The 71,248-nt window shown below is 43.0% G+C and overlaps 6 protein-coding genes across 6 annotated transcripts; 1 reads left to right on the top strand and 5 right to left on the bottom strand.

Annotated features, from left to right (window-relative positions):
* Positions 1-5,604: 5,604 nt before the first annotated feature.
* On the bottom strand, positions 5,605-7,537 carry LOC106096767 (uncharacterized). Its single transcript, XM_025905235.1, has 6 exons — positions 6,901-7,537; positions 6,691-6,808; positions 6,525-6,616; positions 6,307-6,421; positions 5,848-5,939; positions 5,605-5,646 (listed from the first exon to the last, which is right to left on the bottom strand). The coding sequence occupies exons 1-6, from the start codon at positions 7,165-7,167 to the stop codon at positions 5,605-5,607; spliced, it is 726 nt and encodes a 241-aa protein (XP_025761020.1). The 5' UTR covers positions 7,168-7,537.
* Positions 7,538-17,770: 10,233 nt separating this feature from the next.
* Positions 17,771-19,240, bottom strand: LOC109201442 (zinc finger protein 99-like; the record flags this gene model as incomplete). Its single annotated transcript, XM_019357099.1, has 1 exon — positions 17,771-19,240. A coding segment is annotated over one exon (1,470 nt), but the record flags the coding sequence as incomplete, so codon positions are not given.
* Positions 19,241-25,499: 6,259 nt separating this feature from the next.
* LOC112846122 (zinc finger BED domain-containing protein 1-like) lies at positions 25,500-26,867 on the top strand. The gene is made up of 2 exons (XM_025905382.1): positions 25,500-26,383; positions 26,565-26,867. The coding sequence occupies exons 1-2, from the start codon at positions 25,912-25,914 to the stop codon at positions 26,597-26,599; spliced, it is 507 nt and encodes a 168-aa protein (XP_025761167.1). The 5' UTR covers positions 25,500-25,911; the 3' UTR covers positions 26,600-26,867.
* A 16,737-nt stretch (positions 26,868-43,604) lies between these two features.
* Positions 43,605-46,084, bottom strand: LOC109201439 (uncharacterized). The gene is made up of 7 exons (XM_025905365.1): positions 45,797-46,084; positions 45,587-45,704; positions 45,421-45,512; positions 45,202-45,316; positions 44,375-44,542; positions 44,094-44,249; positions 43,605-43,861 (listed from the first exon to the last, which is right to left on the bottom strand). The coding sequence occupies exons 1-7, from the start codon at positions 46,061-46,063 to the stop codon at positions 43,800-43,802; spliced, it is 978 nt and encodes a 325-aa protein (XP_025761150.1). The 5' UTR covers positions 46,064-46,084; the 3' UTR covers positions 43,605-43,799.
* A 4,210-nt stretch (positions 46,085-50,294) lies between these two features.
* On the bottom strand, positions 50,295-59,488 carry LOC112846116 (syncytin-A). The gene is made up of 2 exons (XM_025905361.1): positions 59,376-59,488; positions 50,295-52,407 (listed from the first exon to the last, which is right to left on the bottom strand). Exon 2 carries the CDS (start codon positions 51,646-51,648, stop codon positions 50,380-50,382), a length of 1,269 nt encoding a protein of 422 aa, XP_025761146.1. The 5' UTR covers positions 51,649-52,407; positions 59,376-59,488; the 3' UTR covers positions 50,295-50,379.
* Positions 52,642-57,273, bottom strand: LOC112846021 (uncharacterized). Its single transcript, XM_025905236.1, has 4 exons — positions 56,029-57,273; positions 55,181-55,944; positions 53,782-54,618; positions 52,642-53,169 (listed from the first exon to the last, which is right to left on the bottom strand). Exons 1-4 carry the CDS (start codon positions 56,801-56,803, stop codon positions 52,642-52,644), a joined length of 2,904 nt encoding a protein of 967 aa, XP_025761021.1. The 5' UTR covers positions 56,804-57,273.
* Positions 59,489-71,248: the final 11,760 nt, after the last annotated feature.

The following is a 71,248-nucleotide window of genomic DNA, read 5'->3' on the forward strand; positions in this document are numbered from 1 at the left end:
TTGTCTGTGTGCTAATGAAGATGATGTTATTCTGCTCTGTGGAGGCTGTTCGAGGCAACAGGTAGGCCTACAGGACAAAGCAAAGGTTTATTCCAGTATTTACATAATCAAGAATTTCTATTTCTATTTCATGAATCTGGAAGATGTGCAAAAGTTGTGTGAGTGTGTCACAAATGGATTAACATAAGCTTTACTGTAGAATTGTTGTGGGGTAAATCTGCAGGAGGAGAAATGTGGATAAGTTCTAACAAATGAAACAGCTGGAGCATTGTGGCTCTCTGGAGGTCAAAGGTCAACACTGTGAGGTTGCCCTTCTAAAAGGAACAGCCATTTCTGCTCTTGTGATTAATAAGCCCAGAGAGCTTTGAGACAGATGTAAAGAGAAACTTAAAAACAGCATAAACTCACAATCACATTAACTCTAATACGTCTGTAATTGACTCATAGACAGTCCAGCCTTTGTAGTTTGGATGAGTCAGTTTCTCTGAAACACCTGATTATTTCTATATTTCATAAATGTATCCGTTTGAACTGATTAGCTTCTTGTTCAGTCCTGGATATATCTAAATCTGTCCTGTCTATGCACAGGAGGGAATACATCCATCCATTTTCTTTAAAAGCTATCGAGCTTGATAAATAATTGAGGATCCTCAGACCTTTGGCTCTGCATTGATATAAAGACACCATAAGAAGAGTGGAGATGAAGTATGGACAGAAAACCACCAGGTGAGAGACCAGTCTGATTACAAGGGGGAGGAGGAGGTAAGGGGGCAAAGGAGGGGTACATCCATCTGCAGAGATACTCTCCCAGTTCAGGTGAATATGTGGATGAAATAAGTTGTAAAATCTTCTTTAGGAAAAGCTTCTTTAAAAAAGGTTTGATAACTGTGATCATAATAAAAACCACAGATGTCATAACTTCACTTTAGTAGTTCAACATTTTAACACAGTTATCACAGCCCTTTGCAGTCTGAGTGCAGTTCTGGTAGCAGTAAAACAACACTGCCACCTTGAGATCAAACCAGAACATAAAATTATTCTAATCCAGCAAACTGTGATTTAAAAAAAAGAGGGGGGGGACACAAAAACACATTATTTTCTTTTTAAGATAGTTTGAGAAAGAAAGCTTGTGACTTCACACCTGAAAACTGTTAATAACAAACATTTAGAGGAACTCCAGGGAGCTGAGAGTCAGTGAACTGTAAAGTGCTGAAACATCATGAGGTCGGTATTTAAGATATAATGACTAAAAACACAGGGAAACAAGAACACCACCCCAGTCATCTCTGATAAGTATGAAATCGCATGTTCAGCAGGAACCTTAGAACATTTATTCCTTCATTATTTGATCATTTCTACCTCAGACACGCTCATCTCTGATCCAGTCCTTCAAATTTAAAAGATAAACTTGTTCAACTTTGGTCTCTATCCCTGTCTGATGACTGTGTCTGTGATTCAGGTTGTTTTCATTGATTCAGTAAAAGTAAATTAAAAAGGAGAAGAAGCAGACTGTCATCACCTTCAGAGCTGGAACACAGTTCAACACCGGGTTTCTCTTTTCAGACCATTCTCTGGTTGTGTGGGAAAATGCAACCAGATCAGAAACACAGATCTGAAAGCCGAGGACTGCAGACAAAGCTGAGAGTAACCACACAACAGACAGTTAAAATAGAGCCACAGTCAAAGTTTCAGCTACACAGAGAGGTGTTGCACAAGAATCTGCAGGCTGTGATGTAGACGAGTCTGTAGAAAAACATACATACGAGGAAGCAGACAGGAGCCTGTGTGGGTTTACTACCACAGTCTAAAGACACGAATGTCATGTTAACTGCTGACATGTACTTATACTGTTGTTGATCAAGCTTGCATATCTTCCCTCTCACTGACACTAACATAAAACTTAAAAACTACAAAAGTGTGAAAAAGCAACATCAGGATGTCAACAAGGAAAACCTTTATTCATAAAGTTCACATGAACAAAGCCAGGTGTTATTATATCACATATAATTCAGTCACAGTGACCTGATGAACACCATCTGATCGAGCATGAGCTTAGAACTGATGCTCAGTGGTCACCGACCCAATATCATCATAGTCCTCACACAGTCTCTGCTCAGCATTGGTTGCTGTTGCCATGGGGATAGTGGGGCCATTTTCTGTAACATGAGGTCATCAGAGAAATAATACAAAATCAATCATAAATGATAATGATAAATTATCGAGGAGACTCAGGGTGTTACCTTTGGCTCTGCCTCGATATAACGACACCACGATGAAAGTGGAGACGAAGTATGGACAGAACACCACCAGGTGACAGACTACTCTGATCACAAGATGGAGGGTGATAGAGTAAGGGGACAAAACAGAGGTAGGGGGCATATTTGTAGAAGTGGTGGGCGAGGTTGTGGTTGTAGGTCTCCCTGCAGAGAGTTCTGGTCAGTGAATATATGGACAAAAGAAGATGAAATTAGAGTGAAGCTCCTGACCTGTGACAGTGATCCAGCTGGATGGAGACTCTCCATGACCGCTGATGTCACACTTGTAGAGGCCTTCATCAGACCTGGAAACATGCTGGATGGTCATGTGACCTGCAGGCTGCTTCCTGATGAGGGAGCCATCTTTATAGAAAGCAGCTGGGAGGTTGGAGGGAGTGGTCTTTGTTTTACAGAGCAGAGTGACGTCATCTCCCTCCATCACAGGGAGGACAGGACTCTGCAGGATCACTGATCCACCTCAACACAGAGACAAACTACAGCATTTCATCCATTTACACACAGCTTCATCAACACTAACTCCACACACTCAGCTTACAACTTAACCATGTTACTGATGGGACCCTCTCTGGACTCACACCAGTAAACTCCACTGTCTGACGGGAAAAGTGTGATCTTACAGGAAGACCCAGCTGGTTTTCCAAATCCATCTGTTCCACACTGAGTCCTCTGTTGTTTGCTTGTGTTTCTCCTCAGAGTCCATCCAGCAGAGCTGTCGTCCTCCTCACAGCTCAGAGACACAAAGTCTCCTTTAAAGAACTGAGAGCTGCTGGGACTCACAGTCAGACGAGCTGTGAGGGTTAAAATGTAAAACTTGATACCAGGATGAAGAGAAAGTAGTTTTATATGTGAGATCCATTGTGAAACATGAACCCAATCAGGGTTCAACCAAAAGACATGCAGTTAAATAATGATTGTGTATTTCTCATAGAGATAGACAACCATTCTCATCTATGTTTTAGCCTTGTGACCTGCGTCTCACCCTATGGTAGCATGAATGCTTCGGTCCTGATGGGAAACATCACTGGTCGGAATCACGCGAGTACATACTTGCGTTCTCGGTGAGTACGTACTCGCCGAGAACGCACGGGAGTACGTACCCGCCGAGAACGCGAGCACGGACTCGCGATATGTACAGTTGGAACACCTGCGTACGTGATGATGTCACAGGTCCGGAGTCTTTACTGCCGTCCCCTCCTAATTTAACTGTGAGTAACGTTATGAAGCTTAACTTTAATCACAGCCAAACCGGTTTACTCAGGAACAAATAAAACACTGAAATAAACCAAACATTAACATTTAGAAGTGATCTACGTGACTTATATATCATTTTTAACCTCAGTAGTGAAACCTCTATTAATAAAAATAGTGTACATGTACATACGTGTACATACCTTAATAAAAACAAGCAGGTGAGATGTTAGAACGCTTTTATTTCTATTTTAGTGGACAATACTATAGACAGCTGCTGGGGTTTCTTTAACCTGAGTAGTGAGAAGTCCGCGAGCGGGGGGGGTTGAAAACGATGTGCCGGGAGTCCGCTGTTGAGTTTTTTTGGACGAAATGCATTCTGGGATATTTAGCTGTCCCAAGTCCACACCGATGCATGCTCAATAAAACGGGCGGAGCGAGAACACATCCAGGAGTTTTTCGCGTTCTCGGCTTGATGCGTACTTCGAATTGGAACAGTACTTGGTCTCCGACTGATGACGTATCACGAGTACACGAGAACGCAAGTACGCACAAGTACGCATATTGATAAACGCCCAACGTGTTCTCTGGCAAATGCCAAACATTCTGCATGGTGTTGGGCTGCAAGCATAACCCTCACCTGTGGACGTCGGGCCCTCATACCACCCTCATGGAGTCAGTTTCTGACCGTTTGAGCAGACGTGCACATTTGTGGCCTGCTGGAGGTCATTTTGCATGGCTGTGGCCTTTCTTTCCTACTGCACAGTACCTTCCCTTACCATTTGTTTCCTATTCTTTTACTTATTCTTTGATGACGGTTGTCTTTCTAGATATGCAATTTCATTTGCTCTGGGGCGAGTCACTGGCTCGGGTGCATTCTGGGACTGTCAGTTCACCAGTGTGCTGGCATGCTTCTTAACAACACACCACTACAGCAAACATCTCAACTGTACTTGTTGATTTCTTCGACAAAACACTGAACAAAAATTTCTTTGAGTGTGCTGCCTGGTGCTTTTAAATTCTGTGGTAATTTGAGCAGCACAGAAAGCATTCCATGAATTAAATTATGTTATTGTATCTGAACATGTACACTAGTCATTAAATTAGATGGGAAAGAATGATTCAGGGTAAACAACTGCACCAAGGGAATTACATTTTTCTTCTCAAAATGTAAAATGTCTGTTGATGATAAGCAATTTCTAAAACAGACATTGTAAAAATCACATTAAACAGAGATGTGATTAACTTTTTATTTTACCAAACATAACATCAATGATGACACAACCAGTCTTCATCAGAAGTGCTCAAATCACTCTCAGTGGCATCGTCTGGAATGTCTTCCTCCTCCTCCGAGTCCATTTCCAGGAGTGGTTGGTGGCTGAGGATTCTCTTGCACGTGTCCTTTACTTTGAGCATTTCAGCTTTCAGTTCACTTTGTAGCCTGGTTTTAAAAAAACAGAGTCCCTTCTGTGCATCCTCCGACATGCCAACAAGGGAGGCTGTAAAAAGAACAAAACAAATAAATATGAGTAAAGTAAAAAAAACAAACAAACAAACAAAAACCTCACCTCATAAACACAAGGAATTAGGATCCTGTAATTAAACTTTTTTTAAAGGGAGAAGGCAGTGTTAGCTAGCAATCTAGATATAGGTAAAAGATCCAGTAAGACTTTAGCATCTGCTCTCATTTTCAATCGATTCATCAAATAATTAATAAATAAAAGATGTGCTTACAGTCTGAGGAGATTGTCCCCAACACCACAGATCGCATTCGCAACACTGTCCAGTGATGCTGCATCTCCCTGCAAAGGATCATCTCCTCCTCTCTCAGGCGCCTCACAGCCATCACCTTCTCAAAGACCTTTCTCTTTGTCTGGAGGTCAGCAGCAGCTACAGTTTAACAACATCAGATGGGAAAACATAGTAGCATATTATGATTCAAGAACAAAACATTCAACTACTGCTCAGATACTGGGATTTTGTTTAAAAAGGATATTTATAAATCGAGAGCTTACGTTCACTTGTGCTCTGCCAGGGCCAAATGTCGGTCTGCATGAGGGCATCACTGGATACGATTTGCTTGTTGGTTCAGCAAGCTTGTTGTAGTCGTCAACAGCAGCCGCCTAGCGTTTCTTCTCATCTAAGATGACTTTGAGAATTCTGTGTCGCCTCTTGTTGCTATCTGTAAATAATCATAAAAAAGGCACACCTTCACATAATGTATATATTTACATTTTAATCTACACTCATCAATTTGTTTGCTAGAACACGCATCACATCCAGATTAAACAAACCTGGATCTGATTTTATTCTGTTTACAAAGTAGCTGTAAAAGTTGTACAAACTAAGCATCAAACGGTCCATTTCAAAGAAACCGTGACACCATTTTGTCTGTAAAGACTTTGTGTTCGCACTCTGATGATGACGACAAGCGTGCCTGCAACGCTCCAAGGCTGCCATCAGTTTGATCAGTTTCTAAGTGAGAGGAATATTAATCAGAATACAGGATGAGTAACAGTCACCAAACTACAGTGGACTCTGTAATCACTGACTTGATGATATTCATTATAAGACATCTGTAGCCTTCATGTGCTGCATTATCATGAGATAACAAGTATGTCGGTGTTCAGGTTTATAAAACCAACTAGTACGACATCACTTCAACCCAGGCCCAATCCAATTTGATCAAACGCAACAACTCTGCCATAAATTCTGCTTTTACAATGCTTATTTTTCATTATTTGTTGACACTGTCAGAAAGATATTAATTCTACCTTAACTTCTTTAATGAGGCCATGGTGGGTCCTATTGTTATACATGAGTGCGTTATATTGAGACTCACCTTCAGCCCATTTCTGCACATCGGCCACCCATTGCTGCAGTGTGTCGTCATCCACACCCAGCTCATTTTTGGTCGCATTCAGGCTCTCCACTTGTTCTCTAAGGATCCTTATGATCTAAGAATACATTAATAAATGTCATTCACATTGATGTTTTTAGAGTACTGGTGTTTTTCCCCCATTACCACACACATTAAAATGGTTTTTGAAAAAAAATCACCTTGAGATATCTCTGGCTCAAACTGCGGCCCAGTTGTTCCACTTTCCTTTTGTTCCACCCCAAAGCCAGGAGGGTCAGCATGTCTGTTCGCCCTGCATTTCAGTTAGTATACAAATAAGAATTAATGAGTAGGAGACTGAGTGGAATCTCACACACAGACACATACCTGCTTTAGACATGTACTTCGTTGTGATGGCCGCCCTAGACAGGAAACTGTTTACTTGTTCCACCTCTTTTCCAACTGTAGAACCGGCCCCATCCTGAAACGCACCTCCCCATTTGATCTATAGAAAGGTCACAATACATGATTGCTAATTTCATTCAACCTTATAACAAAATGTCTCAAACTAATCCAAAACTACAAGCTGCAGTATACCTCGCATTTCCAAATGTGAGCCTTTGCATGCATGACGGAGAGAAAAGGGCGCATTGACAAGAGGTTCCTCAGCTCAGGGCACTGCTGAGCCACCTTGGTTAAATAGGGGAAATATTTGCAGGCCACATCGGAGCAAAGGAACGTAATATGTCCTGGGACGCTAGCTGCCAACTTCCTCTGGAGAAAAAGAGGGTAAGCAAAGATCTCCCCTCGAAACATGTTCAATGCCGCTAACAGGACTCCGTGGCAACAAACAGCTATTTCCATGCCCTCTTCATCCAACTTCCCAGTGGACTTTTTGGACGACTCCTTTGCTGCTGTCCAAGATGAAGATCCGCACAACCCTTTCCCCGGGACCTATACACTCAAAGATTTTAACATAAAAGACATGACATGATTAAGCCCTATCAGGGACAGACTTTTTAAAACAAATGCATAACAATTAGCTGAATTAGCCTTAAGTCACACAAGACCTCATATCTCCCCAGGACAGCACTGATAACACAAAATAAAAATCATGGGGTTTTTTTTGTTTTGTTTTTTTAAATACACATGGTGACAAAATTAAGTATACATTAAGAAAAAGTAAATAGTATTATAACAACACCAAGAGAAAACAAATAAATATCCACCCATCCATATATGTATATATATACACACACACACACACACACACACACACTGAAGTGCAGGCAGGGCAGCTAAAGCATGGCTCCTTGCACATCCTGTCCACCTCAAACTTTACAGCACTCCACCCCACGAAGCTTTTACTGAAGGCATCAGCTGATATTCGTCCAGTCTTTTAAGTAGAGGACAAACAACAGAATATTCAAGGACAGTCATCATAAACATTGATTTGCACAATTTCCTTAAACTTGGCAAATTTAGAAACTCACCCTTCCAAAATGGGCTGTTCTTTCATCCAGCATTTTGACAAATGCCTTAAGTGACATCCCTGATCCAGCCTTCTTAATGTCATAGAAAGACATCCATTGAAAACAGGGTGCAGAAATTTAAGGTGCCAGGCCAATATCCACTACCCAGGATGTCCTTAACTGAGGGGGACCACATTAGGTCACAGCTGGTGCAGCTCACCACTGGCAGTGCAAGGTTATAACAGCCTTTAGGAAGGATAAGGATAAATTCAGTCATGGCTCAAAGCATTCATTTTTTTCATGTTGTGAAGATTTCATGTTGTTTTCAAAGCGGTCTGGTAAATCCAAATGACCTTTGACAGGTGCCCACATATACTGCGGGCCGAGGGTAATTCAAAACAAGATAGCAATTCTTATATATGTATCTATTATGTTTCTATTGTTCAGCACTTTAAAAACACACAAGGCTGACCAAAGTGCTATATAAATAAACGATCATGATGATGATAGCAATGTACAATTTGCACTAAAACCTGCAAACACATCTATTGTGTATGTACTATGTGACAAAAGGGCAACTTACCATTTATGGTTACAAGAGCCACAACTGCGCCGGGTGAAACCTCAAAGTTACCTGCTGGGCAGTCACACACATGGTCTGGCCTTTGCACAGGCAACAGCCGAACTAACATTAAAAACACACAATATACCGGTATATATATAAAAAGAATTGGAAATTGACTGATACACAATAAAAATACAATAACAGCACCCACTCATAGTACATAGCAAGAAATGCATAAGACTTAAAACCGTACCTATTGGCTTGTGAAACTGATGAAGGCTGCAAAAACCCTCCTGTTACTGCCTCTCTGTTGTGCAGGACAAAGCGTGTGTGAACTGCAATATCACAGTCAGCACAAAGGAATGGAAGAGGCAGGCAGTCCAGATACCTCACAGCTACTTGTTTGCCACACTGACACACACGGTGTGACAGTGGATCCAGAGTAGCTAACATATTGTCTATAAGACAAGGCCTGGTCTCTTTCCGCTTTTGCAAGGACACCATGTTTCTGATCGCCCAGTGAGTAGCAGCTGACTCAGACGCCGTCTCACAAGTCATGGCTGCGTCCTCTTCTCCATCCTCCAACAACTGAAGCAGCACCTGAGGAAGCACCTCAGTTCCATACACTAACAGAAAAAAAAATAAAGAAACTATGTTTCTTAGGACTGCACAAAAGCCCTGCATAACTCAACTATAACAAATATAAAAGTAAACTTTAAAAAAGGAATACCTTCTTTTATATATTGTGAAAGTGCCTTTTGTTGGGTTGACACTGGCAACATAACTCGGTTCTTCACGTGGACATTGATGCTGATCTGCGGAAAATGGGGGAAAAAAAGATTGAAGAATATTTACTTACTGAAAGATATATACACATATATAAAATTTATAAAAAAATATATCAAATAATATAACGTTTACTACTTACAATAAATTAGACAAGTGTGTTCCCTCTTTAACAATTGTTTCCACTACATCACATTTACAAAAAAAAGAAAAAAGAAGGTTACCTGCATGTCTTGAGGGAGTTTGTCAGCAGCTTGAAGCTTGGCGCTCCGGTTAACGTTAGCATCATAGGTTTGTAAAGAGCTAGCAGAACTATTAGCGCAAAAACTGCTTTACACACCATGTAAGGCTATTTTGCAACACACAAGTCCTTAAATGTTTATAACAGATTTAATGATCATCGTTGGATTAAATGGCTAATGCTGCACTAGCCACGTGTAGTCGTTACCGTACTGTACCTAGCAAGCATGCTGACGGTAGCTGTAGCCATTTTTAAATGCATTAAATCGTTTCCGAGATCAGTCACCTCTGTTTGTTTGAAGCTTTTATGAAAAAAACCCTTTGAAACACACATCAAGCTATTACTTTGTTACATACCTGCATTAGAATCAATCAACTCCGCCTCCTTTTCTTATTCTTATAAACGGGTCTCTCCGTTCTCCCATCATCCTTTGCTTACACCGGTTGCGTCTGATTGGTTGGAGCCGAGCGCATCCAAAACTAACAGGAATGGTGAATAAATCTATAAATGTGTTTTACGTGTGAAATAAAAATAATAAACCCAACAAAGGATTATGTACGTTAAATCTGCGCACTTTCAGATCGTGAATCACTTTAGAAAATGAAGCGATTTTATTGTTGAATTATCAGTGTGACTTTCATGTGCTTTTGTTGAGAAATATTAACGATGTCATTAAAAGAAAGCATTAAATTAGGGAGAAAAACCCGTTCCCGGAGAGGGTCCCCGGTTCTCCAGTTAGATTGTGCTTCAAGGCGTCACGTTTCGCCGTGACGGGGTTATTATTGGAGTAAATGGATGGCTGGAGCCTCTGCTCGAAGCGTCTCTGATCGCCGCAAGCGGGTTCATATTGGAATGAATTGACAACCCACAGCGTCGCATAAAAACGTGGAAGGGTACCTTTAGCGTCAGCATGAGAAGTTAAGGGACGTGACAAATCGTCAGTATTTTACGCGTCGGGAGTGAGAATGGGTTGAATATCCTGTCTCAGAGTGATGCTGAAAAACTCGTTCAGTTATTTATTAGTTGTAGTCGGGAATATTGTAATTCATTATTATCAGGATGTTCTTTTTTGCATTGGGACACAGGCAGGATGCGATAGCTGCTGTTTTATCTATGTGTGGATCCACATGCCTAGCTCCCAAATGGTACCCAAATACTCTAGGTCCCTCCATCCAACCACACACTTTCGGGACTGTGACCACCCACTGCACATGCTCCACCGAGGTATCACTATGAATGACAACATCATCCAGGTAGCAAACAGCATATGCAGTGTGAGGATGCAGCTATCACTACAGGAGGTGCTGAAAAATGAAAAATTCAAACATGCCTAACAGAAGTGTGACGAATGGTACGAACCATACAGAGTAGAGAAGGCTGTTTTGGTCTTTGGCCTCTGCAGACAAAGGAATCTGCCAGTAGGCGTTAGTTAAATCCTGCTTCATAAAAACAAGCAGTGCTTATTCAGTCAGGTCAACTGGAGGCATGGGATAAGCATCAAACCATGAGACCTTCACTTTGTGACAATCATCACAGAACCGTATAAAACCCTGCGCTCACTTCTTAATTACCTGGAAGCACCTTAAAGACAACCGGCGCCTCTCAACAGCTGGGACAAATCATCTGGCAAACAGATAAGCATAGGAGACCAAACACTGAGGAACAAATCCTCATTTCATCCTATGATAACAGCATTTTCACCATTTCAGCCAATTCCTTTTGCACAATTTGTCTCTTGTGCTCAGGCAACTTGTAGAGCCATGAACAGACTTTCACACTAGGCTGCGTTTCAAATTGGTGCTTGTAACAGCCACTATGGTGTGGTGTCCCTTTAAGACACCCAAGTCGAGGGTTGATGGTGTCATCAGTTTGTGCCACAGCTCTCTCTGTGATTGTGTAGACATGTGCTTGCATGTGGAGGGACGGATTTCATGTTTTATCTCTCCAGACACCTTTCTTTTGCAACGTATGGGTTGTACGAACACGGCGCGCTGTTTGTTAAGCTGCAGCCGTTCAGCCGGGCTTTTATATGGTTGTTGAAGATGGCGTATTAAAGAACCACCGTGGACTACCGATACCAGCGTGGGTGTGTGTTCTTCTGACTAGCCTGCTAGGTGTTTTGCCGCCTCCTCTCAACCGCAACACAACCCAACGTTACATGCTGCATGAGAGTCTTGCAGATGGTGGGGGAATGAACACATCTGCAAACTACTGTCGCAATGCAGGAACATCTGCTTATTGAAATGTGTGAGATGTTAATCACAAAGCATCTTAAACACACTGTCTGAAAACTTCATGCCCACATCTTGTTTTTAAGAAAAATCAAACATTTTTCCTTAAGTTCATTTAAGTTTTTAATGAGCTGCATGAACCGTGCCGAGAGCAGCCAAGTCTCCTCCTCTGATAAATCTCCACATGTACCACTAAAACATTTAAATTAGTTTGAATCGGAAATAATGGCTCAAACTACTTGCTGTGAGACCATTTGCTTATTTTTCACACCAAACCGTTTAATAAGATAAACTTTACACAGAGTTCATCAAATAATTCTCGCATGTTATCGCGATAACAGCGTATGTCCCCCCCTCAGCCAACGCGGATGCAGCCTGTGACTCTCTCCACTCTGTGGTCAGCAGACTGCAAACACAATCTCCGAGAGCCCTTCTCATAATATCAGGGGACTTCAATCATGCCTCACTGGACTCCACACTGCCCACCTTCACCCAGTATGTGACCTGCCCAACCAGAGACAATAAAACACTGGACTTACTGTATGCCAATGCAGAAGAGGCATACAGTTCATCACCTCTCCCTCCCCTGGGCAGATCTGATCACAACCTGGTGCACCTTGTCCCTGTGTATGAGCCCTTAGTGCGCAGGGAGCCATCAGCCACCCGCACAGTCCAGAGATGGTCAGAGGAGAGCGAGGAGGTTCTTAAGGATTGTTTTGAGTCCACTGTGTGGGAGGTGATCTGTGACGACCACGGAGAGGACATCGACAGCCTTACTACATGCATTACTGACTTTATTAATTTCTGTGTGGATAACACCGTACCTACCAGGACTGTACGGTGTTTCTCCAACAACAAACCCTGGATTACCCCAGAAATTAAAGCTGTCCTCAAGCAGAAGAGGAGGGCCTTCAAATCCAGAGACAAAGAGGAGTTGAAAAGGGTGCAGAGAGAGCTGAGGGGACTAATAAGGAATGGGAAGGACAGCTACAAGCAGAAGATGGAGAACCAGCTTCAGCAAAACAACGTTGGTGAAGTCTGGAGAGGCCTCAGAACCATCTCAGGCCACAAACATCAGAACTCTCTGCCTGGGAGGGATGTGAGGTGGGCAAATGAACTGAATCATTTCTTCAACAGATTTGATTCAGCCATGAGGCAGTCTCCAACATCGGTTGCAGACTCACCCACCCCCACTGCTGCTGTTCCACCTCTGACACTTCACACCTCCTCTATTCACCCTGCTCACTCCTCCCCACCCCCAACAACAGCATCCAATACACACTCAACACAAGGCCCCAGCCTGTCTCTCTCAACCACCCAGGTTCGGAGGGAACTGAGGAGGATTAATGGCAAGAAGGCAGCGGGCCCAGATGGCATCAGCTCGAGGGTCGTCAGGTTCTGCGCGGACCAACTGTGTGGGGTGATGGAGCACCTCTTCAACCTGAGCCTGAGGCTGGGGAGAGTCCCACAGCTCTGGAAAACCTCCTGTGTTGTACCAGTGCCAAAGACTTCACGCCCCAAGGACCTCAACAGTTACAGGCCGGTGGCTCTGACATCCCACCTGATGAAGACCCTGGAGCGGTTGGTCCTGGCTCAGCTTTGGCGCCTTGTGAGCTCATCACTGGACCCACTTCAGTTTGCCTACCAGCCTGGCATTGGAGCGGATGATGCCGTCATTCACCTCCTACATCGCTCCCTCGCTCACCTGGAGACCGCTGGGAGCACTGTGAGAATCATGTTCTTTGATTTCTCCAGTGCCTTCAACACTATTCTTCCCTCGGTTCTGAAGGACAAGCTGGAGAACTCAGGAGTGGACCATCACCTCACTACCTGGATTTTGGACTACCTCACCGACCGACCACAGTATGTGAGGACTCAGGGCTGTGTGTCGGACAGGGTCATAGAATAGAATAGAATAGAATAGAATGCCTTTATTGTCACTATACAGTTCTACAATGAGATACTGAGCATCTCCTACTCAGTGTAAACATGCTGGGGGGGGGTACAGTTCTGCAGCGCTATATACATATGGACAGTATTAACATATGGAAGAAGATGTGTATATATATATATAAAATGTACAATTTACAAGCCGTAAGTAATATGTAATAAATAGTGTTATGTATATACAGTTATTGCACATAGAATTGGTATTGCACAGTGGTGGTCCATAGAGGAAGTGGGAAGTGGGGGGCTGTGTTATCGGTGCATGTGTGAGTTCAGGGTGGTTATCGCTTTGGGGAAGAAACTGTTTTTGAGTCTGTGTGTTTTTGTGCTGATGCACCTGTAGCGCTTCCCTGAGGGAAGCAGGCTGAACATGTTGAAGCCAGGGTGGGAGCTGTCCTTGATAATGTTTGCTGCTCTGCTGAGGCAGCAGGAGGAATAAATGTCCATCAGGGAGGGGAGAGGGCAGCCGATGATCTTTTGTGCTGTCTTGACCGCACTCTGAAGCCTCACTCTATCTGCCTTGGTGCAGCTGCCGTACCATACCGTGATGCAGTAGGTTAGCAGGCTCTCAATGGACGAGCGATAGAAGGTCAGCAGCAGGTTGGAGTTCAGCTTGTACTTCCTGAGGACTCTCAGGATGACCTTGATGACCGCTGAGATGTTTTCCATCCAGGAGATGTCAGCAGAGATGAGGACACCAAGGAACCGGAAAGTGTGGACCCTCTCCACACACTCCCCGTTGATGTAGAGGGGGGCCAAGTCGGTGTTGTGTCTCCTGAAGTCAACAATGAGCTCTTTGGTTTTCTTGGTGTTCAGTGCCAGGTTGTTTTCTGAACACCATGCTGCCAACTTCAGGACTTCCTCTCTGTACTCTGCCTCGTCTCCCTTTGAGATGAGTCCGACTACCGTGGTGTCATCAGCAAACTTGATGATGAGAGTGTTGTTGTGGGTTGGACTGCAGTCGTGGGTGTAGAGAGAATACAGGAGGGGGCTCAGCACACAGCCCTGTGTCTGCAGTACGGGGGCCCCACAGGGAACGGTCCTGGCTCCGTTCCTCTTCACCATCTACACTGCAGACTTCTCCCACAACTCCACCCAGTGCTTCCTGCAGAAGTTCTCTGATGACTCTGCAATAGTCGGCCACATCACTGATGGGGACGACAAGGAGTACAGAGGACTGACCCCGGACTTTGTGGACTGGTGCCAGCTGAACTACCTCCAGATCAATGCCAGTAAAACCAAGGAGCTGGTGGTAGACTTCCGCAGGCACAAACATCCTCCACTGCAACCACTGAACATCCAAGGTATGGACATCGAGGCTGTGGACAGCTACAGGTACCTTGGTGTTCATTTGAACAACAAACTGGACTGGACTCATAACTCAGACGCCCTCTACAGGAAAGGGCAGAGCAGGCTGTACCTGCTGCGGAGACTCAGGTCGTTTGGAGTGGAGGGCCCACTCCTGAAGACCTTCTATGACTCTGTGGTGGCCTCAGCCATCTTTTATGGTGTGGTCTGCTGGGGAGGCAGCATCTCTGCTGGGGACAGGAAGAGACTGAACAGGCTGATCCGAAGGGCCAGCTCTGTTCTGGGAGGCCCTCTGGACCCAGTGGATGTGGTGAGTGACAGGAGAATGGCGGCTAAGCTGTCATCCCTGTTGGACAACATCTCCCACCCCATGCATGAGACTGGGACAGCACTGAGCAGCTCCTTCAGTGGGAGACTGCGGCACCCACGGTGTGGGATGGAGAGATTTCGCAGGTCTTTCCTCCCCACTGCTGTCAGACTCTACAATAAAGACTTTTGCAGCTGATCAAACACACAAACCCACACATGTGCAATAAGACTGCTATATGTGCAATTCTGCTGACGAAGTTGTGTTTTTGTATTTTCCTACTCAGTTGTATATAGTATTTGTATTTCTATTTTATTCTATTGTATATAGTATTTTATTTTATCTTATTGTATTTTATTGCATTCCAGTGTTTTCTAATTTCTGCTACATAACTTTGCACTTTTGCTGTAACAAAACAAATTTCCCACCTGTGGGACTAATAAAGGTCATCTTATCTTATCTTATCTTAAATATAACTAACGCTTTAAAATTATCCGGATTTCATAATACAAACTTCAGATCAACAGGAAAACAGCTGCAGAACATGTGGATCAAAATGAATTCATTAAAAAAACAACATGGACTTCAAGGATACAGTAAATACACTAAAGTGAAAGGAGGAGCCATAAATACATGATTAATAGGATTTGAATTAACTAAAATTAGTCACATGTGATCTTTAAAATGGTCCTGATGTGTGCTGCTGTTTTTAACTTTTATCATTTCTTTGCTGCCACTGTGAATAAGATTGTGGTCTTTGCCTAATTAAATTAAGGTTACACAGCCTCAATGCTCCATCTTCTGGTTAAAAAAAAAATGGTATCACATGGAAGTACAGCCCAAAACCAGTTTAGCTTGAGTTTCGTTTTTCTGGACATAAAGTCACAGCAGGTTTTGTTTCAAAGCTGGGGGACAGATTTAGTTCATTTTGGAAGTTTTAAGAGCAACTGCTGTGAAATTATTTGCAGTTTTGGGAGAAAAGGGTTCAAGAGAAGATTTTACCACAGAAAAATATTAAATATGAATGAAGAATTGAAATTTAACTGAGGTGAAACATGCAATGAATACATAAAAAATAAGTTCATTTTGGAAAAGCTAAAAAAGTTCAAGTAAAAGAAATGATTTACATATCCATATGTGATTTTTGATAGAATACCAGTTTGGTTAAACAAAGAGCTAAAACAAAGAACTTTAATAATACAGTAACAGGTACAACTACTAAACACTACTGTGTCCTAAAGGAACACAGATTAAAATGCAACAGGGATAACATTTTAGAGAATTAAAATCCCTCAAAGGAAAAAACATAAACTTGATATACATATCTATGCATGCAGCTTCCTAAATGTAACATTCAGGATTATTCACTGCAGCTCCAGAAATCAGAGCTACCTCATCAGATCCAAGTGTGACATCAGCTGACACTCTTTACAGGAGATTCCATCTGAACTCTGTGGAGCCTGATCTCAAGGTTTTTAAGTCTGACCCTGAAACCACAAGAGGATCTTTCTCTCTCTTCAGTTTCATTGTGATCCAGTGATTTCAGTCCTGCATGATCAGGCTGATGTTTGCACAGAGCAGATAATGAAGTGAATGTTTCTGCACATTGGTAACAGTGAAACAGTTTATTTACAGCGTGGGATCGTTTGTGTTCGGAGTATGAACTGAGATTCCTGAAGCTCTTGTCACACTGGGCACAGCTGTAGTTTCCTTCCATGTGTGTACGTTCATGTTTGTTATGATGACCTGATTGTGAGAAGCTTTTGTCACAGTGTCTGCACTTGTATGGTGTCTCTCCTGTGTGGATTCGCTTATGCTTTTTCATTGAGCTCATGTCTAGTGGTGAAGGATGACCCACACTGGTCACAGATGTGCTTTTTGACCCCACTGTGGAAGAGTTCATGTATTTTGAAAGGAACTTGGTGTGTGGAAGCCTCTCCCACACTCTTTGCAGTAGTTCATTTTGTCTCCAGTGTGTCTACGTTGATGTGGTTTTAGGTCCCGTTGATGATTGGAGGTTGTTTCACAAAGGTCAAAGAGAAACTCTTTCCCACCCCACAGTGACGACAGGGTTGAGAAATGGATCCATCTGCGTCGCTCTGCTTTTTTATTTTTATCCTGAATGTCGCCTGAAGTAAAGAGCATCTCTGCCAACATCCAATTACATTTTACTGTTTACATTATAACACTCAGCTTACTGGGCGAAAACGACTCTGTAAGGTCTCTCCTCAAAGACCTTACAAATGTAACTGTGCATCTGTTGTAAACAGTTTCCCACACTGATCACAGCAGTAACATCATTTCCAGTGTGAATCCGTAGGTAAATATTTCGGTACTGTTTTTCACTGAAACCTTTTTCCACAAAGGTTGCAGCTGTACGCCTTAAATCCAGAATGGGTAACTAGATGCTTCTGTAAGTTTCGAGTTTGAGCAAAAGCTTTACCACACAAGTCACAGTAGTGTGCTGTAACTACACATGGATGAGTTGGTGTTTTTTTAAGCTCTCACGATACGTAAAGACTTTCCACACAATTCACAGCTGTAAAGTTTGAATCCACTGTGGATGAGTTGGTGTCTTTTTAAGTCTCCAGCCCGGGTAAAAGACTTTCCACACAAGTCACAGCTGTACGATTTAATTCCACTGTGGATGAGTTGGTGTTTCTTTAAACGCCCAGACTCGGTAAAAGACTTTCCACACAAGTCACAGTTGTAAGGTTTAAGTCCACTGTGGATGAGTTGGTGTTTCTTTAAGCCTCCAGACTCGGTAAAAGACTTTCCACACAAGTCACAGTTGTAAGGTTTAAGTCCACTGTGGATGAGTTGGTGTTTCTTTAAGCCTCCAGACTCGGTAAAAGACTTTCCACACAAGTCACAGCTGTATGGTTTAAGTCCACTGTGGATGAGTTGGTGTTTCTTTAAGCCTCCAGACTCGGTAAAAGACTTTCCACACAATTCACAGCTGTAAGGTTTGAATCCACTGTGGATGAGTTGGTGTCTTTTTAAGTCTCCAGCCTGGGTAAAAGACTTTCCACACAAGTCACAGCTGTAAGGTTTGAATCCACTGTGGATGAGTTGGTGTCTTGTTAAGTCTCCAGCCCGGGTAAAAGACTTTCCACACAAGTCACAGCTGTAAGGTTTGAATCCACTGTGGATGACTTGGTGTTTCTTTAAGCCTCCAGCCTCGGTAAAAGACTTTCCACACAAGTCACAGCTGTACGATTTAATTCCACTGTGGATGAGTTGGTGTTTCTTTAAGCCTCCAGCCTCGGTAAAAGACTTTCCACACAAGTCACAGTTGTAAGGTTTAAGTCCACTGTGGATGAGCTGGTGTCTTTTTAAGTGTCCAGCCCGGGTAAAAGACTTTCCACACAAGTCACAGCTGTAAGACTTGAATCCACTGTGGATGAGTTGGTGTCTTTTTAAGTGTCCAGCCCAGGTAAAAGGCTTTCCACACAAGTCACAGTTGTAAGGTTTAAATCCACTGTGGATGAGTTGGTGTCTTTTTAAGAGCCCAGACTCGGTAAAAGACTTTCCACACAAGTCACAGCTGTAAGGTTTGAATCCACTGTGGATGAGTTGGTGTTTCTTTAAGCCTCCAGCCTCGGTAAAAGACTTTCCACACAAGTCACAGCTGTACGATTTAATCCCACTGTGGATGAGTTGGTGTTTCTTTAAGTGCCCAGACTCGGTAAAAGACTTTCCACACAAGTCACAGTTGTAAGGTTTAAGTCCATTGTGGATGAGTTGGTGTCTTTTTAAGTCTCCAGCCCGGGTAAAAGACTTTCCACACAAGTCACAGTTGTAAGGTTTAAATCCACTGTGGATGAGTTGGTGTCTTTTTAAGCCTCCAGCCTCGGTAAAAGACTTTCCACACAAGTCACAGCTGTAAGGTTTAAGTCCATTGTGGATGAGTTGGTGTCTTTTTAAGTGTCCAGCCCGGGTAAAAGACTTTCCACACAAGTCACAGTTGTAAGGTTTAAATCCACTGTGGATGAGTTGGTGTCTTTTTAAGCCTCCAGCCTCGGTAAAAGACTTTCCACACAAGTCACAGCTGTAAGGTTTAAGTTCACTGTGGATGAGTTGGTGTCTTTTTAAGCCTCCAGCCCGGGTAAAAGACTTTCCACACAAGTCACAGCTGTAAGGTTTAAATCCACTGTGGATGAGTGTGTGTTTCTTTAAGCCTCCAGCCTCGGTAAAAGACTTTCCACACAAGTCACAGCTGTAAGGTTTAAGTTCACTGTGGATGAGTTGGTGTCTTTTTAAGTGTCCAGTCCAGGTAAAATCCTTCTCACACTCATCACAGCTGTAGCTTTTCTCTCCCTTTCTTCTGTGAGGTTTGTCGGCCTCCTGAGAGCGCTGACTTTTCGCTCCATGTTGGTCCTGCAGTGACAGAGATACAAACAGATGCAGTGAGTGAAATGCAGTCGTGGAACAAACTGAAACTCCCTCCATCAGTGGAATCAAACATGTCAACAAAACATTGTTGGTGTGTTTCCACCACCTTCTGGTGATAGCATCACATTTCAATGATGTGCTACAATGACAGTCGTAATGAAAAATACATATTAAAGAAATATTGATATGTGGAGAAAATATTTTACTCATAAAAATTGTGAGTTCAATTTTTGATATTGTTGTTTCAATGTGTGCATCTTTTTGTAACATCTGAGTGTTTTTGTTTGTGAATGTAGATTCTGTGTATATGGAGGAGCCTGGGATGGAAAAGATAAAGCTGCTGTTAACATGTTTTTAAAAACCAACCAGCTGAGCACACAGTTTCAATAACAGGGATATTTTTCTCACCTTTTGTGTTGAAGTCATTTTTTCCTCTATAGTGGCTGAGCTGAGTCCAAATGAGTGAACTTGTTCCTCTGCTGCTCCAGCAGACTCTTCTCCTGTTGCTCAACCGGGACACAAAAAAGTATATGCATTTTATCCCTGATAACAAAAAAGCAGAGCAAATAAACATGACTAAACTCCTCAGTGACAACAATACCTATGAAACTTCAATGTGGAACCTGAGAAGCAGCTACAACAAGAAAGTCATCAGTTGCCACAAGAACCTGAAAGGAAAAAAGCGCACTGACCCCCTGCACATCACTGCCTTTACCCAGTGGATGCTACACCCTGTATATATGGACCTCTACAGATCCACAAGTCCGGCTCACACTCAATGGTAGCAGTATAAACTCTGCCACCTGAAGCACCTCGTTAGATTTCATCTACTCCACCCAGACAAGGTAAAGGGTGATTGTATGTAGGGATGGGTATCGTTTAGGTTTTATCCGATACCAGTACCAGTACGATGAGGCCTATCGCAATAGTTTAATTTTTATATCGAGAAAAAGTTATTTCGCAATACATATCGTTATCGTTCTATCGCCCAGCTCTATATGGACCTACTGCATACATATTATTAAAATTTGGGCTATAACGGTTGTATTAATATATGGAAACTTGAAATGCTCCCACAAATGGCACTACAGCATGTAAAAACAGAAAGTTAAGCTCTGGCGGACTTGGTTCTATGGTAGGTCTTAAAGGGTTAAATAGCCTGTGGCAAATATATTAGTGTTGTCTTCTCAATATACATGCTCTTAACTTTATGCAAGAGAAAATAAAGTATAACAAAAATCATATTTTTCGCAAAGAAACTCCATCTTGTGGTTTGCGAGCTGGTGCTGCTGTACATGCACCCGGATTTGCGACATACTTTACAGTAACTCAGAACAAAGACTGCACCCTCGGCACTTGCTGTTTATAGACTGCGTACTTCCTAGATGACCACAGGTCAGGTGGTATATCGTGATATATATGGTTATCGTGATATAAATAATTCATATCGTGATAAATATTTTTCCATATCGCCCAGCACTACAAGTTGTCATTCAAACAAAGGTAAGTCAGCTTGAGTACTGCGAGTGAAATGCGTTTGATTTTCCCCCGAACATTCAGATTAATGAATCATAAATTCATTCATGAGGGGGGAAATTACAGTGGGAACATGTGGAGGCTGTTACAGGGATAACATAGTGAGTTCAGTGCATTGATGTGACCTTGTCCTGAAGGATTTAGTTATTCTTTATGGTTAAAGAAATTGCAATAATTTCTTCATATTTATTATGAATAATTCTAATTACACATCACTTATCATATTAAGTGATTCATTATTGTCACTTCACTTAAAAGTGATTACATCCTTGCATTACATACTTTAGGTTCATTTTTTGCAGGCAGGTTTCTGGGAGAGAACAGGCAGATTTAGAATATAACATGCAGCGTTCTATAGATGGGTGCATAAAAAAATGAAAAATTACATGTATGTGCTACCTTTCTAAACACTTTGTTACATTTATGATAAATGTAACAAAGGTTTACACAAATGGGTCACTGTGAGCATCACAGGGAAGATTGAAGCCGCCCACTGCACCTGTGTGGCCGGAGTCGAGGAGACCTGCAGTCATGTCACTGCTCTTCTGTTTAATGTAGAAGCAACTGTGCGGATCTGTGGCACAAGGACTGTTACAGATGAACCTGCATACTGGGTTTTGCTGGGTAGTATGACCAAGATACAGCCAGAGGTTGGCCATAAGATAGACTTCTCTTCTTCAGCTGCCCAAAAAAAGGCTCTTGATCAAAACATAAACAGACCATCCGTATTGAAAGGTAAAAGTAGCCGTCTTCAAAAAAGAAAAATCCTACCTGCTACTGTGGAGGAGTTGTCACCGCCATAGGGCTTTGGAACGTAATGTCACGGGGGTGGGCGTGGAAAGGATTTTGGCCTGATGCGCCATTTTCCGGGTCCAAACAAAGCGCAAGCAAAAAAGAGTGAAGGCACACACAACAGCCATGGTTCATACTTGCTGTGTTGTCGGCTGTGGAATAAGCTTAAAAAGGGTTTGTCTTTTTATTCTTTCCCAACCTGGAAGCATCATGAGGGAGCTTATATGGTGGACCTTACAAAACGAAGGCGTCCAGCCTGGATAGCAGCCATGAGACGGCTTGATATCCAGTTCGCTTCCATCTCCAGATATCTGTTGGTGTGCTCCAGACATTTTCACTCCGGTAAGTTCTATATATGTTCATATCACTCTTTATAGCTTAATAATATTATTGTTGGGGCTCTTGGAGGTTATAGAAATTGCAAACAAACATAGAATTGAGTGACTGTGCAGACATACGTGCTATGTAACGATTTGCTAACTCTTTTGCACAACTGTAGGGAAGCCTGCCTATGAAATGAATCAAACAAATCCACACTGCTTAACAACGTTACACTCCGAAATCCGAACGTGAGGGTTAGGATTAACAAGATAGTGAAGATATCGGGCTAGAACAGTTGCGGTAAGTACTCTGGGTCTTTACTCCACTGCCGTATTTCATAGTCCACACACAAATCTTTTTTACACACATGTAACATAGTTAAATAGAGTCAAAGTTAAATCCCGCTAAATGGGACATTGGCGCCACCTACTGTTGTAAAAGTCACCCTGCAACATTCACAAAGGGCAAGGGATTCTGGGTAATCCTCAGAATGATGGAGGATTCCCGCGAGATCTTGTGCTGATTGCCCAAGACATTAAAAGAGAGCATTCTAACCATTGCCTTTTTGTTGTGAACGCAGACCAGAGATGACACTACACAGAGGTCACACACACACAAATTGTTTTTACACATACAAATCCTGATTTACAAGCACAAAACTGATTTACAAGAACAAAATATTTATGACCACATTTTGAGCCCATATTTGAGCTTTGCCCCGGAAAATGGCGCATCAGGCCAAAATCCTTTCCACGCCCACCCCTGTGACATCACGCTCCAAAGCCCTTTGGCCCCCTTCTCAGCAAACTTCCACTACTCTCACCCGGGGGTTGCGCTCCCCCAGGCTTGTACCTGTGGCTTCATGACCTGGGGGTGGGGGTTGGTTGTTCTCCTGCCCTGCACCCATCCTTTTGTTCATATTCCAAGACTATTTTTCTTTATGTATTCTTTCCCCCTAGCAACCGCCATATTATGATGTCGCGAGCAATCACAAACTCTACAGTCTGTCTAACTCCAGTGTATACCAAGCGATCTATTATTCTCACCAGAGATAAACTCAACATAAACTGAACCCACATTAAAGTTAGCTCGATGCTTACCTTTAGACGAGCCCACAAACCGAGAGAAACTCCGTGATGAAGCTGGAAGAAACAGATCAGGGAGCAGAGACCCACGTGGTTCACGCTGATCTCAGCTAGGATCCAAGAGACAAGGGTGTGCAGATCGATACAGATATCGATCCAAACGTTGGTAGTGGTATATGTTCCTGTAAGTTTACTACTTTAATCCCGTTTCATGAAAAAGCAGCTCTCTCTGTTCGACTCCTCTCCTGCAAACACACTTTGCTCCGCCCCTTTTACCCGGCTCCGCTGTGATTTGTTGCTATGCGGTCACGTGACTCAGCTGCACAACGTAACCCCGTGGAGTGTTATTTCAAAAGTAGCGCCAGTCTCCTTTTCCTAAACTCTTTTCCTTGGCCTCGATGAAAACGTCATCTTGGGGAGCTGCTAGATTTACTGAAGAGACTGCCCTAAAAGTCTCCAGTCAGTCCTCAAGCTGTGTTTTGAGGTGAGCCCCACTTATTTTTCCTCCAGAATACAGTTTATATGAAGCTGAAATGAATTACGCTTCTTATTATTTTAATATTGCACACAGAGATCACGGATTCAAGCGGCAGAAATGAGCTTCCTCCGAAGAGTGGCTGGCCTCTTTATTAGAGATAGGGTGAGAAGTTCGGCCATCCAGGAAGGGCTCAGAGTTGAGCCGCTGCTCCTCCACATCGAAAGGAGCCAGTTGAGGTTGTTCGGGCATCTGACAAGGATGCCTCCTGGGTGAGGTGTTCCGGGCATGTCCCAGCGGGAGGCATAGCTGGAGTGGCCATTGGGCATACCGCGCATTTGACCAGTGGGCCGATGGGGTTTTTTTCTTCGTTTTTTCCCGTAACGGTATAAACACTAAAAGGTGGTGGATTGGCCAGATGAAGGGAGATGTGTAAAAATAACTCAATTGTTTGGTGGTGGCTATTGCGGAGCTTCTACAGATTCAGTAACATTATCAAGTGGTGGAGGCCAGCAGATGCAACACGCTGGCAGGTCGATGAGGCAAAGGCAGGACGAGCAGAGACTCGAGGCGGTGAACTGAACTTTAGGTAAGAAGTTATGACCTACAGTCTATCTGGGTCAGATATAAACCAAGTTTAGGTGGAGTTTATTTTTGTTATGCTGACTTTTTACAGTCAGTTACAATAACTTGTTTCTATACTGCTGGGCGGGTGCTATGATATTATTGATGTTGAACTTGTTTTATCTTATTTATAAGGTTAGTTATTAGAGTTTCCAAACGTCCCGTAAAAAACGGAATTGTCTCGTATACAGAGAAAATATTGCGCGTTTGGTATTGAGGTGAAAAGGAACACAGTTTGTCCCGTATTTCAGCTACAATGAGAAAGACACAAAGCTGGAGTTATTCTGTGTCCTTGCTGCACAGCTGCCTCTTCTTCTCTCATTCTCTCCCCTCTCTCTCCTGTTTCTACTTCAATCATGAAACTGATCAGTGATCAGCTGATCGGCTTTTCTCTCTTGTTTGTTTATCGCTCTGAATCTTACAACAAACGTTTTCATCTGATGTAAATGTATAGAAATCCATTATTTTACATAGTATTTTTTAGGGTCCCATCATAATTTCTTCAGAATGGCTATATAACTTGCAAGACTTTATCAAAGGTGTGAGCAGATTCCTTTGTGTCAAAGTAGCTGAGGATAAAACACAGAAAAACATGAATGATTTTCCTGGCCTGGGATTTTCTAAAAATATTCTGCAGTACATCAAAAACGAAAGAAAACCATTAATCAATATATGAACATTAGCTGATGCTGCTGAAGTGAAGCAGAGCAAAGTTACAGAGCTTTTATTAGAGGCACAGCTAAGCGTTTTGAAATTTCGCATAATTTTAAAAAGTTTGAATTTGTTCAGTAGCCTATTGAACAGCAGAAATGAGACTTTCTTTTCAGAAGTAAGTAAAAGAAAAAAACAGTGGCTGACAGTGCTGTAAACAACAATAGACTTGTGCATAATAAACAAGCGAATAATGCAGAAAACAGATTTTTTTGACGGGAAACTGTTCTTGAAGTACACATAGAGAGAGAGAGGGAGAGAGAGTTGTGCATGAAGTGTGATTTTATTGTTGTGGAAGCAAAACAGCAAAAGTAAGAGGGAATTCATGACGATGTTTATGTGAAGGGTTGGATCTTCTTTTGCTGCTGGTTTAGTTAATATTGTTTGGAGAGAGATAAAACCTGCAGCTTCAGAATCTAGCGGGAAAAGGGCGTAAACTTGAAATAAATTGACAATAGTACCTCACTTATTTGAGAAATAGTACCTCACTTATTTGGAGGTACTTTGGATTTGATAAAGACGACGTTCTCCAAACACAGGTACTCTGCCGAACTTGCCGAACACTCGCGGCAACCACCAGAGGAAACACGACTAATCTCCACCATCATCTTCAATACAACCACAGAGAACTGTTTGAAGAGTTCCAGAAAGATAGGGCTAGCCAAACAAAGGTTATTAAAATTAAGACAAAGAGCACAGCAGTCCAACAGTCGTCTCTGTATCAGAGTTTTTCAAGTGGAACTCCTTATGAGAAAACGTCGAAGCGGTACAAAGAAATAACAGAGGCCATTATACATTTTTTGGCTAAAGACATGATGCCTATAAATACAGTTAGCAGAGAGGGCTTCACCAGTCTGATACATAAAGTGGACCAGAGACACCGCATCCCCTCACAAAACTATTTTTCCCATGTCGCCATTCCACAAATGGACAAAACATGCCGCAAGACCGTCATGTTTGAACTGAGCCAAGCTAAAAACTACGCAAGCACTACAGACCTATGGTCAAGTCGTACAACGGAACCATATATGAGCTTCACAGTGCACTTCCTCACTGAAGACTTTGAACTGAAAACACTGTGTCTAGAGACTGTGTATTTTCCAGACTCTCACACTAGTGAAAATATAGCCCATGTAGTACGAGACGTGTTAGCCAGCTGGGATCTTAGAGAAGACCGACAAGTGTGCATCACCACAGACAACGGTGCCAATGTTGTGAGAGCCACGGAGCTAAACAACTGGGTCAGACTTCAGTGTTTTGGACACAGGCTGCACCTTGCAATTGGTAAGTTTTATTCAAGGCAGATCTTTTTAGCAATGAAAATGTCCTATACATTATTATCAAATTGATATTGGTAAAGATAATGTAACCTTTTTTATACAACTTTAGTGATAAATTTCAATTAGTTTAAAAAAAAAAAGGTTTTAAACATGACAGTTTTTTTTGTTTCCTCTTCTTTCTCCAGAAAATTCTATCAAAGATGATGCACGCATTGCCTGAGCCATTGGACTTTGCAAAAAGTTAGTTGGACAATTTTGCCACAACTGGAAAGCAAAGATGGCTCTGAAAAAAGCACAGCAGAAGCTCAACCTCCCAGAGCACACACTCATCACAGAATGCCCAACCAGGTGGGGTTCCAGGCAGAAGATGATTGAGAGAGTCCTGGAGCAGCAGCGGTCCATTTCTGATGTCATCTCAGCAGACAAGAAATCAAGACACTTGATTCCTACTTGGCAGGATCTTGAGGTACTGGAGTCTGTCAACCAGGCATTACACCGCCTGCAAGACTTTACAGATGCCCTGTCTGGCAGTGTTGGTCAAGTTACTTGAAAAAAGTAATCAGTTACTAATTACTGATTACTTCCCCCCAAAAGTAATCCCGTTACTTTACTGATTACTTATTTTCAAAAGTAATTAATTACTTAGTTACTTAGTTACTTTTTAAAAACACGATTTACAACCTGAATAGGTGATAAAGCGATAGATCTTTCAGTCCAATTCTACTTTTTCTGCATAATTCATCATACAAAATGTAATCAAATGGAAAAGTCTCTTTTTAAAACTTGTTTTATTAGTTTTAATCTTTTAACTTTATGCATCAAGCAAAAATTAAATTATATGCAACATTCTCTGACTGGAAGAAATTTGTTTAACATTTAAACCTATTTTCTGCACATTCCAGCACATAAAATAAAATATTTTTTTGTGTTTACACTCACTCTTTCAAATAGATGCAAGTAAAACACAGCAGAAAATAAATAAAGTCAAAGACTAGCGGTCCTGTTGCTCTATTTTCACCTGTAAAGCAGGACTGGGGTAGGCGGAGGAGGTTTACCCTGGTGCAGGTGTGCTGCAGCGGTCAGTGGAAGAATCCGCGAGTTTCTCTGTGAATTTCACATTACGTCGTAGTACACTCGGTGCTTGCTTGGAAGTTTAGGGGTTTTTTCGCTATAAAAAGAAGTTTTCTTCCCACGCACAACGGACACTAATGTTTTTGTCACTTTTTATGGAATCAAACTCAAAATAAGGTCAGTACTTCCACGCTTTAAACGCTGCATGCTACACTCTGTCCCGCACTCGATATATTATGATCTGCACACAGCTGTTGTCACGAACGTCGCACTCGCTTACGTTACTGTCATGAGACGTTCTCGCAAAAAATCACGGTTTTAATAACGCAGTAACGCAGCGTTCCTACGTGAAAGTAACGGTAATCTAATTACCGTTTTTGCAATAGTAATCCCTTACATTACTCGATACTTGAAAAAAGTAATCAGATTACAGTAACGCTTTACAAGTAACGCGTTACTGCCCATCTCTGTACATCAGTAGATCTATAACATTACTTAATAGATTTAGCTGACTGAATCGTGTTAAAGAATCGTTTCATTGGAACTGAAAACAGATTTCTGAATATTTTGAACTAAGTGTGAAAGCTGTGGTTTAAGAATGAAAAGAAAGAAAGGTATCACAGTACTTTAGTGCTCACTATAAAGTACTTTATCTTATCACCTCTCAAAACTCACAAGCTCTTCCATTCATGTCTTTAATGTCAATGTGGATGCATTGTTATCACAGGAGAAACGTTTCACTGTGTTTAAACAGTGCAGTGGGGGAAAACCGATGCATAATTATAACATCCCTCCTGATGTCTGTGTAGGTTTGCTTTCCAGTTATCCACTTTATATCTTCTCTAACGTAAAGAAGTACAGTTGTTTTTTGTTGTTGTTGTTGTTTTTTACTTTTTCCAAGCTCTTGAAAATCTCTGAAAATCAGTTTCATCAAGCAGAAGGTATAAAAACGCTATCTTTAGCAGTTGAGGTGACGATGTTAAGGTTAGCTACCTAGAGATGAGATTTACTGTGTTCAGCTGAATAAAGTCATGTGAGAGCAAAACTAATTTTGTGATACACAAGTCTACACATGTTACATATGTTTTTATACTGTTCTCATAAACATTGTTAAAAAATAAAACCACCTTCTTCTTCTTGTGATTTTGTTATTGATGATTAAATAACTAAAGGAACACTTTTTAGGGCAGAAGAAAACGTTTTTGGCTGACTGTGATTCATGTAATGTGCTAATGTAATCTTTTCAAAATAAAGGTACACAGTACCACGCTGTCTGCCTGGTCTTTGCGTGCAACAGAAACGTGTTTTGATGAACTTATGTTAATTGAATGAAAAACTAAATTAATGAATTAAATAAAAATAATATAATGCAAGAGTTGGTGATGTGAGTTGATGAACCCTTTAAAGAGCAGATTTGCAAAGCGGTAAATGTGCAAACGCAATTTTACACACAACTACGGAAGCAGCATCACAACTCGGTTCAGTGAGCCGAGGCTGAAAGAAAATTGACAAAATCCTGAGGACTGAGATGCAGATGGAGCTGCATTATTACAAACTATTCCACCATATGAACCTGAGATCTTTGTGGAACAGCTGGCCAGTAAAAATGTAGAAAGTTATTATTCACCATCAGATCCTGAGTCGTCTGTGTGCTAATGAAGATTGTGTTATTGTGTTCTGTGGAGGCTGTTCGAGGCAACAGGTAGGCCTACAGGACAAAGCAAAGGTTTATTCCAGTATTTACATAATCAAGAATTTCTATTTCTATTTCATGAATCTGGAAGATGTGCAAAAGGTATGATATCTCTGTTGCTTTCTGTTCCTCCTCTCTTGCTTAGCAGAAGTGCTTTAAATTCCCATCTTCTCAGAGCTATTTGCAAAAAACTTCTCTGTTTGGTTCAGACTGCAGACAGTCTTCTCTCCAGAGATAAATGCTCTTAAAGTCACGTTTTTGGATGTGATTTTCCAATCTGCAGGTGAGTGAACAAGATTTTCAGCTCAGGCTACAAATCAGCAATCTGCTCTGTAAGTATTTAGGAAAAGATAACTGCAAAAAATTCATTGTGTGAATAAGAAGGGAAAATTAAATGCATTTGACTCTAAATCACACTTTAGGCCTGTCCCTGTAAGACAGCAGAGAAATACAGAGTCGCCATGATGGTTTTGTGGTTGGAAGCTGTGCAGCAGATTGCAGCACTTCCTGCACTCTGGATACAGAACAGAACCAGCTTCCTCAGTCATGTCTCTTCAGTGTTTCCCACAATCCTTTCTCAGAGATGTTTCAGAGTTGAGGCTAAATGACTCTGAAGTCTTCAAGACATCAACAAAATTCATCAGCTATATATTTTATAATCAGTCTCTTCTTTAAATGGCAAATGATAAATGGCCTGTATTTGTATAGCGCATTACTCAGTCCCTAAGGACCCCAAAGCGCTTTACACTACATTCAGTCATCCACCCATTCACGCACACATTCACACACTGGTGATGGGAAGCTACATTGTAGTCACAGCTGCCCTGGGGCGCACTGACAGAGGCGAGGCTGCCGGACACTGGTGCCACCGGGCCCTCTGACCACCACCAACTCAAAAACAGAGTTAAAGTAACAGAGTCTCCCTCTTTTGCTGTTATGTAATGCTAGTCTCAACCCATACTCTTTATAACACACGTCCACTTAGATTGATATCATACAACTGCAGTCAAAGCTTCTTCCTCTACTACAGCAGAATTCCTCCTCCTCCTTCCTCCACCCACAGACAAAGCTGTTGATGAAACCTCTGTTCAGTTCAGACTACAGTCATGCCACGAACTCTACATTTGTCATGGATGGATTCTCTTGAAGTCCCTCTTGTTTTGTTTGGGATTTGTGACGTTACATGTGAGTGAAACTGAGCATCTAATGTGTTTTATGTTTGTTTGTGTAAGTGCAGCTTGCTTCATCTTTGGTATTTCAATTTTGCATTGCTGAACTTTTAAAGTTTTAGTTGAATATCAGTGTATTTTGAATCAGTTCTTCCAGGGTTGAAAGGGCAGAAAACAGTGTAAAAAAATCAACAACTGTTTTGATTATCTGATACTTAAATGTTTAAGTTGGTCTAACTTGTGTTGAGGGATCAGTATGTTATTTGTTTCATTTTTATTCCACTGACTGTTTCTCCAGCATTGATATCTCTGTGTAAAATCTTTTATTTTATTGCTCTAATATTGTCTGAACAGACTGGTTGAACTGAACATGAGCAGGAGGAAGTTTCAGACTGATGAAATAAGACATTAAAATACCAAAGTGACAAAGCATTGAAAGCTGAACAGCCTGGATGTTGTTACTTACATGATAACATCAAAGGAACAACGGAAAATGTCTTTCACATTTCCTTTCATTGCACACACAATAAATGTGTTGCTACATACTGCTATTCATCCTTCTCAACCAAAATACCATAATTATTATCATAGTTATTGTGGTGTGGTGATCTCGTTTGACCTTTGACGTGCTTCAACACCAAACAGGCTGAAAACACTTTAAGGCTAGAAGCAGGTTACGAGGCTAACATCTGCATGCTTCATTTGTGTAGAGGATGTCTTTGTAAAAGACAGTGAGCAAGAAAATGAGGTACAAACTCAGGGATGAAATGTGAGATATGAAACTGTAAAAACCTTCCAGGCATCTTTGAAGGTCTGTGAAAATTAAGTGAATCCCATGATACATCTGTTTGTAGATCCAACTTTAGGAGCAGTGACTTGAATTCATTTCCTGAACTTTAATATTTAACATATTAAACAGAGACTGGGATCTTATTTGGCTGCCTCTCACCCTCTTACGGTGTGTTCACACTGAACGCGATAGACGCGAGCGAAAATCCCCCAAACGCCCCTAATTTGACGCGTGCACATTCGCACCTCAACACATGTCCAAGAAAAATCCACTGCGCCTCAAAATTGCATATTTTGATGCGTGTTTCACGAGTTTTGGCGTTTTCGCAACGCAAATCTGCTTCCAAATTTTCGCCGGACACGCAATCGCGTGTCATCGCGCTTTTCCATTGACTTTACATGTAAACCTGACGCTCTGGCCGCCTCTATCGCGTTCGGTGTGAACACACCGTTAGTGTCAGGGGCTGGGATCTGTGACCCAGCATTTTGAGTTATTTGTTGAAAAGATGTTAAGTTCTTGTATTGTTATCAGATTGCCTTGAGTTTTAAGTCTAGTTTATTCTTTTAATTCTTAGTTATGAGTTTGTTCCTGTTTACTATATTATATGGTCTATATTTGGATCCGTTCCTTAAACACACCGGCGCGCCCTGCAGTGACACTTAGTTTACTTTGGAAGCATTAAGGGTGGATTTAGTTTTTCACAGGACTCCAGCTGGTGTTTCTGTGCAGCGATTAGCATCGCACAGAAAAGAGGAACCCCAACACCAGGTTATACTGTAGAGTCTCCTCATAAGCCATTCTTGGTCTTATTTTTTGTGGTACTTAAATAGCAAAGCCCTCTTCCTTCCTGCTTTTGCTCTTCTGTTTAGGTGCAATTACACGTAGCTTTCATAGATATCTCTTTCCCCCTTTTTTTCTAAGCAGAATTTTCTTGAGTTACAAGACTCACTCTCACCCTACTTTCCTCCTCCCATATTCTCAGAGCTGTTCACTAAAACTCTGTTTCGTTCAGACTACAGACACTCTTTAGAGTGTGTGAGAGGAATTCTGTCGTGTTTTTGTTTATGATTTTGCATTGTAACACACTGCAGTCTGCAGGTGAGTGAACAAAGATTTATTTAAAAGTCTCTGTTTAACCAACAAAAACATCAGTATGACAAGTGGGTGATGTTTGGAACTGTGTCCATGTGTGTAAATGACATTTGGTTTGTAAATATTATTTCGTACAATTGATTTTTTTGTGTGTTGTTCAAATCACAAAAAAGAAAAGAAAAAAGAAAAGCTGAGTACACTTTCTACTATGTGATAGAGTCGACAGCCAAACACTCAAACCTTTAACCTGCTCTAACATGCATAGATGAGTCAGCATGTTGCTTGTGTTGTTTTTCCTCTTCAAATTCCTGCCAATGGCTGGATGGGTGATAACAAGCCTGGGAATGATTTTCTTTGCAGTTCAAAGTTTAAAGTGGTTAATGTCACTGAATTGCCTGAACGATTTGTGGTAAACAAGAAAACAAAGTCATTTTAAAAGAGAGATGAGCAGAGCACAGCTAACATGGTTCAGCAGCTGGACAGGCAGTGAGCCAGTGGCACATGTGACACTAAATCTATCAAATTTTAAAAAGGAAACTGACTCAGCTTCAGTTCAGAAACTGCCAGAGAAAGTGAAACAATAGCAAGTCCCTCTCCAATGATGTTACATAAGCTAATATAGTTATAACTGAAAATCATCCCGAGTAGTCTTTGAGTCGATGGCAGTTTCAAAGGAAAGTTTAGAAACATTAAAGTAGCATTAAGCATTACTATGTGAATTAACTGAGGTTAAGAAGGTATTTTGAGGTAGCTGGTATCAGGCTGATTAAATAGCCCTTTATCACAAATAAAACAATGATATTATTTCTTAACTTAAAAAAAAGAGAAAGATAAATACTTACTGATAGTTGCTATGGCAGGTTATCAGCAGGGTACAAGGATGATATCAGTCCTGTGTGCTACATTCTTGTAGAAAGTCTCTCTGTGTAGAAGATTGTAAAGAAGATCTAATACAGACTAAAGTCTTGGAGAAATGAGGGTTGAAATGTGCAGTTTCAAACTGTGCAGGTTTAAAAATGTGTAAAAATTGAGTTTTCACAGGCCTCTTTGCAGTCGTGTGAAAGCGTTTCAGTAGTTTGGCGAACTGCCTTTAGCTGCAATAAGTTAACTTATCCTTTTCTGTATGAAGTCATCAGTCACTCACATAATTGTGGACAAGGTTTATCACTCCTATTTGCATTGTCTGAACTTTGGGTGAATTTGCTGAGGAAGATTGTGACATTGTGTTAGCAGACACCCCCCAAAAACAGCAAACTGCCAAAGTCTATTGGTTAATGAAGTCCATTTAACTAACAGCACATGATTGGTGCTTACATGCATCCCCAGAATTACCATGAAGGCAGTAACTGTGTACTTAGTTTTTCACACCACAATACAATAATGTGGATTTTCCTCATGAGCTCATGTTTGGTCTGATTTGCTTTTGACTAGAAAAAAGTGTAAATCACAAATAACTTAACATAATCTGATCTTTTGTTTAGGTCTTGTGGAATTACAGGGATTATTTTATATAACCATCATCTTTATCATTGCATTAATTATCATTTCATCCAAGCATTTATTGAAGTTGCTGGCATTATGTTATAATTTGTATTACAGGGGTTATCATAATCAAATATTAACATGTTTATTGCAGGTGCAGTTAGAACCACTTAAATCGTTGAGTTAAATCTATAATTTTAAAAAAGCTTATATGCTGAGTATATTGCTACAGTAAAATAGTAGCTGAGCAAAGGCCTGAATGTATTCAGCAACATGCTGCACTAGAGTTTGCTTGCCAACAGGTGACAGAAGAAGTTGTCCAGTCCATGGGGACTGCAAAGGCCGAAGATCATCGCCTTATTTGGAAAAGGATGCCAGAAAGGGGAACTTCTGTGTCTGCAGTTATCTCTTAAAATTGATCAGTGTCTGTAGAAGAGGCAAATAATGTTCTTAAGATGCAAATTATGTGCTTGTAAATGCATGAGGGGGCGTCATAATACCCTGATGTCATAAAAGCAATCTGAAGTGTATTTTTGGGTGGAGATCCACGCCAATTGTGTGCAGTAATGGTCTCCCCGCACGTGTGTTCATTAAAATTAACCGTTTGACCAACTCGCTTACACTATGGTTGTTTTGTTCTCACCCTCAATATTCTGATCGCGCGACAGTCTACAAGAGATAGATGTGGAGCCTTACAGGAATGTTGAGCTGGAGTGTCAGGGTCCGGAAAATGGCAAACTCATCCTGCTGGCGTGGAAAAGACCTGATCTGCTATCAGATGGATACGTCTTCTTCTACCGAGATGATCTCCCACATAAAAACTTCCAGGATCCGATTTTTAAGGATCGAGTGAAGCTGAGAGATCCACAGATGAAAAATATGGATATGTCCATCATCCTGAGCAACACCACCATTAATGACACTGGAACCTACGAGTGTTGTATCGTCATGGAAGACACAGGAGACAGTAGGCAAGAAACCTCTGAGATCAAGCATGAAATCAGGCTGAAGGTTAGACTCCTAGGTGAGTAAGAACAGCTGTGATCAGAGTGCAGTAGATAATGTCTGACAGCAGTTTGAAGAGGAAATGGATTCTGTTCTGTTCTTCACTCATCACCTACCTGACAGCTGACACCTCACACCTGTTTCTCACCTGCAGGTCAGACAGAAAGATTCGGAGATGGAGGGAAGAAGGAAGAGGCTGGATTCAGTATCGGACAGAATGGACTGCTGATATCTCTGGGATTTTCTGCAGTTGGATTAATTGTTCTTGTTATTACTCTTCTGATGCCTAAAAAACAGGAACATCATCCCAGCTCATCCTAGTGAAGAAGATGACAACCAGTTTGGTCTAGTCAACATGTCTGCACCAATCACGTGAACCCCGCTCTAGATCCTGTTCTGTTCGGTACCACCTGTTTCTTATCTGCAGGTCAACCAGGAGCACTTAGAGATGATTCAAAGAAACAGGAAGAAGCTGGACTCAGTGTTTTATCTGTTGGTTTCCCAATTCTGTGGGATTTTCTGCTAGACTTGAACAGTGACATGACAAAGAAATGAATGTCCCTTCAACATTGACAAGAGGACAAGACAAAACCTGGTCAGGGAGGCTGTCAAGAGACCTATAGCAATACTGAAGCAGCTGTAGGAAGTACTAGCTGTGTACTACATGTGTCTCCTGCATACTCCATATATATGGCGTCGGGTTGCAAATTTTGAAGCCAACATGCTAACCTTATCCAGCCAGTGATGTGGAGATACACGTTTTAGATCCACTTAAAATCAAATCACTCAAAAAGATCCTCTGGAAAAGAGTAGAATTCTTGAAACAGAGTTTATTAAACAGAGTCATATAAACAGCCAAACAATTCATCACAATACACAGAACAGCAACACAGCATGTAGCACAGTAGGCAAACCAAATCCTGTGGGGTGACGTGAGGAGGGCTGTGCATAAGAGACGTCCTCGGAATCTAACGTATATGGAGTGCTTTTGCAAGGAAGTGTGGACAAATATGGCAAACGTAAGATGTGCCATGAAATACTGGGATTAACTCAAACATATTTTTTTCTTTTTCATCTTTGTTACCAAGGTCTGCACCAATAAAGTGACCCTGTCTCTCAATTTCCACCTTAATGTGGTGGAGGGATTTGTGAACTCAGATGATGGGAGCTGAGTTATCTGGAGGGTTCAGCTCCTGGTAGGTTCTCCTGAGACAAACTGGTCTCAGGTGGTGAACAAGACTAAGAGCAATTCACATGAACTGTATTTACCATTCACACACTGCTAAACACACGGCTGCTATTCTTTTGCTCTTGAAAGAATTGAAAGACATGTTACAGAAAATAATTGTTTTGATTATGGTTAATCTTTGATTTGGTAAACAAAAGTGAAAAATGTTTGTTGCTTATTTGAGCTCTCAGAAATGGAATTAAAACCATAAAAACATTATTAAAATCATGTCATCATGATTTTTATTTGATGACTGTATATTTATTACAGCTGGCAGCAGAAATGCTGAAAATATAACATCAAGTTCAAAATTGTATTTTCAAGTTTTATTGCAGTGTCGGGAAACACTGTTTCACACATAAATGCTAGTGTAATGTCAGTAACACATTTAAGGACATGAAGTGTTATAAGTTGAACATTATTAACTCACTCAACACCTTTTCCTGATAACTCTAAACTATCCACTAATAAAGGAAGCACTGAGGAGATCAATTCTACTGTCAATAGAAATGGTGGAAATTCACATTTTGAAAGATATTATACTTTTGCTTAAATTAATACATCAAAATCAGCATCCACAGAGACAAAGATCACTGAGTGTGTCACAAATGGATTAACATAAGCTTTACTGTAGAATTGTCGTGGGGTAAATCAGCAGGAGGAGAAATGTGGATAAGTTCTAACAAATGAAACAGCTGGAGCATTGTGGCTCTCTGGAGGTCAAAGGTCAACACTGTGAGGTTGCCCTTCTACAAAGAACAGCCATTTCTGCTCTTGTGATTAATAAGCCCAGAGAGCTTTGAGACAGATGTAAAGAGAAACTTAAAAACAGCATAAACTCGCAATCACATTAACTCTAATACGTCTGTAATTGACTCATAGACAGTCCAGCCTTTGTAGTTTGGATGAGTCAGTTTCTCAGAAGCACCTGATTATTTCTATATTTCATAAATTAGAACTGATAATCTTCTTGTTCAGTCCTGGATATATCTAAATCTGTTCTGTCTATGCACAGGAGGGAATACATCCATCCATTTTCTTTAAAAGCTATCGAGCTAAATTAAAAATTGAGGATCCTCAGACCTTTGGCTCTGCGTCGATATAAAGACACCATAAGAAGAGTGGAGATGAAGTATGGACAGAACATCACCAGGTGAGAGACCAGTCTGATTACAGGGGGGAGGGAGGAGGAGGTAAGGGGGCAAAGGAGGGGTACATCCATCTGCAGAGATAATCTCCCAGTTCAGGTGAATATGTGGACGAAATAAGTTGTAAAATCTTCTTTAGGAAAAGCTTCTTTAAAAAAGGCTTGATAACTGTGATCATAATAAAAACCACGGATGTCATAACTTCACTTTAGTAGTTCAACATTTTAACACAGTTATCACAGCCCTTTTCAGTCTGAGTGCAGTTCTGGTAGCAGTAAAACAACACTGCCACCTTGAGATCAAACCAGAACATTGCATAGAATTATTCTAATGCAGCAAACTGTGATTTTAAAAAAGCGGGAAAAATACCAAAACACATTTTTTTCTTTTTAAGATAGTTTGAGAAAGAAAGCTTGTGACTTCACACCTGAAAACTGTTAATAACAAACATTTAGAGGAACTCCAGGGAGCTGAGAGTCAGTGAACTGTAAAGTGCTAAAACATCACAAGGTTGGCATTTACGATATAATGACTAAAAACACAGGGAAACAAGAACACCACCCCAGTCATCTCTGATAAGTATGAAATCGCATGTTCAGCAGGAACCTTAGAACATTTATTCCTTCATTATTTGATCATTTCTACCTCAGACACGCTCATCTCTGATCCAGTCCTTCAAATTTAAAAGATAAACTTGTTCAACTTTGGTCTCTATCCCTGTCTGAGGACTGTGTCTGTGATTCAGGTTGTTTCCACTGATTCAGTAAAAGTAAATTAAAAAGGAGAAGAAGCAGACTGTCATCACCTTCAGAGCTGGAACACAGTTCAACACCGGGTTTCTCTTTTCAGACCATTCTCTGGTTGTGTGGGAAAATGCAACCAGATCAGAAACACAGATCTGAAAGCCGAGGACTGCAGACAAAGCTGAGAGTAACCACACAACAGACGGTTAAAATAGAGCCATGGTCAAAGTGTCAGCTACACAGAGAGGTGTTGCACAAGAGTCTGTAGGCTGTGATGTACACGAGTCTGTAGAAAAACATACATACGAGGAAGCAGACAGGAGCCTCTGTGGGTTTACTACCACAGTCTAAAGACACGAATGTCATGTTAACTGCTTACATGTACTTATACTGTTGTTGATCAAGCTTGCATATCTTCCCTCTCACTGACACTAACATAAAACTTAAAAACTACAAAAGTGTGAAAAATCAACATCAGGATGTCAACAAGGAAAACCTTTATTCATAAAGTTCATATGAACAAAGCCAGGTGTTATTATATCACATATAATTCAGTCACAGTGACCTGATGAACACCATCTGATGGAGAATGAGCTTAGAACTGATGGTCAGTGGTCACCGACCCAATATCATCATAGTCCTCACACAGTCTCTGCTCAGCATTGGTTGCTGTTGCCATGGGGATAGTGGGGCCATTTTCTGTAACATGAGGTCATCAGAGAAATAATACAAAAGCAATCATATTGACAATGATAAATTATCGAGGAGACTCAGGTTGTTACCTTTGGCTCTGAGTCGATATAGAGACACCACGATGAAAGTGGAGATGAAGTATGGACAGAACACCACCAGGTGACAGACTACTCTGATCACAAGATGGAGGGTGATAGAGTAAGGGGACAAAGCAGAGGTAGGGGGCATATTTGTAGAAGTGGTGGGCGAGGTTGTGGTTGGAGGTCTACCTGCAGAGAGAATCCCACCTGTTCAGATGAATATGTGGATAAATTAAGAGACAGAATCAGAGTGAAGCTCCTCACCTGTGACAGTGATCCAGCTGGATGGAGACTCTCCATGACCGCTGATGTCACACTTGTAGAGGCCTTCATCAGACCTGGAAACATGCTGGATGGTCATGTGACCTGTAGGCTGCTTCCTGATGAGGGAGCCATCTTTATAGAAAGCAGCTGGGAGGTTGGAGGGAGTGGTCTTTGTTTTACAGAGCAGAGTGACGTCATCTCCCTCCATCACAGGGAGGACAGGACTCTGCAGGATCACTGATCCACCTCAACACAGAGACAAACTACAGCATTTCATCCATTTACACACAGCTTCATCAACACTAACTCCACACACTCAGCTTACCAGTGACTGTCAGGTTAACCATGTTACTGATGGGACCCTCTCTGGACTCACACCAGTAAACGCCACTGTCCCATGGGAAAACAGTGATGTTACAAGAAGAACCAGACCATCTTCCCCACCCATCTCCACACTGAGTGATCTTATTATTTGTCCTCAGAGTCCATCCAGCAGAGCTGTCGTCCTCCTCACAGCTCAGAGACACAAAGTCTCCTTTAAAGAACTGAGAGCTGCTGGGACTCACAGTCAGACTGGAACAGACATTCATATTGATAATAAATAGTTATCACCTCAGTTTGAATTCATGTATTTGGACTAAAGTAAATTGAGAGCTTTTAGCAATCAAGCTGCTCTTCTGTGAGGAGCTTGATAGCAGTCCACCTCCAAAGTTCATTATGAGTTTTGGAGGTGGACATGGTCAACACTTTTAAGAGTAGGCATAAGACTTTACGTCTTTATAGAGCTTATAGTTAGGGCTGGTTCAGGTCAGCCTTTAGTTATGCTGTAATAGGACCAGACTGCTGGGGGTTAGTGTCCCCCCCCCTCTCTCTCTCTCTCTCTCTCTCTCTCTCTCCTCTGTCTGTCTGTCTCTTTCAGGGTTATGCAGGCTCAGTATTGGTTGAAGATGCAGTCACGTCTCCTTTTACTAAAAACTCTCCCCCTCTCCCTCACCACCATCTGTAAGCACACATGTCTCAGTAATGCAGTTCATGCATGTTACTAACTAAACTTCTTCCCTGGAGTTTCTGTGCTCTCTCATCCAGCAGGTTCCGATGACTCGTGGCTGCTGCTGTGGTCCTGCTTGACATGTACTCCATATATTATTACTCTCTGACTTCATTTGATTAATTTATATTACAATGAAGGTGTATAAAGCATGACATGAATATAGAAGATATTTCATCCTAAAAAATTGTCATATGTCACAACCTAAATTATCCTATTTTGTGTGTGGTTGTCGTAGTTGTTTGTTATGTTTTTCTCCTGACAGTGGCAAAGTGTGGGATGACACATGGGAACCTGCGCAGTTTTACACACAGTAAACCAGATCCCTGTGTGCAATCGCACAGTTCCGTTTGTAGTTCAGCATAAAAGTTCAAAATAAAATATTTACTATACATTTCAGCCAGTGTCAGTCTCTGTTTCACTCTCTAATTTGTTTAAAGTAAAGTAAGTAACATCTTGTATGAGGTGATTAGGGTCAGCAGTACTGTGTATGGGAGCCTAAAGCAAAGTTAACTGCACCAGTAGCAGCTTCAGAACATATTGTATATTATATGTTTCTACCTTTTGCAATATGTCATGTTTAGATGCCGTGACAATTGCACATTTGGAGTTGTGGTCATATGTGGTTTTTATATACAGGGTATTAGAAAATAATTGAAATTTTTTCTTGTTTGTTTACACATTATTATTGGGTACATATTGCATATGTAACATTATTGTTGTTAATATTATTATTAGATACCAAAGATACAATTTGATTAAGGGTTTTCCTGTCATTATTTCAATAAAAATGCAATTACACACGTAAACAATAGGATCAAAATAAACTTTTAAAAAGTCTATTGATCAAATGCTGATTTTCAAAACATTCTAGAGGAAAATAGAGATAAAATAATCTGAATAGTAACAGTGATCTTGGATGATGATGGAGACTTCAATGGATTATTCTGTTTCAATCAATATTTTCATATCTATGACAATAATTTGATAAGTTTAACAGGTTTGTTTAGGCCTGGCAATACAGCAAATATTCACAAACTTGTTTTTGAAGAATGTTTATCTTTTTGGGGATGAAGCTATCTGGCAAAATGATACAACCCTTTTAACCTCATCTTTATGTCTATCGTGTGGCTATGATACTGGATTTTGGTTTGATGCATATGCAGGCTACAGGTGGGGAATGGCAGCATGTTGTGGATTGATTTGGCATGTTCAACCACTGTTACACCAAACTCACTTATAACATGATAAAGGCCTCTTACTCAGTGTCATGGATTTTCTATACTTTTGGGGACACTGGACTAAAGTCTGAGGCAGTAACTCAGATCAAAGAAGGCAATGATTCTAAAATGGGAGTTTACTCATGTCATTATATGTATCCAGGAATATGTGCCTGAGGATAGTTGTCATGAAATCAATATTAAATCAGAGTATTCCTTAATTACCACAGCTGACACGAGTTCTCCATAGCTGCCTGCTGTCTCAGGATCTGTCTCCAAAAAGGACCAGGGAGCACTAACATGCTATGTTCTAAACTGATGCAGAAAATGCACATTAAACATAATATAAACTTACTGAGAGAAGTAATGTCAAGAGGATGGCTTTAGCTCCTATTGGGTTGGTTCGTTGATCAATGCAATACAGAATCATTAATCTGGTTTTATGTAATGTCCTTAAAACACGTCAAAATGAGCTGTTGTCTGTGTGGCCTCCACATGCCTGTATGACCTCACTACAACACCTGGGCATGCTCCTGATGAAGTGGCAGATGCTCTCCTGAGGGATTTCCTCCCAGAGTCCAGGACTAAAGCATCTGCCTACTCCTGGACATTTTGTGGTGCAGTTGGTGGATGGAGCGAGACATGGGGCGTTTCTCTATATATGTACTTGTGCGTACTTGCGTTCTCGTGTACTCGTGATACGTCATCAGTCGGAGACCAAGTACTGTTCCAATTCTAAGTACGCATCAAGCCGAGAACGCGAAAAAGACCCGGATGTGTTCTCGCTCCGCCTGTTTTATCGAGCATGCATCGGTGTGGACTTGGTACAGCTAAATATCCCAGAATGCATTTCGTCCAAAACTCGACAGCGGACTCCCAGCACATCGTTTTCAACTCCCCCCCCCCCGCGCTCGTGGTCTTCTCACTACTCAGGTTGAAGAAACCCCAGCAGCTGTCTATGGTATTGTCCACTAAAATAGAAATAAAAGCGTTCTAACATCTCACCTGCTTGTTTTTATTAAGGTATGTACACGTATGCACATGTACACTATTTTTATTTATAGAGGTTTTACTACTGAGGTTAAAAATGATATATAAGTCACGTAGATCACTTCTAAATGTTAATGTTTGGTTTATTTCAGTGTTTTATTTGTTCCTGAGTAAACCGGTTTGGCTGTGATTAAAGTTAAGCTTCATAATATATTAATCACAGTTAAATTAAGAGGGGACGGCAGTAAAAACTCCGGACCTGTGACATCATCACGTACGCAGGTGTTCCAATTGTACAAATTGTGAGTCTGTGCTCGCGTTCTCGGCGGGTACGTACTCCCGTGCGTTCTCGGCAAGTACGTACTCACCGAGAACGCGAGTACGTACTCGCGTACTTGGGAATTGAGAAACGGCCATGATGTCCCAGATGTCCTCAATTGCATTCAGGTGTGGGGAACGGATGGGCCAGTCCACAGCATCAATGCCTTCGTCTTGCAGGAACTGCTGACACACTCCAGCCACATGAGGTCTAGCATTGTCTTGCATTAGGAAGAACCTGGGGCCAACCGCACCAGCATATGGTCTCACAAGGGGCCTGAGGATCTCATCTCAGTACCTAATGGCAGTCAGGCTACCTCTGCCGAACACATGGAGGGCTGTGCGGTCCCCAAAGAGATGCCACCCCACACCAAAACTGACCCACTGCCAAACTGGCATGCTGGAGGATGTTGCAGGCAGCAGAAGGTTCTCCACGGCGTCTCCAGACTCTGTCACAAGTGCTCAGTGTGAACCTGCTTTCATCTGTGAGGAGCACAGGGCGCCAGTGGCAAAGTTGCCAATCTTTGTGTTCTCTGGCAAATGCCAAACATCCTGCACGGTGTTGGGCTGTAAGCATAACCCTCACCTGTGGACGTCGGGCCCTCATACCACCCTCATGGAGTCAGTTTCTGACCGTTTGAGCAGACGTGCACATTTGTGGCCTGCTGGAGGTCATTTTGCACGGCTGTGGCCTTTCTTTCCTACCGCACAGTACCTTCCCTTACCATTTGTTTCCTATTCTTTTACTTATTCTTTGATGACGGTTGTCGTTCTAGATATGCAATTTCATTTGCTCTGGGGCGAGTCACTGGCTCGGGTGGATTCTGGGACTGTCAGTTCACCAGTGTGCTGGCATGCTTATTATCAAACACACCACTACAGCAAACATATCAATTGTACTTGTTGATTTCTTCAACAAAACACTGAACAAAAATTTCTTTATGAGTGTGCTGCCTGGTGCTTTTAAATTCTGTGGTAATTTGAGCAGCACAGAAAGCATTCTATGAATTAAATTATGTTATTGTATCTGAACATGTACACTAGTCATTAAATTAGATGGGAAAGAATGATTCAGGGTAAACAACTGCACCAAGGGAATTCCATTTTTCTTCTCAAAATGTAAAAGGTCTGTTGATGATAAGCAATTTCTAAAACAGACATTGTAAAAATCACATTAAACAGAGATGTGATTAACTTTTTATTTTACCAAACATAACATCAATGATGACACAACCAGTCTTCATCAGAAGTGCTCAAATCACTCTCAGTGGCATCGTCTGGAATGTCCTCCTCCTCCTCCGAGTCCATTTCCAGGAGTGGTTGGTGGCTGAGGATTCTCTTGTACACGTCCTTTACTTTGAGCATTTCAGCTTTCAGTTCACTTTGTTATTTTAAAACCAGGCTACAGAGTCCCTTCTGTGCATCCTCCGACATGCCAACAAGGGAGGCTGTAAAAAGAACAAAACAAATAAATATGAGTAAAGTAAAAAAACAAACAAACAAACCCCTCACCTCATAAACACAAGGAATTAGGATCCTGTAATTAAACTTTTTTTTTAAAGGGAGAAGGCAGTGTTAGCCACCAACCTAGATATAGGTAAAAGATCCAGTAAGACTTTAGCATCTGCTCTTATTTTCAATCGATTTGTCAAAAAATGAATAAATAAATAAAGTGCTTACAGTCTGAGGAGATTGTCCCCAACACCACAGATCGCATTCGTAACACTGTCCAGTGATGCAGCATCTCCCTGCAAAGGATCATCTCCTCCTCTCTCAGGCACCTCACAGCCATCACCTTCTCAAAGACCTTTCTCTTTGTCTGGAGGTCAGCAGCAGCTACAGTTTAACAACATCAGATGGGAAAACATAGTAGCATATTATGATTCAAGAACAAAACATTCAACTACTGCTCAGATACTGGCAGTTTGTTTAAAAAGGATATTTATAAATCAAGAGCTTACGTTCACTTGTGCTCTGCCAGGGCCAAATGTCGGTCTGCTTGAGAGCATCACTGGATACGATTTGCTTTGTTGGTTCAGCAAGCTTGTTGTAGTCGTCAACAGCAGCCGCCAAGCGTTTCTTCTCAACTAAGATGACCTTGCGAATTCTGTGTCGCCTCTTGTTGCTATCTGTAAATAATCATAAAAAAATTCACACCTTCACATAATGTATATAGTTACATTTTAATCTACACTCATCAATTTGTTTGCTAGAACAAATCACATCCAGCTTAAACAAACCTGGATCTGATTTTATTCTGTTTACAAAGTAGCTGTACAAGCTGTACAAACTGAGCATCAAACGGTCCATTTCAAAGAAACCGTGACACCATTTTGTCTGTAAAGACTTTGTGTTCGCACTGTGATGATGACGACAAGCGTGCCTGCAACGCTCCAAGGCTGCCATCAGTTTGATCAGTTTCTAACTGAGAGGAATATTAATCAGAATACAGGATGAGTAACAGTCACCAAACTACAGTGGACTCTGTAATCACTGACTTGATGATATTCATTATAAAACATCTGTAGCCTTCATGTGCTGCATTATCATGAGATAACAAGTATGTCGGTGTTCAGGTTTATAAAACCAACTAGTACGACATCACTTCAACCCAGGTCCAATCCAATTTGATCAAACGCAACAACTCTGCCATAAATTCTGCTTTTACAAGGCTTATTTTTCATTGTTTGTTGACACTGTCAGAAAGATATTAATTCTACCTTAACTTCTTTAATGAGGCCATGGTGGGTCCTATTGTTATACACGAGTGCGTTATATTGAGACTCACCTTCAGCCCATTTCTGCACATCGGCCACCCATTGCTGCAGTGTGTCGTCATCCACACCCAGCTCATTTTTGGTCACATTCAGGCTCTCCACCTGTTCTCTAAGGATCCTTATGATCTAAGAATACATTAATAAATGTCATTCACATTGATGTTTTTAGAGTACTGGTGTTTTTCCCCCATTACCACACACATTAAAATGGTTTTTGAAAAAAAAATCACCTTGAGATATCTCTGGCTCAAACTGCGGCCCAGTTGTTCCACTTTCCTTTTGTTCCACCCCAAAGCCAGGAGGGTCAGCATGTCTGTTCGCCCTGCATTTCAGTTAGTATACAAATAAGAATTAATGAGCAGGAGACTGAGTGGAATCTCACATACAGACACATACCTGCTTTAGACATGTACTTCGTTGTGATGGCCGCCCTAGACAGGAAACTGTTTACTTGTCCCACCTCTTTTCCAACTGTAGAACTGGCCCCATCCTGAAACGCACCTCCCCATTTGATCTATAGAAAGGTCACAATACATGACTGCTGAATTCATTCAACCTTATAACAAAATGTCTCAAACTAATCCAAAACTACAAGCTGCAGTATACCTCGCATTTCCAAATGTGAGCCTTTGCATGCATGACGGAGAGAAAAGGGCGCATTGACAAGAGGTTCCTCAGCTCAGGGCACTGCTGAGCCACCTTGGTTAAATAGGGGAAATATTTGCAGGCCACATCGGAGCAAAGGAAGGTAATATGTCCTGGGACGCTAGCTGCCAACTTCCTCTGGAGAAAAAGAGGGTAAGCAAAGATCTCCCCTCGAAACATGTTCAATGCCGCTAACAGGACTCCGTGGCAACAAACAGCTATTTCCATGCCCTCTTCATCCAACTTCCCAGTGGATTTTTTGGACGACTCCTTTGCTGCTGTCCAAGATGAAGATCCGCACAACCCTTTCCCCGGGACCTATACACTCAAAGATTTTAACATAAAAGACATGACATGATTAAGCCCTATCAGGGACAAACTTTTTAAAACAAATGCATAACAATTAGCTGAATTAGCCTTAAGTCACACAAGACCTCATATCTCCCCAGGACAGCACTGATAACACAAAATAAAAATCATGGGGTTTTTTTTGTTTTGTTTTTTTAAATACACATGGTGACAAAATTAAGTATACATTAAGAAAAAGTAAATAGTATTATAACAACACCAAGAGAAAACAAATAAATATCCACCCATCCATATATGTATATATACACACACACACACACACACACACACACACACACACACACACACACACTGAAGTGCAGGCAGGGCAGCTAAAGCATGGCTCCTTGCACATCCTGTCCACCTCAAACTTTACAGCACTCCACCCCACGAAGCTTTTACTGCAAGCATGCTGACGGTAGCTGTAGCCATTTTTAAATGCATTAAATCGTTTCCGAGATCAGTCACCTCTGTTTGTTTGAAGCTTTTATGAAAAAAACCCTTTGAAACACACATCAAGCTATTACTTTGTTACATACCTGCATTAGAATCAATCAACTCCGCCTCCTTTTCTTATTCTTATAAACGGGTCTCTCCGCCTTCCCATCATCCTTTGCTTACACCGGTTGCGTCTGATTGGTTGGAGCCGAGCGCATCCAAAACTAACAGGAATGGTGAATAAATCTATAAATGTGTTTTACGTGTGAAATAAAAATAATAAACCCAACAAAGGATTATGTACGTTAAATCTGCGCACTTTCAGATCGTGAATCACTTTAGAAAATGAAGCGATTTTATTGCTGAATTATCAGTGTGACTTTCATGTGCTTTTGTTGAGAAATATTAACGATGTCATTAAAAGAAAGCATTAAATTAGGGAGAAAAACCCGTTCCCGGAGAGGGTCCCCGGTTCTCCAGTTAGATTGTGCTTCAAGGCGTCACGTTTCGCCGTGACGGGGTTATTATTGGAGTAAATGGATGGCTGGAGCCTCTGCTCGAAGCGTCTCTGATTGCCGCAAGCGGGTTCATATTGGAATGAATTGACAACCCACAGCGTCGCATAAAAACGTGGAAGGGTACCTTTAGCGTCAGCATGAGAAGTTAAGGGACGTGACAAATCGTCAGTATTTTACGCGTCGGGAGTGAGAATGGGTTGAATATCCTGTCTCAGAGTGATGCTGAAAAACTCGTTCAGTTATTTATTAGTTGTAGTCGGGAATATTGTAATTCATTATTATCAGGATGTTCTTTTTTGCATTGGGACACAGGCAGGATGCGATAGCTGCTGTTTTATCTATGTGTGGATCCACATGCCTAGCTCCCAAATGGTACCCAAATACTCTAGGTCCCTCCATCCAACCACACACTTTCGGGACTGTGACCACCCACTGCACATGCTCCACCGAGGTATCACTATGAATGACAACATCATCCAGGTAGCAAACAGCATATGCAGTGTGAGGATGCAGCTATCACTACAGGAGGTGCTGAAAAATGAAAAATTCAAACATGCCTAACAGAAGTGTGACGAATGGTACGAACCATACAGAGTAGAGAAGGCTGTTTTGGTCTTTGGCCTCTGCAGACAAAGGAATCTGCCAGTAGGCGTTAGTTAAATCCTGCTTCATAAAAACAAGCAGTGCTTATTCAGTCAGGTCAACTGGAGGCATGGGATAAGCATCAAACCATGAGACCTTCACTTTGTGACAATCATCACAGAACCGTATAAAACCCTGCGCTCACTTCTTAATTACCTGGAAGCACCTTAAAGACAACCGGCGCCTCTCAACAGCTGGGACAAATCATCTGGCAAACAGATAAGCATAGGAGACCAAACACTGAGGAACAAATCCTCATTTCATCCTATGATAACAGCATTTTCACCATTTCAGCCAATTCCTTTTGCACAATTTGTCTCTTGTGCTCAGGCAACTTGTAGAGCCATGAACAGACTTTCACACTAGGCTGCGTTTCAAATTGGTGCTTGTAACAGCCACTATGGTGTGGTGTCCCTTTAAGACACCCAAGTCGAGGGTTGATGGTGTCATCAGTTTGTGCCACAGCTCTCTCTGTGATTGTGTAGACATGTGCTTGCATGTGGAGGGACGGATTTCATGTTTTATCTCTCCAGACACCTTTCTTTTGCAACGTATGGGTTGTACGAACACGGCGCGCTGTTTGTTAAGCTGCAGCCGTTCAGCCGGGCTTTTATATGGTTGTTGAAGATGGCGTATTAAAGAACCACCGTGGACTACCGATACCAGCGTGGGTGTGTGTTCTTCTGACTAGCCTGCTAGGTGTTTTGCCGCCTCCTCTCAACCGCAACACAACCCAACGTTACATGCTGCATGAGAGTCTTGCAGATGGTGGGGGAATGAACACATCTGCAAACTACTGTCGCAATGCAGGAACATCTGCTTATTGAAATGTGTGAGATGTTAATCACAAAGCATCTTAAACACACTGTCTGAAAACTTCATGCCCACATCTTGTTTTTAAGAAAAATCAAACATTTTTCCTTAAGTTCATTTAAGTTTTTAATGAGCTGCATGAACCGTGCCGAGAGCAGCCAAGTCTCCTCCTCTGATAAATCTCCACATGTACCACTAAAACATTTAAATTAGTTTGAATCGGAAATAATGGCTCAAACTACTTGCTGTGAGACCATTTGCTTATTTTTCACACCAAACCGTTTAATAAGATAAACTTTACACAGAGTTCATCAAATAATTCTCGCATGTTATCGCGATAACAGCGTATGTCCCCCCCTCAGCCAACGCGGATGCAGCCTGTGACTCTCTCCACTCTGTGGTCAGCAGACTGCAAACACAATCTCCGAGAGCCCTTCTCATAATATCAGGGGACTTCAATCATGCCTCACTGGACTCCACACTGCCCACCTTCACCCAGTATGTGACCTGCCCAACCAGAGACAATAAAACACTGGACTTACTGTATGCCAATGCAGAAGAGGCATACAGTTCATCACCTCTCCCTCCCCTGGGCAGATCTGATCACAACCTGGTGCACCTTGTCCCTGTGTATGAGCCCTTAGTGCGCAGGGAGCCATCAGCCACCCGCACAGTCCAGAGATGGTCAGAGGAGAGCGAGGAGGTTCTTAAGGATTGTTTTGAGTCCACTGTGTGGGAGGTGATCTGTGACGACCACGGAGAGGACATCGACAGCCTTGCTACATGCTGTTAAGGTTCAAAAGTTGGAGAAAAGGAGTACGGAGGGCTCACAAGCAAATAACAACTCTGGTCCGGAAGATGTGATCAAAGCGAAGATTTATTCATTACACGCGTGGAGTCCGAAGCTGGGCAAAGTCAGCAATCGAACTGAACTCATGATGATTAAACAAAGGTTTTATATGGGTACAATAACAAAGCCCCCCTCTTTTACAAAAATAGACAAAGTACAGCTTACGTCACTCGAACCACAAAATGTTCCGTGAACTTTGACATAGTTTAAAGAACATTACGTCTCTTGTCTCGACATCGGTTGCACTTCCTCTAAGTACTTCGGCACAATTCTGCAATTGCAGCAAAAATACATCTCCACTTCTGCCCTACCAAAATAGATCTGTTATGGTGTGTATGTGTGTCTGCAGTGTATGCTAAGTATGTGTCATGACCTGGTCTGCACCCCAGCTTCACCTCACACCTCTGTCATACCCAGACATAAGGCCTGTGCACATACACAGCTGAACTCTGTGTGATTTCTAGGCTAAATGTCACACTCAAACCATAAAGGAAACTTACTCAAAAAGATATAAGGTATAAATGATAAAAACTTAAATCTTAACTCTAAAGAATATAAGTAATCCAGGCGTATGTCATGTAAGCAGGTGTGTTGCCATTCCTTTCAGAGCTCCTGTCCTCCTCACCGTGTATTGGCTGATCCTTAACGCCTGCCAAGAGTTTCTGACCTTCACTTGACCAGGGGCCACAGCTCTTTAATAAGCTCAAATGCAATCATGTGTAAAAGATTAAAATCATTTTCATAACAAAAGTTCTCTCTTCTCAGATGTACCAATATGTTTGCTCGTCTCTACTACAGTTCAATCATTGAAAATTACACTGATCAGGATACTTCGTGGAAATTACAGATTACATCATGGCAAAAGCACTTTTCAGACCCCTCATTCCCCCTTTTGACCTCTGACTAACCAGAGGTCACCATACTTTTCAGGTGCTTCACTCCTCGTCCCCCACAGCAACTCCCATGTCCATCAAAGGCATCATGGGTATGTGGGCTTCTGCTCCTGGATCCACTGCCTTCGTGATCACCCTTTCTAACAGAGCTCGGGCACAAGGAATGAGACAACAGCCACAGGTCACCAAAATACCCACCATCACAGCTAATGAAAGCATAATGGGAAGTACAAACCCTTTCCACTGTCCGAAGACCGAGGTCATCCAGCCCTCCAGCGGATTCTCAATTCCCGAATGTTCGTGCATGGTCTTAGAGAGCGTTTTCAACCCCTCTAGTGCTCGAGTGACTGACCCGTCTGGAGCCGTGTTATTAGGAATAAAAGTACAGCATTGATCACCGAACATCGCACATACACCGCCTCGTTCTGCTAACAGCATATCTAAAGCCATTCTATTCTGCACCCCCATCAACGAGGTCGGACCCACTTGCTCCACTAGCCCTTCCATCCCATCTCGAGTAAGGTTAGAGAGTCTCAGCAGATTATAGTGAACATAATTAATTCTATCCACATTCTTGTTAGGGGTCACAGGAAAGAGAGCAGCGATTATTGGAATATTTTCAAACCCGGCGGCTATTTGATCTGCAAGCTTATACTCATTTGGAACTCCCCGGGGCACCCCTATTGAGTCTATCCAGGTCGGCGAGTCCATCCTAGGATCATAAGCATGTGTTCCCTCAGCCCCTCTTTTTCCAAGAACGTATCTCTTGCGCCTAGCTGTCAGTGTGCGTGTGTCGTGCTTTGGGAATGCCTTCACCCGATTTCCTATTAACATAAGTGGCGCACCTAGCCTCACCATTGCACACGTCCCCACGCTTCCCAGAGGAACACGAGCCAAAAGAGTTTTGTGTCCACAGTAATAATAAAGCCCACTTCTAGCCCAGGTCCCAATCAAAGTGTTTGCATCACTTACATTGTTTGTGGTTCTCCCCGTTTTGGTAACCAAACACCAACTTGGGTCAATTTCTCCCACCTCATATTTCACGTGATCTGTGGAGAACTTAAAACACGTATAATTATCTTTTTTCGGCATAAATGGTCCCGCCTTCGTATGTTTATCGGTTGGGGGAAATAAACTGGACAACACCGTGCAGTTTCCAGTGCTCACCACTCCTCTGGTCAGTTGCAGCATACAGTCATAGCCCCACTGATCCTCTGGATGTAGTGGTGCTGGTTCTGTAAACAAACGTGGTCTAGCCGACGCACAAGCCACACAATTTGACACCTGCTGCTCCTTGGCATTTAATGCCATCCAGTCCAGCCACAGGTTGCTGTCACTGAACCCGGTGGCGCGTTCTATCAAATCCTTTGGTTTTAACCTCGTATAATCTACCGTGAGGACTCACCTGGCTTTTGGTTCCCGTTCCTCTGGTGCTGCGGTGGACGACTCGTTTCCTACCGGCTCGGGTTTTGGGTTGACAAGATTTATCCTAATTACCCCTGTCGGATCTGTTCCCACCATATCTATCCCGATTACCAGGTAAAACACACCTCCCGCACTTTCTGACCTAGGGAGAGCATTCCAAGGACCCAGGGAAAGGGTGATGGGGTTCTGAGAAGTGGAAAAATCCCTCTGTATTGCTATCCCTTTTAACCCTTCAGGCACTTGCGGCTGCCATCCCACTCCGGTCCATCCTACCACATTTCCCCAACCAGGAATACACCACTGGCCTGCAGTATAAGACCCCAGGACAGCGTGACTTCCCCGACTGGAGTGAGGGCTCCCTGCCCGCGTGCAGATGTAAGGGTGGCTACAAATCCACACATCATATCCCCTCCAGCTACCGTTTGCCCCTTCGCAATCTATTATTTCACATAAGTCAAACGTATAGGCACTTGTGGACCCTTTAACATAGTCCAGCTCTAGCCCCTTATATCTGCTGAGACACCCATCCTTTATACCCGAGATTTCACGCTTTGTTCTCACCCTTGGCCCCGTTTCGGCAAACGTTCCCTCTTTTGGTGCTGGAGTGGGCTGGCCTCCGGGTCTGGACAGTTCGCTTGGGTTTTTCTGCAGAGTATAAACGAGCAAACATACGGCCATAATTAATATCATCACAGACATCAAACTCACAATGACAAGTAATATTTTAATTTGTGCCCTCTCTTCATGAGGGTCTAATTCACGGCGTGGCATTTTTCAGCGTATATTTAATGATTAAAAATAAAAGAATACAAAGCGTGATTTTTCTGAGTCTCTTTGCTGCTTGCTTTTTCTCTTTTTCAGCTACCCTTCTCCGGCCACTCAGTTTGTGATTGCTCCTTTCTGCAGGCGCGGCGACCTCCTCCTCAGCGGTTCTTCTTGCTTCGGCCTTTCGGGTAGACTACCGATCGGCCCGTTGCACGGGGGAGAGGATTTATTTTGCCTCTTAGATTCGTTGCCCCCCGTGTCCGGTGGAGCCGAGTCCTCGTCCACTAGGCTCTCGTCTGCTACCGCACACTGCGTCCAATGGAACCAGGTGTCGCCTTTCCCTTTCAGCTGGACCGCTGTAGCCGTCCGCCCTATCACCTCGTATGGACCTGTCCACCTGGGTTCCTTCCACTTGCGTTTGATGACCTTTAGCCACACCGCCTTGGCGTCAGGGACCTCTCCTTTCTCTCTGGGGTTCTCACACGTCACCTGTTTTGTGAAACTGGACACAAGGGCTTTCAACTCGTTAAAATATTCAGCATGAGACCTGTTCCTTTTCTGGGGCTGCTCCGCCGAGACCACTGTCCAAGGGGCTGGAAACTGTCTCCCGGTCAGCAGCTCGTACGGGGTAAAGCCTGTTGACTGATTCACAGAACGTCGTATGGTCATCAAAGCAATGGGGAGTGCAGCTACCCAACTTAACCCTGTTTGTGCGCATATTTTAGCCATCTTATTTTTTAAGTTCAGATTCATTCTTTCTACTTTTCCCTGAGACTGGGGATGATACACTGTCCCAAATTTATGCTGCACTCCCAACATTCTTTCTACTTCTTGCAGATCCTGGTTTTTAAAGTGTGTGCCATTATCTGATCTAATCCTTCGGGGAAACCCGTGTCGCGGAATGTAATGGTTAATCAAACACTTTATTACACTCTTTGCATCTTCCTTCCGGGTTGGCCAAGCCTCGGGCCAGCCGGTCAAGGCATCAACACACACCAACAAATACCTCACACCACCGGGACCTGTCTCAATCATGTCAGTGAAATCAATAACAATCTCCTCTCCTGGTCTCTCAGGGATCAAAAACTTACCCGGCTCTGGTTTCACCGCTGGTTTGGGATTGTGTGCTCCACAGATTAGACATGTTCTGGCCTTCTCCTGTACCATGTTTCTTAATTCCGGGTGCCACCATCGACACAAGTTTTTCTCCATTTGTTTTATACCCACGTGGCCCAGTCCATGAGCTTCACTTACCTTCTGCTTTGCCATTTTAGTCGTCAAAACTGGACGCCCGTCCGGGCTCCTCCACAGGCCTTCCTCCTGCCAGGCTCCTCTAGCCTGCCACACCCCCTTTTCCTCTGGGGATGCTTCCTTCTGAGCCTGTCTGACCTCCTCCAAGGTGTTGGTGCTCCCCTCCTCTTCTGCCGTTACCTGCACCATCTGTCTCTGTCCTTTGTAGCCTGCGGCCTTTTTTGCAGCTTCATCCGCTGTCCGGTTTCCTCTTGCCACCGGATTGTCTCCCTGTGAATGTCCTTTGCATTTTACAATACTCACCTCATCTGGATCCTCTAGGGCTTTCTCCAGTTCCTCCATTTCCTTCTTGTGGCAGATCGGTGCGTTGGTTGCAGTTCTGTATCCAGCTCTCTTCCACTGAGCCAGCTCCACCTGTGCGGCTCCAAACGCATATGCTGAGTCAGTGTAAATGTTCACTTTCAGGTTCTTGGCCAACCGCAGCGCTCGGATCAGGGCTATCACTTCAGCTCTCTGGGCTGACTGCTGTCCCTCAATCCTTCCTGCCTCTATTACCTGATACTCCTGTTCTACTCTGCGAACTACAGCATACCCTGCTTTAAGTCCTTCTTCATCTCTGTGGCAGCATCCATCTGTGAACCACTCCTCTGCTCCTGCTATGGGTTCCGCTTTTAGATCCTTTCTCACTTTCTCTTCAACCTGGGCTTTCTTCGCGCAATCATGTGGTTCCCCTGACCCCATTAAATCTGCCATATTAATCCCTTCATGTGTGAATGTCAGGTTAGGTGCATCTAAAACTTTGCTCAACCTCTGTTGTTTCAGTGGGGTCATTGTGAACGCCTGTGAGTTCACATAAGCCACTACACTGTGTGTGGTGAGCACTTTCAGTGGGTGTTCCCTTACTATGTGTGCTGTTTTCTGGATGATTTTTGCGACCCCTGCTGCGTGTCGTGTGCATGTTGGGTGTCTTGCTTCTATTGGGCCCAGTTTTATGCTAACATACATGAGCACATCTCTACTCCCCCCTTTTTTCTGAAACAATACACCATTTACAATGTCATTTGTTTCAGAAACATCCAGGTAGAATGGTTCATCGTAATTTGGCGTAGCCAAGTCAGTGGCCCTCGACAAATCCTGCTTCAGTGAAATGAACGCGGACTCTGTGGCCGGTGTCCAAGACAACTCAGCCCTCAGATTTCGAGCGCCGACTTTCTTAATCAGGTCCCTTAAAGGGGCGGTTTTACCTGCGTAGTTCGGAATGAACTGTCTGCTGTAACCTGTCAAACCTAGAAAGAAAGCAATTCTTTCACCGTTCGTGTTTGGGATGTGTGAGAATTTGGTCTCTGTGTGTGCTCATTAACCCCACAGATTTGTGTGCAATCACCCGGCCCAGAAAAGTTACCTCCGGTCGGACCAGCTGCAGTTTTTCTTTACTGACCTTGAAGCCGCATTCTGCCAGTCGATTCAACACTGCGAGCGAGGCTGCCGCACACGCCGCCATGGAAGGAGCTGCAATTAGGAGGTCATCAACATACTGGATTAATGTGCAGCCCTCAGGCAATTGACATGGTGACAGGGCTTCTTTCAGCACCTGATTGAAAATGCCTGGGGACAGTGCAAAGCCCTGTGGCAACCGTGTGTATCTGAACTGTCTGCCTCTGTATGTAAATGAAAAAATGTCTCTGAGTGACTCGTGCAGTGGAAGACAAAAGAAGGCATTAGCCAAATCAATACAAGTGAACCATTTCTGGTCCCATGTAATTGCAGTGAGAGCTGTGTATGGGTTAGGCACAGGAACAGTTTCAGTGCGTATTATGGCATTAATAGCTCTCAAATCATGTGCCATTCTGTATTTCCCCGTGCCCTGTTTTTCAACTGGTAAAATAGGCGTGTTCCAGTATGAGTGTGATGGTTCTAACACCCCTACCTGCAACAGCCCTTCAATGGTTTCTGCAATACCTGCGTCAGCCTCTGGTTTGTGCCTGTACTGTGGTTTATTGATGGGCGCATCCGACTTCAGCTCGAAAAGAACAGGTGAACAGGAAGCTAAACCCACATCAGTTGGCCCTCTGGACCACAATGTGTCAGGCAGTTTGGGGAGTTCAGCCACCGCGTCTGGATGATCTGTTTTCTCTCTGCCATGTGTTCTGGAAATTTCTTTGTGTTCTAAAATCGCAGCATCGTTAGACCAACAAAGTATACGATAGATTTTGCATTTAGGAGCATACCAAACATTTGGAATTTGCGTACCTTGCCACCAAGAGTTGTCCAGCGCCCGCTTGACCATTGGCCCTAGTTCTCGTGCCTCATGACCAACATGGACCGCCAAAGTAATGTGAGGGGCTGAATCCTCTCCCACATTGCACCAGGGCAATTGTTCATCCGTTAATTTGACAGCCGCGGCGACACCTTCTGGTCCAATGTAAATATTGTGTGTTTTTACATTCCAAGTTTCTCCCTCTAGATCACTCTCAAATTGTTCCCTATAGGTGTCATCTTCTTCCTTATCATAAAAAAGGGTGACGTGGTAAGGATCTCTAGGCTCAGAGTAGACGGCCAAGCTCATTATCCAGGGTCTCCATTGCTGGTATATTCTCAGAATGCCTTCCTCCACCAGTCGTCCCCAGTATATTTCTGCTGTGGACTGCTCAGGGTCTCTGACCAGATATTGAGTCTTTGAAGGCGATCCCAGGCACGGGAATTCTTTTCCTCCTGGCAGAGAGACCGTCAGGCCATCTGCCGAACACATAATAGTTGCTCCCAGTTTCACAAGCAGATCCCTGCCCATGAGATTTACAGGCACCTGTGGTGACACCACATATTGGTGTTTCAAAGTCTGTTTTCCCAGCTGCGTCAAAGCTGGATCAGTCAGTGGCAGAGTCATCGGAATCCCGGAGAAACCCACAACACTGACTGTGCTATTTGAAAGCGTTGCACAGTCAGGTGTGTCTCTCAATGTGGAATAAGTTGCTCCAGTGTCCACCAGGAAGGGTAGTTCTGTACCTTCCACGGTCATCGACAGCATGGGTTCTGCCGCACCCACACTGTTCGGTCTCTCCGGGCGGCGTCAGTATTGCTCCCTGTCCCAGCCCCAGTCAGCGACTGGATACTGGGCGACAGGCGCTGCACTGGGATTCGGAGCTTGGTGCGCCCCCCTGTACGCAGCTCCTCCTCTGATGTTTCCGCGTGCCTGGCGTGAGTAGCCCCGCCTCGGGTAGTTATTGGGACCCTCTGGGCAACTTCGAGCCCAGTGCCCCTCTGCTCCACAGATAAAGCAGCTGCCCCAGCTGGCATAGTTGTGTTGAGACCCCGTACTCTGAGCTCTTAACCCACTCCTGCCGGATCCACCACGCCCCCTTTGCGAACCACCGGTCCCCCAATTCCCAGCGGGTCTACGTTGCCCTGGTGCATTGGCGGGCCAGCGGTCATCAGGATAGAGATTCGGATCCAAATCCGGCCAGTCAGGCACCGGATCAGCCCCGGGCCTTGCCACCATGATTTTTTGCTTTGTTCTTTCATTTCCTTTTTCTTACTGTCAATTTTGTCGCGGGCTTCCCCCAACTGTAACCTGACAAGTTGAGCCTGGGCTTCCTCGAGCTCTTTCTTTTGTTTATTCACCGAATCCTGTTCCTGCTGGAGGCGATGCGCCACATGCCTCTCCCACTGCACAGAGTCTGCCACTGCAAAGTCTGGATTCTTCTCTAAGTCTGCTGTGACCTGTTTTGGCAGTCCTGCTAGAACGGCGGAACGGAACCACGCCCGACTTTCGCCCTCCTTCCCTGGATGAATGCCTGTCTCCATCAACCACTGCTCCTTAGCTTTAGCTAAGAACTCCCCTGGTGTGTCTTTAGGGTCCCAAATTATCTTAGGAATCGTGCCAGTGTTACGTGTTGGATACTTTTCACGAACAGCATCAAACAGGGCACTTTGGACCTCAGCAAGAGGGAGGTCATTAGCATACGTAGTGGTGCAAGCTAGCCCCTCTACATCAGCCAATCCCCCCCCCAAAAGGCAGCGTCCAGCGACCCCGCGGAAATCACCGAGAGCAAGCTCTTCTGCTTCGGTCAGTGTGGTCAGTTTCCTCAGCCAACTAGCCCCTCCTTCTGTAATGGGCGGAAGTTGTTTAACCAATGCTTCCAAATCTCTGATTTTATAAGCTCTATACACTGGTTCACCACATGGACCAGACATCAGAGGCATATTCAGTTGTCCCTCCTGTACTCCTCTATCAAAAATTACTCTTCTATTTTTCTTCACCTGTGTCTTTCCCTTTGATGGCCCAAACATTGATCTTCTCCGACCTGGAGTGGCCTGCTTCTGTTTTCCGCCTTCATCCTTTTTTACTTCGCGGTTTCTCAGCCTTATGCTTGGACCTGGGTCTGACTCAACTTCTCCCTCTTCGGCCACTTCCTCTTCATTGCCATCCTCCTCTTCATCACTCCAGGAAACCTCGTCCTCTATTTTGTCCTTTGACCCGTCCTTAAGCATTTTCCTCTTCACCAGTTCCAATGCTTTGAACACCTTCAGCAACGCCTCAGGCTCCTCATACATAGGACCATGCACTTCTCCTTCCCAGCGTTCCCGGTCGGGCGTTTTTTCTGCTTCACCCGATCTTCTCATCTGGGCCTGTCCTTCCTTCTGCGGACCTGGCGATCCCTTGTGCTTGGGCCGGGCTCCCAGCTCCATCGTGGGCCGCCCCTCCTCTCGGGTGTGCATCCCCTCTTCCTGTCTGTCCTGCCTTAGCTGATCCAGCAGGTGTTCCTCGGACGGCATCAGCTTATCACTCATGATCCCCCTTTGTGGCGAGGTTGGGCCTTCATCTGCAGCTGAGGCCTCCAGTCTCCCACCTTCACTACAGGGCTGACGCCCCCCTGCTCTTACTTCTTCCTCTTGTCTCCTTATGTGTCCACCAGTGTATTCAACATTCACCACTCCTCCCAGGACTGTTCCTGTTTGTCCTTCAGGCCCGCGCACCTGTCCTCCATCCAAAGTCATCACCGGCATGACATAGGGTGGGGGTGGGGCACTTGGCATTAAAGCAGCCCATGGGTATATTTTGGGTGTTGAGGGTCTAGCAGTTTCCTCTGTTTTTGTGGTCAAGTTCCTCATTTGCTCCTCCAACTTCTTATTTTCCTCTTTCAGTTGTTTTACTGAGGCCATTATACTCACCATCTCCCCTGCTCTGGCCGTGTCATCCTCCTTCATCCAAGATTTTGCGGCATTCCACAAAAACAACCACTTAGAGCACTTGTCATGCACCTCTCTGAGGTCCTTCATTTCTGCCTTGGTCTTTCTATTCACTGAATGACCCACAGACTCCTCTTCCAGTTGCTTCAGTTGTTCTTCACATCTTTTCCCTTCCGCTTGAAACACCAAGCTCAGAGCTATTTCATCACTCAATTTCTTTTGTTGAGATGTGATGAGCTTACTTACCTCAAGCTCCATAACCTGACATTCTTTTTCAGCCGCTTTTAATGTTCCAGCATTAGCCAGTCGAACAGCTTTCTTCAGCTGTTCAAGCTGAGCCTTCAAGGGCTTATACCCTTTTATTTCACCAGAGGTCGCCCTGTCACCCATTCTGCCACACACTCACTTACCTCCTCCTGTGACGTTTTCTAGCTCCTCCTCCTCAGTTACTCTGTTGTACTTCACTTTCGGTTTCCACAACCCGTCTCGCCACTCTGACAGCCGCTTCCTCGTCTTCTCCTGCTTGGTGACACACAGAGTTTAACCCAACTTATCATAAGCCATCCGTGACTTAACCACCCGTTCATCACAACACACTTCATTTGTTCTGACCCGGGTTCCACCTTTACACGCCCTCATCCAAGCATGTCAAACTCGGCGCCCGTCTCTGCCGCGTCCACCAGGGAGACAAGAAACTCCGCCGCGTTAGATGGCACCCACCCCGAGTTACTTTCATTGTCCGCCAATTCCATTAATCCCGTATACAATAGCAAACATTTATTTACATACTCATCCAAATCATCTAACTCAACTGTTGCGGATATGGACACTTCATACGGGGCATTCTCCGTTTCTCCATGGCAAACACAGTTAATTTCAAACACCCCTTCCACGAGTGAAATATCCACTTTACAGAACGCCTCCAACAGCATTTTCGGTTATTTTCCAGCTGATTGTTCCCTATGTAAACCTCAAGTCCAGATTAACACTCTTCAATTTTAAACCTTATTATTTCAACCAACCAACCCGTTTTTATTTTATGTTATTTTTTGTTTTTTTGCTTTTACTGGTAAATTAACACCACCTCCCCTCTATTGTATAACTCTTCTACTCCTAATAAGTCCACTTTATTGCGTGCTCATTTCACTGTGAATTTTTATTTTATTTTATTTTATTTTATTTTATTTTTTTTAAAATTTTTTTTTAACACTCAATCCTGTAATTTTATATCTATTAATCTGTCACGCTTATTAGTGGCTCATGATTGCTTAAGGCTTATGTCTGAACTTGACCACCGAGCCGGAGTATCATTCGATCCTAACAGGACGACCGCTCCATTTTCTTTGAGTCAAGACAGCTCATTCGTCTTTAACAATTCTCTACTGATATGTCAGCATGCTACAGCTCAACATTATTATATGGCCTTGTGCTTAACAAACTCAAATCATCCGATTAAACTTTGTGTACTTTATCTTAACTTCACAATTTTAATCTCAAAAGGTCATCAATTTTTATAATCAGTCCTATCACCACAGCATAGGCCGCAGTGAGTTATACTTAAATGCACCATGTGTTATTATGCACAGTAAAATTTGACCGGGTTTCTCAAAGGTACTTATCTGTTTATTTAAGCCTCAGGTAAAAACACAAGAAAATTCAAACGTCAATATCCCCCGTTATATATTGCCTAAATTAAAACAGCTTTAACTTTCAAAACATCCAGCTTTGCATCACAAGAACAATATTCCGAACCCAGCTCATCAATAACATCATTGCAGCAATGAAACAAAGCCCCATGTATATCCCCATACAAACAAAGCAACGTAATATTTACAGTCAGTTACCAATATGTATAAATCATGCTTATGACCTCAAAAACACTTTAAACCAAAACAGAGATCCTTGTGCGTTTCACAGCGGCCAACTCATTTGCATATGTTCGTATTTTCACCGTCCGTTACCCGGTCCAGTGGTACTCTATGTCAAAGGGACTAAAGGCATGTTGGCAGAACGATAAAAACGCAGTGGCAGCTTCACCTGGGTCTCTTTTGTGTGTCTCAATATATTTTTCCAAACACCGGAATATCAGGAAACTACGAAACAGAAAGTTAAATAACTCGAATTCTGACCGTCTTATATCTGCGGACACGGTAAAACCATAATGGTTCTGCGGCGTTTCAGCCCAACAAATGCATCTCATATGAATAACACTCCCCGTACGTGAATATTCAATCTGACAAAATCCAGAAACAAACATCCTTTTTATCTTAAGAAAAATCAAATCACAGTCCATATTCTATCTCAAAACTCAGCAAAACAGTCATACCCTCATGTCAAAAATTAAAACTTTACTCACAAAATGGTAATAAACAAAACCAGCATTTTAAATACACGCATTCGGCAATACATAACAATCTCTATAAATTCCCCAAACCTCTAGGGATTTCGCAGCCACGTTCTTTATTAAACAGCTGTTCAAACCCCTTCGTGCACTCACGGTAGCAGCCACTTCATTTACATAGACACAGGTTATCTGAAAATAACTCACAGAGCTGCAGCATTCTCTCCCTCAGTCAAACTCATCACGCACTCACACACTTAAACAGTGACCCTTAAGCTCGGTCACTGATCACACATTCAACACAATTACTTCAACTCTATTTATCCTCTCGTAATATCCAAAGCCAACCTCTTAGTTACAGACATTTTGGCAAAATTTTTCAAACAATAGTTACACATTCACTCCACTCGAAACCGAAAGCGATAGTCACTATGAGCGTCACTGCTCCTCATTTACATAAACACACACCATCTAAAAATAGAAGTCAGCAGGCAGTGCTTTTGATACAGAGACTCCCTTCAGCCGAGGATTTCTTACCATTATATTATTATCTTACAGAGACGTCCTTATTTTTACAACTGCACAGATTTTTTAGGCCTCTTAGCTCCTACCAATTTCGACAAATTTACCCATAACGGTCCGACCGATAAAAGTCCCTGACTTTTTTGCGACCAATTTTAGCCAGTATTCCGTCCCTGACGGTGGCCCGATTGCTAATACCCTAACCAAATTTATCGTAGCCAAAAAAGCGCAAATAGGGGATTCGATCGATCCCCTAGCAATTTCGGAGTTTCCCAACCTCTCCCCCGTTGTCGACGGTACTATCCCTACTGTCCAGTAGGTCTAAGGTCAGCGTCCCGCCTTAGCGCAAGCGTTACCAAGGAGAAAATGCGCTTCTTAACAGACGCCGCTGTCGTTCTAGAAATATTTACAATAATTTGAACCCACAATCTACACTCCCAACCAGGAGTAAGAATCAGGCAGACCTATTCTTATGGGCATAGGGGCTCCAACCCACAAAATGACCAACAAAAAATAGAATCAATGACCAATAAGGGTCCAACCCACAAAATGACCAAATTCCCTACCAAACTAAATTAGCAGCTTCAACTGCTTTTAATTCTCTCAGTACTGCACTTTATTAGTTTCCTTATCCTTATTTCAACCGATATGCTCATGAGATTACAATCAGAATCAAATCAAAACAGACATTCATCAGTAACTTTCAGTGAGTAGACTTTCTAATTTTGTCGTGTTCAATCTGACACTTTTTGGAAATTCACTTCAACAGGTAGTGTCTTACCTTTTTTAATTCGCCGGCGAATGTCCCCTCACTTCCACCACTGATTTCCGTCTGTCCGCCTGACCACCTCGGACCCTGTCCAGCGCCTCCCTGGCCTTCTCCTCTCTCCAACCACTGGAACGAGCCCCCAAATGTTAAGGTTCAAAAGTTGGAGAAAAGGAGTACGGAGGGCTCACAAGCAAATAACAACTCTGGTCCGGAAGATGTGATCAAAGCGAAGATTTATTCATTACACGCGTGGAGTCCGAAGCTGGGCAAAGTCAGCAATCGAACTGAACTCATGATGATTAAACAAAGGTTTTATATGGGTACAATAACAAAGCCCCCCTCTTTTACAAAAATAGACAAAGTACAGCTTACGTCACTCGAACCACAAAATGTTCCGTGAACTTTGACATAGTTTAAAGAACATTACGTCTCTTGTCTCGACATCAGTTGCACTTCCTCTAAGTACTTCGGCACAATTCTGCAATTGCAGCAAAAATACATCTCCACTTCTGCCCTACCAAAATAGATCTGTTATGGTGTGTATGTGTGTCTGCAGTGTATGCTAAGTATGTGTCATGACCTGGTCTGCACCCCAGCTTCACCTCACACCTCTGTCATACCCAGACATAAGGCCTGTGCACATACACAGCTGAACTCTGTGTGATTTCTAGGCTAAATGTCACACTCAAACCATAAAGGAAACTTACTCAAAAAGATATAAGGTATAAATGATAAAAACTTAAATCTTAACTCTAAAGAATATAAGTAATCCAGGCGTATGTCATGTAAGCAGGTGTGTTGCCATTCCTTTCAGAGCTCCTGTCCTCCTCACCGTGTATTGGCTGATCCTTAACGCCTGCCAAGAGTTTCTGACCTTCACTTGACCAGGGGCCACAGCTCTTTAATAAGCTCAAATGCAATCATGTGTAAAAGATTAAAATCATTTTCATAACAAAAGTTCTCTCTTCTCAGATGTACCAATATGTTTGCTCGTCTCTACTACAGTTCAATCATTGAAAATTACACTGATCAGGATACTTCGTGGAAATTACAGATTACATCATGGCAAAAGCACTTTTCAGACCCCTCAATGCATTACTGACTTTATTAATTTCTGTGTGGATAACACCGTACCTACCAGGACTGTACGGTGTTTCTCCAACAACAAACCCTGGATTACCCCAGAAATTAAAGCTGTCCTCAAGCAGAAGAGGAGGGCCTTCAAATCCAGAGACAAAGAGGAGTTGAAAAGGGTGCAGAGAGAGCTGAGGGGACTAATAAGGAATGGGAAGGACAGCTACAAGCAGAAGATGGAGAACCAGCTTCAGCAAAACAACGTTGGTGAAGTCTGGAGAGGCCTCAGAACCATCTCAGGCCACAAACATCAGAACTCTCTGCCTGGGAGGGATGTGAGGTGGGCAAATGAACTGAATCATTTCTTCAACAGATTTGATTCAGCCATGAGGCAGTCTCCAACATCGGTTGCAGACTCACCCACCCCCACTGCTGCTGTTCCACCTCTGACACTTCACACCTCCTCTATTCACCCTGCTCACTCCTCCCCGCCCCCAACAACAGCATCCAATACACACTCAACACAAGGCCCCAGCCTGTCTCTCTCAACCACCCAGGTTCGGAGGGAACTGAGGAGGATTAATGGCAAGAAGGCAGCGGGCCCAGATGGCATCAGCTCGAGGGTCGTCAGGTTCTGCGCGGACCAACTGTGTGGGGTGATGGAGCACCTCTTCAACCTGAGCCTGAGGCTGGGGAGAGTCCCACAGCTCTGGAAAACCTTCTGTGTTGTACCAGTGCCAAAGACTTCACGCCCCAAGGACCTCAACAGTTACAGGCCGGTGGCTCTGACATCCCACCTGATGAAGACCCTGGAGCGGTTGGTCCTGGCTCAGCTTTGGCGCCTTGTGAGCTCATCACTGGACCCACTTCAGTTTGCCTACCAGCCTGGCATTGGAGCGGATGATGCCGTCATTCACCTCCTACATCGCTCCCTCGCTCACCTGGAGACCACTGGGAGCACTGTGAGAATCATGTTCTTTGATTTCTCCAGTGCCTTCAACACTATTCTTCCCTCGGTTCTGAAGGACAAGCTGGAGAACTCAGGAGTGGACCATCACCTCACTACCTGGATTTTGGACTACCTCACCGACCGACCACAGTATGTGAGGACTCAGGGCTGTGTGTCGGACAGGGTCATAGAATAGAATAGAATAGAATAGAATGCCTTTATTGTCACTATACAGTTCTACAATGAGATACAGAGCATCTCCTACTCAGTGTAAACATGCTGGGGGGGGGGGGTACAGTTCTGCAGCGCTATATACATATGGACAGTATTAACATATGGAAGAAGATGTGTATATATATATAAAATGTACAATTTACAAGCCGTAAGTAATATGTAATAAATAGTGTTATGTATATACAGTTATTGCACATAGAATTGGTATTGCACAGTGGTGGTCCATAGAGGAAGTGGGAAGTGGGGGGCTGTGTTATCGGTGCATGTGTGAGTTCAGGGTGGTTATCGCTTTGGGGAAGAAACTGTTTTTGAGTCTGTGTGTTTTTGTGCTGATGCACCTGTAGCGCTTCCCTGAGGGAAGCAGGCTGAACATGTTGAAGCCAGGGTGGGAGCTGTCCTTGATAATGTTTGCTGCTCTGCTGAGGCAGCAGGAGGAATAAATGTCCATCAGGGAGGGGAGAGGGCAGCCGATGATCTTTTGTGCTGTCTTGACCGCACTCTGAAGCCTCACTCTATCTGCCTTGGTGCAGCTGCCGTACCATACCGTGATGCAGTAGGTTAGCAGGCTCTCAATGGACGAGCGATAGAAGGTCAGCAGCAGGTTGGAGTTCAGCTTGTACTTCCTGAGGACTCTCAGGATGACCTTGATGACCGCTGAGATGTTTTCCATCCAGGAGATGTCAGCAGAGATGAGGACACCAAGGAACCGGAAAGTGTGGACCCTCTCCACACACTCCCCGTTGATGTAGAGGGGGGCCAAGTCGGTGTTGTGTCTCCTGAAGTCAACAATGAGCTCTTTGGTTTTCTTGGTGTTCAGTGCCAGGTTGTTTTCTGAACACCATGCTGCCAACTTCAGGACTTCCTCTCTGTACTCTGCCTCGTCTCCCTTTGAGATGAATCCGACTACCGTGGTGTCATCAGCAAACTTGATGATGAGAGTGTTGTTGTGGGTTGGACTGCAGTCGTGGGTGTAGAGAGAATACAGGAGGGGGCTCAGCACACAGCCCTGTGTCTGCAGTACGGGGGCCCCACAGGGAACGGTCCTGGCTCCGTTCCTCTTCACCATCTACACTGCAGACTTCTCCCACAACTCCACCCAGTGCTTCCTGCAGAAGTTCTCTGATGACTCTGCAATAGTCGGCCACATCACTGATGGGGACGACAAGGAGTACAGAGGACTGACCCAGGACTTTGTGGACTGGTGCCAGCTGAACTACCTCCAGATCAATGCCAGTAAAACCAAGGAGCTGGTGGTAGACTTCCGCAGGCACAAACATCCTCCACTGCAACCACTGAACATCCAAGGTATGGACATCGAGGCTGTGGACAGCTACAGGTACCTTGGTGTTCATTTGAACAACAAACTGGACTGGACTCATAACTCAGACGCCCTCTACAGGAAAGGGCAGAGCAGGCTGTACCTGCTGCGGAGACTCAGGTCGTTTGGAGTGGAGGGCCCACTCCTGAAGACCTTCTATGACTCTGTGGTGGCCTCAGCCATCTTTTATGGTGTGGTCTGCTGGGGAGGCAGCATCTCTGCTGGGGACAGGAAGAGACTGAACAGGCTGATCCGAAGGGCCAGCTCTGTTCTGGGAGGCCCTCTGGACCCAGTGGATGTGGTGAGTGACAGGAGAATGGCGGCTAAGCTGTCATCCCTGTTGGACAACATCTCCCACCCCATGCATGAGACTGGGACAGCACTGAGCAGCTCCTTCAGTGGGAGACTGCGGCACCCACGGTGTGGGATGGAGAGATTTCGCAGGTCTTTCCTCCCCACTGCTGTCAGACTCTACAATAAAGACTTTTGCAGCTGATCAAACACACAAACCCACACATGTGCAATAAGACTGCTATATGTGCAATTCTGCTGACGAAGTTGTGTTTTTGTATTTTCCTACTCAGTTGTATATAGTATTTGTATTTCTATTTTATTCTATTGTATATAGTATTTTATTTTATCTTATTGTATTTTATTGCATTCCAGTGTTTTCTAATTTCTGCTACATAACTTTGCACTTTTGCTGTAACAAAACAAATTTCCCACCTGTGGGACTAATAAAGGTCATCTTATCTTATCTTATCTTAAATATAACTAACGCTTTAAAATTATCCGGATTTCATAATACAAACTTCAGATCAACAGGAAAACAGCTGCAGAACATGTGGATCAAAATGAATTCATTAAAAAAACAACATGGACTTCAAGGATACAGTAAATACACTAAAGTGAAAGGAGGAGCCATAAATACATGATTAATAGGATTTGAATTAACTAAAATTAGTCACATGTGATCTTTAAAATGGTCCTGATGTGTGCTGCTGTTTTTAACTTTTATCATTTCTTTGCTGCCACTGTGAATAAGATTGTGGTCTTTGCCTAATTAAATTAAGGTTACACAGCCTCAATGCTCCATCTTCTGGTTAAAAAAAAAATGGTATCACATGGAAGTACAGCCCAAAACCAGTTTAGCTTGAGTTTCGTTTTTCTGGACATAAAGTCACAGCAGGTTTTGTTTCAAAGCTGGGGGACAGATTTAGTTCATTTTGGAAGTTTTAAGAGCAACTGCTGTGAAATTATTTGCAGTTTTGGGAGAAAAGGGTTCAAGAGAAGATTTTACCACAGAAAAATATTAAATATGAATGAAGAATTGAAATTTAACTGAGGTGAAACATGCAATGAATACATAAAAAATAAGTTCATTTTGGAAAAGCTAAAAAAGTTCAAGTAAAAGAAATGATTTACATATCCATATGTGATTTTTGATAGAATACCAGTTTGGTTAAACAAAGAGCTAAAACAAAGAACTTTAATAATACAGTAACAGGTACAACTACTAAACACTACTGTGTCCTAAAGGAACACAGATTAAAATGCAACAGGGATAACATTTTAGAGAATTAAAATCCCTCAAAGGAAAAAACATAAACTTGATATACATATCTATGCATGCAGCTTCCTAAATGTAACATTCAGGATTATTCACTGCAGCTCCAGAAATCAGAGCTACCTCATCAGATCCAAGTGTGACATCAGCTGACACTCTTTACAGGAGATTCCATCTGAACTCTGTGGAGCCTGATCTCAAGGTTTTTAAGTCTGACCCTGAAACCACAAGAGGATCTTTCTCTCTCTTCAGTTTCATTGTGATCCAGTGATTTCAGTCCTGCATGATCAGGCTGATGTTTGCACAGAGCAGATAATGAAGTGAATGTTTCTGCACATTGGTAACAGTGAAACAGTTTATTTACAGCGTGGGATCGTTTGTGTTCGGAGTATGAACTGAGATTCCTGAAGCTCTTGTCACACTGGGCACAGCTGTAGTTTCCTTCCATGTGTGTACGTTCATGTTTGTTATGATGACCTGATTGTGAGAAGCTTTTGTCACAGTGTCTGCACTTGTATGGTGTCTCTCCTGTGTGGATTCGCTTATGCTTTTTCATTGAGCTCATGTCTAGTGGTGAAGGATGACCCACACTGGTCACAGATGTGCTTTTTGACCCCACTGTGGAAGAGTTCATGTATTTTGAAAGGAACTTGGTGTGTGGAAGCCTCTCCCACACTCTTTGCAGTAGTTCATTTTGTCTCCAGTGTGTCTACGTTGATGTGGTTTTAGGTCCCGTTGATGATTGGAGGTTGTTTCACAAAGGTCAAAGAGAAACTCTTTCCCACCCCCACAGTGACGACAGGGTTGAGAAATGGATCCATCTGCGTCGCTCTGCTTTTTTATTTTTATCCTGAATGTCGCCTGAAGTAAAGAGCATCTCTGCCAACATCCAATTACATTTTACTGTTTACATTATAACACTCAGCTTACTGGGCGAAAACGACTCTGTAAGGTCTCTCCTCAAAGACCTTACAAATGTAACTGTGCATCTGTTGTAAACAGTTTCCCACACTGATCACAGCAGTAAACATCATTTCCAGTGTGAATCCGTAGGTAAATATTTCGGTACTGTTTTTCACTGAAACCTTTTTCCACAAAGGTTGCAGCTGTACGCCTTAATTCCAGAATGGGTAACTAGATGCTTCTGTAAGTTTCGAGTTTGAGCAAAAGCTTTACCACACAAGTCACAGTAGTGTGCTGTAACTACACATGGATGAGTTGGTGTTTTTTTAAGCTCTCACGATACGTAAAAGACTTTCCACACAATTCACAGCTGTAAAGTTTGAATCCACTGTGGATGAGTTGGTGTCTTTTTAAGTCTCCAGCCCGGGTAAAAGACTTTCCACACAAGTCACAGCTGTACGATTTAATTCCACTGTGGATGAGTTGGTGTTTCTTTAAACGCCCAGACTCGGTAAAAGACTTTCCACACAAGTCACAGTTGTAAGGTTTAAGTCCACTGTGGATGAGTTGGTGTTTCTTTAAGCCTCCAGCCTCGGTAAAAGACTTTCCACACAAGTCACAGCTGTACGATTTAATTCCACTGTGGATGAGTTGGTGTTTCTTTAAGCCTCCAGCCTCGGTAAAAGACTTTCCACACAAGTCACAGTTGTAAGGTTTAAGTCCACTGTGGATGAGTTGGTGTCTTTTTAAGCCTCCAGCCCGGGTAAAAGACTTTCCACACAAGTCACAGCTGTAAGACTTGAATCCACTGTGGATGAGTTGGTGTCTTTTTAAGTCTCCAGCCTGGGTAAAAGGCTTTCCACACAAGTCACAGTTGTAAGGTTTAACTCCACTGTGGATGAGCCGATGTGCGTTTAAGCCTCCAGCCTGGGTAAAAGACTTTCCACACAAGTCACAGCTGTAAGGTTTGAATCCACTGTGGATGAGTTGGTGTCTTGTTAAGTCTCCAGCCCGGGTAAAAGACTTTCCACACAAGTCACAGCTGTAAGGTTTGAATCCACTGTGGATGAGTTGGTGTTTCTTTAAGCCTCCAGCCTCGGTAAAAGACTTTCCACACAAGTCACAGCTGTACGATTTAATTCCACTGTGGATGAGTTGGTGTTTCTTTAAGCCTCCAGCCTCGGTAAAAGACTTTCCACACAAGTCACAGTTGTAAGGTTTAAGTCCACTGTGGATGAGTTGGTGTCTTTTTAAGTGTCCAGCCCGGGTAAAAGACTTTCCACACAAGTCACAGCTGTAAGACTTGAATCCACTGTGGATGAGTTGGTGTCTTTTTAAGTGTCCAGCCCAGGTAAAAGGCTTTCCACACAAGTCACAGTTGTAAGGTTTAAGTCCACTGTGGATGAGTTGGTGTCTTTTTAAGCCTCCAGCCCGGGTAAAAGACTTTCCACACAAGTCACAGTTGTAAGGTTTAAATCCACTGTGGATGAGTTGGTGTCTTTTTAAGAGCCCAGACTCGGTAAAAGACTTTCCACACAAGTCACAGCTGTAAGGTTTGAATCCACTGTGGATGAGTTGGTGTTTCTTTAAGCCTCCAGCCTCGGTAAAAGACTTTCCACACAAGTCACAGCTGTACGATTTAATTCCACTGTGGATGAGTTGGTGTTTCTTTAAGTGCCCAGACTCGGTAAAAGACTTTCCACACAAGTCACAGTTGTAAGGTTTAAGTCCACTGTGGATGAGTTGGTGTCTTTTTAAGTCTCCAGCCCGGGTAAAAGGCTTTCCACACAAGTCACAGCTGTAAGGTTTAAATCCACTGTGGATGAGTTGGTGTCTTTTTAAGCCTCCAGCCCGGGTAAAAGACTTTCCACACAAGTCACAGCTGTAAGGTTTAAATCCACTGTGGATGAGTGTGTGTTTCTTTAAGCCTCCAGCCTCGGCAAAAGACTTTCCACACAAGTCACAGCTGTAAGGTTTAAGTTCACTGTGGATGAGTTGGTGTCTTTTTAAGTGTCCAGTCCAGGTAAAATCCTTCCCACACTCATCACAGCTGTAGCTTTTCTCTCCCTTTCTTCTGTGAGGTTTGTCGGCCTCCTGAGAGCGCTGACTTTTCGCTCCATGTTGGTCCTGCAGTGACAGAGATACAAACAGATGCAGTGAGTGAAATGCAGTCGTGGAACAAACTGAAACTCCCTCCATCAGTGGAATCAAACATGTCAACAAAAACATTGTTGGTGTGTTTCCACCACCTTCTGGTGATAGCATCACATTTCAATGATGTGCTACAATGACAGTCGTAATGAAAAATACATATTAAAGAAATATTGATATGTGGAGAAAATATTTTACTCATAAAAAATTGTGAGTTCAATTTTTGATATTGTTGTTTCAATGTGTGCATCTTTTTGTAACATCTGAGTGTTTTTGTTTGTGAATGTAGATTCTGTGTATATGGAGGAGCCTGGGATGGAAAAGATAAAGCTGCTGTTAACATGTTTTTAAAAACCAACCAGCTGAGCACACAGTTTCAATAACAGGGATATTTTTCTCACCTTTTGTGTTGAAGTCATTTTTTCCTCTATAGTGGCTGAGCTGAGTCCAAATGA

This window comes from Oreochromis niloticus, linkage group LG3 (assembly GCF_001858045.2).
Source record: "Oreochromis niloticus isolate F11D_XX linkage group LG3, O_niloticus_UMD_NMBU, whole genome shotgun sequence".
Lineage (NCBI taxonomy): Eukaryota > Metazoa > Chordata > Actinopteri > Cichliformes > Cichlidae > Oreochromis > Oreochromis niloticus.

Coding starts and splice junctions, on each gene's coding strand:
- LOC106096767 (XM_025905235.1), bottom strand. CDS start 7,167: ATGGAAATAGCTGTTTGTTGCCACGGAGTCCTGTTAGCGGCATTGAAC. Junction 6,422..6,524: donor TGAGCCAGAGATATCTCAAG/GTGATTTTTTTT, acceptor ATGTATTCTTAG/ATCATAAGGATCCTTAGAGA. Junction 5,647..5,847: donor AAGTCTTTACAGACAAAATG/GTGTCACGGTTT, acceptor GATTATTTACAG/ATAGCAACAAGAGGCGACAC.
- LOC112846122 (XM_025905382.1), top strand. CDS start 25,912: ATGATGCCTATAAATACAGTTAGCAGAGAGGGCTTCACCAGTCTGATA. Junction 26,384..26,564: donor CAGGCTGCACCTTGCAATTG/GTAAGTTTTATT, acceptor TTCTTTCTCCAG/AAAATTCTATCAAAGATGAT.
- LOC109201439 (XM_025905365.1), bottom strand. CDS start 46,063: ATGGAAATAGCTGTTTGTTGCCACGGAGTCCTGTTAGCGGCATTGAAC. Junction 45,705..45,796: donor CTCACATTTGGAAATGCGAG/GTATACTGCAGC, acceptor ACCTTTCTATAG/ATCAAATGGGGAGGTGCGTT. Junction 45,317..45,420: donor TGAGCCAGAGATATCTCAAG/GTGATTTTTTTT, acceptor ATGTATTCTTAG/ATCATAAGGATCCTTAGAGA.
- LOC112846116 (XM_025905361.1), bottom strand. CDS start 51,648: ATGGCATTAAATGCCAAGGAGCAGCAGGTGTCAAATTGTGTGGCTTGT.
- LOC112846021 (XM_025905236.1), bottom strand. CDS start 56,803: ATGCTGTCGATGACCGTGGAAGGTACAGAACTACCCTTCCTGGTGGAC. Junction 55,945..56,028: donor GGACAACTCTTGGTGGCAAG/GTACGCAAATTC, acceptor CTGCGATTTTAG/AACACAAAGAAATTTCCAGA. Junction 54,619..55,180: donor TGCAGCTGGTCCGACCGGAG/GTAACTTTTCTG, acceptor GTGAACTCACAG/GCGTTCACAATGACCCCACT.